The sequence below is a fragment of the Neomonachus schauinslandi genome, chromosome X (genome assembly GCF_002201575.2).
Source record: "Neomonachus schauinslandi chromosome X, ASM220157v2, whole genome shotgun sequence".
In the NCBI taxonomy this organism is placed as follows: Eukaryota; Metazoa; Chordata; class Mammalia; order Carnivora; family Phocidae; genus Neomonachus; species Neomonachus schauinslandi.
The window spans coordinates 114,947,958-115,020,046 of record NC_058419.1 but is presented as its reverse complement, the minus strand read 5'-3'; the positions used below and the strand labels follow the sequence as shown (position 1 = coordinate 115,020,046).

General features: G+C 44.8%; 1 protein-coding gene and 1 pseudogene across 2 annotated transcripts; both read right to left on the bottom strand.

The window, feature by feature from the left end:
- Positions 1-15,247: 15,247 nt before the first annotated feature.
- Positions 15,248-21,514, bottom strand: LOC110572641 (annotated as a pseudogene).
- Positions 21,515-43,568: 22,054 nt separating this feature from the next.
- On the bottom strand, positions 43,569-69,722 carry ASB9 (ankyrin repeat and SOCS box containing 9). 2 transcript variants are annotated; one of them, XM_021680719.1, is made up of 7 exons: positions 69,440-69,722; positions 61,387-61,466; positions 53,934-54,041; positions 51,443-51,593; positions 48,961-49,095; positions 47,518-47,709; positions 43,569-43,767 (listed from the first exon to the last, which is right to left on the bottom strand). In XM_021680719.1, the coding sequence occupies exons 1-7, from the start codon at positions 69,528-69,530 to the stop codon at positions 43,643-43,645; spliced, it is 882 nt and encodes a 293-aa protein (XP_021536394.1). In that variant the 5' UTR covers positions 69,531-69,722; the 3' UTR covers positions 43,569-43,642. The 2 variants fall into 2 exon arrangements, with proteins under 2 accessions (XP_021536394.1, XP_021536401.1); XM_021680726.1 differs by lacking the exon at positions 43,569-43,767 and having other exon boundaries at positions 47,486-47,709; positions 48,961-49,075; positions 51,435-51,593.
- Between the last annotated feature and the right edge of the window lie 2,367 nt (positions 69,723-72,089).

Below are 72,089 nucleotides of genomic sequence, written 5' to 3'. Positions count from 1 at the left end.
CTCGTACTCACTCACTCTCTCTCAAATAAATAAAATCTTTTTAAAAATGTAATATAAATTATAAGCAAGTTACATGATAAAAAAGATAATCTAAAATAAAAATATATGTATATTTCAATCTTCTCTGATGCATCGTGGTTTCTGTTCTTCCTGCTCTCTACATGTAACCTTCTTGCAGCATTCAACACACTGTATTTTAATTGTCCCTGTGGACCCCGAAATTGGGTAGTTTCATCAGGCAAGGAAACGGGCAGAAGGCCTCAGCAAAATCAGACATTATTAATATTTAACATGTATTAAACTTTATTGCTCTGAGTAGGCTGCTATAAATTGGCCTTGTAAGAGTTATACTTTCTGCCAGTGGACTACACTTAAATTATAACGTCAGAGCTAACATTTCAGAGAGGCTCCTTCACCCTTTGTGAATTGGAAAACCAAAAAGCTCTCCCCAGAGATGCCTGCTCTCCCCAACTTCACCCTCTCCCAACATACCGGCCCCTTTGATTCTCAGAAAAGGTGTGTGCATGCAGCCCAACAGCATGGAATCCACGCCTTCCCATGGTCTTTCTTCCTTCGTTTCTCAGGAGTGGAAACCGAGAAGAGCTGGAGCTGTTGGCAAGGCCTGTGCCTCCCAGCCCTCTTTCTCTGGTTCCCAGTTCCTTCCCGGCATGCTCAAACTTGCCCGCCATGTTTCCTCTTGCCCCTCTAACTGAGGCCCTGCCTCTCCTACTCCTCAGGGTCAATTTGGATCTTCATGGTCAATAGGAATGGCAAAAGCGTTCGTGAATGGTAGGTGTAATGACATTGGCCATGGTTTATCCGGACACATCTTACAATCATAAAATGTTAAATCAGTTGGATCAAGAAAAGAAAGATTTATTTGGGAGACACAATTGAGGCTCTTCAGATGTACTCAGTGCAGAAGGAAATAAATGGACAGAAACTCGGAATTCTAACTGCAAGTGTCTTGGATCTTCAGGGCAATTTAATAATATAAACCCAATGAGGCCTTGGGCTTTTTAAAAAGGAAAAATTATAGAGATTATAGAGGTATCCTATAATTATATGGAAATTGTTCACATCATAATTACTTTCTCAGTTAATTTTCAGGTTCATGGTGAAATCTGAAAGAACCTATTTTCATCCACTATCCATAATAAGTGATTATGGTTTCTTTTTTTTTTTTTAAGATTTATTTATTTATTTGACACAGAGAGAGATAGCGAGAGCAGGAACACAAGCAGGGGGAGTGGGAGAGAGAGAAGCAGGCTTCCCGCCGAGCAGGGAGCCCGATGCGGGGCTCGATCCCAGGACCCTGGGATCATGACCTGAGCTGAAGGCAGTCACTTAACGACTGAGCCACCCAGGTGCCCGATCATTCTCATTTTAATGTCCATTGTTTTGGTTTCTTTTTTTTTTTTTTTTTAAGATTTTATTCATTTATTTGACAGAGACACAGCGAGAGAGGGAAGACAAGCAGGGGGAGAGGGAGAGGGAGAAGCAGGCTCCCCGCGGAGCAGGGACCCTGACGTGGGGCTCGACCCCAGGACCCCGGGATCATGACCTGAGCCGAAGGCAGACGCTTAACGACTGAGCCACCCAGGCGCCCCATTGTTTTGGTTTTTGTGTTTGTATTTTTAGAAGAATTTAAGGCAAAAAGAGAAATAAAGTGTAAGAAAAAAATCTGTGAACAAAAGTTGGTGTTTTGTGTGCCATTTTTATTTTTGTGTTTTTACAGGTCTAATAAGTAGAACATAGCAGATGGAGTCGAAATCCCCTTTGTTCTCCTTTCTGGTCCCATCTCCCGTCCTCTCCAGAGTCAACTGCCAGCACAGAGAGGCATGCACCCTCCCAGTCCATGTTTCCATGTTTGACCACACAGACACCTGTGAACAACATATAATAGTGCTGTGTATGTTTAAAATGACACGGAGGCTATTGTACTATGTGCATCACACTGCAAATTGCTCTATTTACTCAGTGGTATGTTTTGGAGATCTATCTGTGTTGAAACATATTGTTCATGTATTCATTCTAGGCAACGTGTTCAATCTATGCACATAGCATACTATATTTATAAATTCCTCTATTGCCCAATAATTAGGGTGTTTCCCAGTTGTTTTGTAATTAAAAGGATGCCACAATGCACCTTATTCTAGAACTCTCCTGATGTTTCTGTGCCGGACTTTTCTCTGGGGTTGAGCCCTCAAAGTGGAACTGTGGAGTTCCAGGCCATGCACGTTTTTAATGATAATAAATGCTGTCAGATTGTTCTCCAAAATTCTTATGTCCATTTTCACTTCTGCCAGCAGTGATGAAACTTACTTTCACCCCACATCGTTGTCAACCCTTTGTATTTATGGGTTTGAAATAGCATCTCATCTTAAATTCTGAGTTTGAGGGTTTTTAAATTATATTTATTAGGCATTTAGGTTTCCTGTTTTGTAAATTGCCTGTTCCTATATGAATTCTTCTCAAAATGCTTCTGTATCAGATCACCACAAGGGTAGTGGCTTAAAACAGCACAAACGTATTATCTTCTAATTCTGGAGGCCAGAAGTCTAAAATGGGTGTCACTGGATTAAAATCAAGATGATGGCAGGGTTGCACTGCTTCTAGAAGCTTTGGAGAAGAATTGGTTTCCTTGCTGTCCTGTGTCTTGTAGAATGTTTAGCAGCACCCGTGACCTCTGTCTACTAGAGTCAGTAGATATTGTAAATGTCCCCTGGGGGACAAAATCACCCCTGGTTGAGAAGCACTCATCTAGAGTTCTATACTCTGAATCAATCTCCTTTTCCTCCTATGATACTAACTGAAGGTTCTGCCAAAGGGAGAGCCAGATACAAAGATGGGAAGGAAAGATCCCCTATTACCTGGCAGTTAGAGTCCCATGGATAAATTATTCAAGAATACATAAGACTTGGGCGCCTGGGTGGCTCAGTTGGTTAAGCGACTGCCTTCGGCTCAGGTCATGATCCTGGAGTCCCTGGATCGAGTCCCGCATCGGGCTCCCTGCTCGGCAGGGAGTCTGCTTCTCCCTCTGACCCTCCCCCCTCTCATGTGCTCTCTCTCATTCTCTCTCTCTCAAATAAATAAATAAAATCTTTAAAAAAAAAAAAAGAATACATAAGACTTTAAATCTTAGCAAAACGAGATAACCTGCCACAAGAAGGTGTAACAAAAATGAAAACAGATATGTTTATATTCTAGATCATTTAATATTTGGGAACATGTGTGGAGATATCTCTAGTTATAATATGCTTAGAAGACTTCTATGTTTACTAGGTTACTTATAGGTGAACGTTGTTTCAACATGCCATATATACAAATGAAGTGAAGACCTCTTTTTCATTTTAATCTACTTTCGTTTGATATTAAAAAGAAACCATAATTGGTTTAAATGGTTAAAGGAACCCATTAAGAGAAACCTTAGGGAAATTGACACCTGCCTTTAAATTTTTGAAAGATTTCCAAGTGGAAGAGGAATGAAAAAAATTAGTATTAGAGCCAAAGTGAGGAAGAGATACAGCGACGCAGTTCCCAGCTAAGAATACAGAACTTCTAAAATAGAGAGCTGTCAAAATATTAAAAAAAAAAAAGGGAATGGGTTGCCTCAGAGGAGTTCAAGCAGAAACTGGATGAATGGTTTCCAGCAACGCTTAAAAGGAAATGCTTATTTTGGAAGAGGCACTGAACTAGATGAAAGAAATAGAATCGTTCTCTGCCGATCACTCTTCCTAACACCGGTCTAATGGGGAAGCAAGAATCCACTCAAATGGTTCTGGAGGCCCCTCCAGCAAGGGGCACTGAAGTGACAGAGATTCCCTCTAGATGTCACAAACATCATGCCTGTGTGGATACGTCTCAAACGGAGAGTGGAAAAGATACACTGAAGATATTGGAGAAGGGTGTGCCCTCTGGTTTGGTCATCCAGACCTGTTCTTTTGGGGTCTCCAGAGGCTGAGGTCAGGTGTGTGATGAAGAATGTCACACCAGAAGACAGAGGAGCAGATGGGTATCGTCTTTCAGGGGACCACCGGTGCTTGGCAGGTACCTACATAAGCAAGGTGACAAGTGCCATGAATTGAGGTCAGGTGGCCAACTGGAAAACTGTGCGAAGGATCTGGCAAGTAAATGGTCTAGATGCAGTACTGTGAATCAGTATACTACTCAATATGAGATCTAGAACCGGGAAATGCAAGAGAGGAAAAAATCAAAGCAACCTGGATACCTGAGGCCGTCTGTTATAGCCGATGGAGGCTTGTGTGGGCAGAAGGGTATGCCACGCTAAGTCTCGTGGACCACAGAGAGCGGATCCAATCCCCCCGTTTCAGTCCTCCACCCTCTCTAGGAATAGCATACACAATTGCAAGGTGACCTCACTTGAAGCCTATTTTGTTCTTCCCACCCTTGTCCTCAGGTGTCATCATCTCATCATGCCCTCCCCGAGCTCTCCTTGCTCTGACTGACATTCACATAATCCTTTCTGAGGACTCACTGTACCAGAATCTGGGCTCCAGCGAGATCATGGTCATGTGCATGCACATGAAAGGGGGAGAGGCATTGCCCTAAGGATTTATAACTGTGGCCCAATCAGGACTACACTCGTGAATTAGCTTCACTGTACAGCAACCAACCAATAAGCAATTATTGTTTTGAACCCACACTTTTCCAGAGTTATCCTAAACTCTGTTTGTGCGCTTGAACAGGGTGGACCACAGCGGTAAAGGTAAACGATGTGGTGTTGCTGGACACTGGAGTAGAGAGAAAGCTCATGAACCATGGGGCCTGGTTTTAAGAAGAAACTACCCCCTCCTTTTTGCAAATGTCAAAGTGAAAGAAAGGGACAATGAGATCAGAGAACAGATGTGGGCAAGTGTGCTGAAGGGGCTACTTTTCTGAGCATGGCCTTTGTTGCCACAAAAATCTCTGGGATTACGGAAAGTGATGGGACGGTGAGTACTCCCACTTCTAATGTTGATGGTCTGCCACGCATCCAAGGAGACCGATTTGGCTGCTAAATTAAATCATAATTCCTGGGATTATTGCAGTTTTCCAGAGAGGACTTCCTTACTGTCCCACGAAGGTTTAACAGTGAGCCAAAAAAATATTATAGTATAGTGGATATTGTGGGGAATTCTCCAGAATCCATTCCCCTCTCCCCCCCCCCCCCCCGCCCCCTGCCAGCCCCAAGCCAACCATGGAAATTCCATCCCTCTTGCCAGTCATTAGTTCAGATCTGGGCATGCCTAAGCCAGTTTGGACCAAAGAGAGATGCTAGGAGAGACTTGCTGAGCACATCTGAGAAAGAAGCTTCCTCAGTTTTAGGAGAGACCGAGGAGGAGCCTCCCCTCACTTGACAGAAGCAAATGAGGGTGGATGGGATGCAGATTTGCCACCCATCAGCATCCAGCAACCACAGAAACAGGCCTTAGCATGAGGCCGACCCTACAGGCTCAAGAGGAAATTCTTTCTCTCTCTTTCTTGCAAATTGCAAAGCCTCAGAGGGGAGAAAGCAAAAGAACTCCAGTCCCTAATGGCACTATTGAATCCCTAAAGCTCACTCTACTTCTGGACATCCTGTTGCACATGCTATTACATTAATTCCCCAAGTTGATTTGATGTGAGCTTTATCTCTGCCTATAGCCAGAACCATCCTTACTGATACAAATCATTGGCGAGCATCCTCTCTTTATGGCAGGCACGACACAACGGTGTAATTAGCATGGATTTGCTACTCTTCATTTCTGAAGTGATGCTATTTAAAAGCACATGCTCTTATCCCAGGTGAAAGAATACAATTTTTACCGACTATAATGAGATCCAACAATTACAGCCAAGTAATTTTGAAAACAGATGTCATGATACTCCCATCTTGTGCAAAGCTTATTTTAGTATCTTTATTGGCAATTCTTCACAAGGTGCTGAGGGCTGCGGTGGCTGTAATTGATAAGACTGATTGCATCATGGAGGACATTAACATGTTAATTGCATCTCAACTTTCAGACCGTATTTATTGAGTAGATTCTGTGTGAAGGCTTCCATTGTTTTCCCTGGAGAAGTTCAAAACAGGACTCGGTTTTATATTGTATTATCTCTGCCTTTAACCATTTACAGTACCCCATGTCTTAACATGTCTGGAATTTGCGTCTCAAGGAAGAAAGTGATTTAGAGGTTTCTTGGCAAGCTGGTAACTGATCAGATTTGCTAGGGCAGGCAATGAAAATCTGGGGCCATTATTCCTTTAAAACAAAAAGCCAGTGAATCACGTTTTTGAAGTTAATATGTAAGCCACTGGTCAAGTATTAATGTTCCTGGGCGCCTGGGTGGCTCAGTTGGTTAAGCGACTGCCTTCGGCTCAGGTCATGATCCCAGGGTCCTGGGATCGAGTCCCACATCGGGCTCCCGGCTCAGCAGGGAGCCTGCTTCTCCCTCTGACCCTCTCCTCTCTCATGCTGTTTCTCTCTCGCTCGTTCTCTAATAAATAAATAAATAAATAATCTAAAAAAAAACAAAACAAAAAAACAAACAAGTATTAATGTTCCTAATTTTCCATATGTTACTTCTCTTCCCTTGCATGGCCATTCCTTGTTTTCTTTGCTAATTCAAATCTTAGCTAGCCCCTGGGTTTTTTTTGGTTTGTTTGTTTGTTTGTGTTTTTTTTTAATTTAAATTCAGGTTAGTTAACATCTAGTGTAGTATTGTTTTCAGGAGTAGAATTTAGTGACTCATCACTTACATATAACACCCAGTGCTCATTACATCAAGTGCTGTTCTTAATGCCCATCATCCATTTAGCCCGTCCCCCCACCTACCTCCCCTCCAGCAACCCTCGGTTTGTTCTCTATCATTAAGAGTTTCTTATGGTTGGTGCCTCAGTTGGTTAAGCATCTGCCTTCAGCTCAGGTCATGATTTCAGGGTTCTGGGATCGAGCCCCACATCAAGCTCCCTGCTCAGGGAGGAGTCTGCTTCTCCCTCTCCCTCTGCCCCTCCCCCTGCTCATTCTTTCTCTCTCAAATAAATAAAATCTTTTTTTTAAAGAGTCTCTTATGGTTTGCCTCTCTCTCTGTTTTTATCTTATTTTATTTTTCCTTCCTTTCCCCTATGTTCATCTGTTTTGTTTCTTAAATTCCACATACGAGTGAAATCATATATTTGTCTCTCTCTGACTACTGATTTCACTTAGTGTAACATCCCCTGGTTTTTAAGACTTAGTTCAAGTACAAATCCTTCTTTAAATCTTTGTAACTGACTCATGCCATAGACTGGAAGATAAGCTGATGCTATATTGACAAAGCTGAGTCCTTAAGTTTAGCAGATCATTTTAGCACTCAACATCTAAGAGCAATTGGACGATCAATATTGTGTAACCCTAATTCTAGTTCTAGACCTAGAACAAGGTCCACCCTGACTTCTGAGCCTTAGTATTCTCATCTGTAAAATGGGGAAACTGAAAGTACAGCCATAGCTCGTTTGATTGTGCTTCACTTTATAGTACTTTGCAGATACTGCATTTTTTTTTTTTTTTTTACAAATTGAAGGTTTCTGGCACCCCTGTGTCAAGCCTATCGGCACCATTTCTCCAACAGCATTTGCTCACTTCGTGTCTCTGTGTCATATTTTGGTAATTCTTGCAATATTTCAAACTTTTTCATTATTATTCTACTTGTCATGAGGATCTGTGATCAGTGATCTTTGATGTTACTACTGTAATTGTTCAAGGGCACCCCGAATTGCACCCATATAAGATGGCAAACTTTATCAGTACGTGCTGTGTGTGTTCTGACTGCAGATGGGGTGGAAACAGCAAGAGAACTAGAATCAGAAGTAGAGCCTGAAGATGGGACTAATCACTGCAATCTCATGACCAACTTTAATGAGTGAGGAGTTGCTTCTGATGAAGGAGCAAAGAAACCGGTTTCCTGAGATGAAATCTCTTCCCGGTGAAGATGTGGCAAAGGCCATTGAAATGACAACAGAGGATTTAGACTATGACATAAAGTTAGTTGATAAAGCAGCAGCAGGGTTTCAGAGGATTGACTCCAATCTTGAAAGAAGTTCTGTGGGTAAAATGCTATCAAACAGCGTCACATACTACAGAGAAATCTTTCATGAAAGAAACAGTCAATCAATGCAGCAGACTTCACTGTCATCTTATTTGAAGAAATTGCCACAGCCACCCCAACCTTCAGCAACTGCCACCCTGAACAGTCAGCAGCCCTTAACGTTGGGTAGAGGCAAGACCCTCTACGAGCAAAAAGATTATCACTGGCTGAAAGCTCAGATGATGGTCAGCGGTTTTTAGCAACAAAACAGTTTTTTAAAGATTTTATTTATTTATTTAAGAGAGAGAGAGCACAAGCGGGGGAGAGGGGCAGAGGGAGAGGGAGAAGCAGACTCTCCACTGAGCAGGGAGCCCAACGAGGGGCTTGATCCCCAGACAGTGAGATCATGACCTGAGCCAAAGGCAGACGGTTAACCGACTGAGCCACTCAGGTGCCCCACAACAAAGCATTTTTTTAATTAAGTATGTACCTTGGGAGTTTTTTTAGATATAATGCTATTTCACATTTAGTAGACTACACTATAGTGTAAACATAACTTTTCTATGCACTGAGAAACCAAAAAATTCACTTGACTCACTTTATCGCAATAATCACTTTATTGCAGTAGTCTAGAACCAAACCTGCAATATCTCCAAGGTGTGCCGGATGGACCACAGTTTATCTATTCTCTTACTGGAGGACATCTTGATTGCTTCCAAGTTTTGGCAATTACTAGGAAAGCTATTATAAACATCCATGTGCAAGGTTTTTGTGTAGATATAAGTTTTCAACTCTTTGGGTAAATACCAAGGAGTGCAATTACTGAATCATATGGTAAGAGTATGTTTAGTTTTGTAGAAAACCAAGAAATTGTCTTCCAAAGTGACTATACCATTTTGCATCCCACCCACAATGAATGGGAGCTCCTAATGCTCCCCATCCCCACCAGCAGTTGGTGCTGTCAGTGTTCCAGATTTTGGCCGTTCTAATAGGTGTGTAATGGTATCTCGTTGCTATCGTAATTTGCATTCTCCTTATGACATAGGATGTGGAGCAGGTTTTGGTTGAAATGAATTTCAGCATGGAGAGAGCTTAGGGGTAGTGGGGAGAGAGAGGTCTTAATAAAGGAGCATAGACCAGAACTGGCTTGCTCTGGAGGGGATGACAAGTCACTAAAGGGGCGAGGGCGGAGATGGGGATGGGAGTGACATGATCAGATTCGTTTCTTAGAATCATCATTATGGCATGGATTGACCAGGCAGAAGATAGAAATCCAGGTAACAGAGGATAGAAGACATGGAAGGGGGATTAGAATTGAATGAATGGATTCCAGAGCTCTTTGGGAGAGGAAAGAAAGGATTTAGATTGATGGCCTTTCTGCCAACAAGCCCTCCCTGGTGGCCCTTGCCTGCAGAACATCAGGCCTCCTTCTGCTATGCTTCCCAGAAGCTCATGTGTGTTTCTGCTGTCATTCCTTCTGCATCCAGCTTTAGCCACAGGTGGGGAGTCTGGGCCTCTTCCAGCTATAGGAGGATGACTCCATGTTAGCACCTTACAGAGTTATTGGCACCTGGGTGTTTCACTCTTTTTGAAAGAATGGATTGCTTGTATTCTCCGTTTTCACCTTTAGCTATTTTTGATAATTTGGTGACACGTACATTTATCTCATTAATTTCTCTGGGCTAATCTTCCCATCAGTATATTTCAGGGCTAGACAAACTCTCCAAAGACATGCTATGAGTCATACCTTCCCTATTTCAAATTACTTGATGCTTGGTGACTTCAGCTATTTCTCTAGGGAGCCCCGTTCTGCATTTCATATTCCAGTAATTCTTTAAATGAAAGTCATTTCTAAAACCATCTTCTCAATTTCCTTTATCACTTGTTTGTAGTCACCAGTTTTATTTGGCCCTTCCTACGTGTTCTTACACATGATCGCATGACCTCAGTCAGCAGCCCTTTATCCTGGTAATCCACAGCATTTCTCAATTCCTATTCTAATATCTAAAGGTAAATAGAAAAAGCAAACTTGACTTTAATGAATATTTCATTCAATGAATATTTTTTCATGCTCTGTCACATGCACAAGATACATGGAATCATGAGACCTTTGCAAACTCTTTAAAAAGCAGATCTTGAGGGTCTCTCACTCTCTCACACACACACTCACACACACACATTTTTAATATTCATTCTTCCTCATCAGAGGCCAGCGAAAAATTTTCCAAAATGCCAACAAGCCCCTCTGATACTTTACCCTGTGCTCACTCACAGCTTCAGCCATGATGGAAACCACAGGATAACATATCAAGAAGCCTTTTTTTCAAAAACAGATAGTATCTCACCCAGCAGTTTTCAACCTGGGGTGATTTGGCATCATTTGCAATGCCTGGAGACATTTTTATTTGTCACTCCTGGCGGGGGCCGGGGGGGGGGGGTTGCGGGCAGGCGGGTGGTGCTGCTGACGTCTAGTGGGTAGAGGCCAGAGATGGTGCTGAGCATCCAACGACGCACAGAACAAAGAATTATCTAGCCCAAAATGTCAACAGGGTTAAACTTGAGAAACTCTTAAAACCTCTGTCAACATTTAATACAATTTATGCTTGCACAATTCCACTTCCTAAAAATGAGCTCTCCTAACAATTACATAACATTTTAGCCTGCAGACAACTTTGGTGCCCCCAAAGTTCCCTTCATAAGTCATTCATTCTGGAAATAAAAACATGGATACATTAGGTTATAAAGATAAACCAGGCCCCAAAACTTAAGTAACCAGTAAAATCAGCAATCCACAAGCTCATTTTGGGAATGTTTCTAAAAACTTTTTGTTTTTAAAAGCAAATAAGCCAGGGCGCCTGGGTGGCTCAGTTGGTTAAGCGACTGCCTTCGGCTCAGGTCATGATCCTGGAGTCCCTGGATCGAGTCCCGCATCGGGCTCCCTGCTCGGCAGGGAGTCTGCTTCTCCCTCTGACCCTCCTCCCTCTCATGCTCTCTGTCTCACTCTCTCTCTCAAATAAATAAATGAAATCTTTAAAAAAAAAAAATTAAAAAAAAAAGCAAATAAGCCAGTTTTAAAAAGCAAGCCAAATTTCTTCTTGTCATTTTATTTCCTGTCCTCAGAATTTCAAGTTTCTGAGACTCCGTGTCATCTGATCTCACTTTTGTCTTAATTTTGTGCTCCTATGAAAGCCTTCTAAGCCCAGCCTAATGGCCCTCCTTTGCTTGGCCCAGTGCCACCAAGGACTGTTGGCTCACCCCAAAATCAATCCTCTTGGCTGGTCTCTAATTTTCATTTAGTAAATTTAGAATATTATGAAGAACCCTTCTAACCCCTCTCTGGGATAATGTCCAGAAGCCACTTTGCCTAAACAAAGTCATTGATTTTAATAGAACAAATGAGAGAGCCAATTTGTATTGCATGGCACCCTGACAGAGATGGGAAAAATGCTAGGACTCATTTGTCCCAAATTCTCTCTCTAATTATAATAACAACTCCGCAACCAAAGCAATCTTTCACGAAAGTAAATTAGATCGGGCCACTCCCAGGTTAAACCTTTTCCATAGCTTTCCGTGACTGTTAGGAGAAATCCCCAAATCTGTCATGCAGCTTGTAGAAGATGAGTATTTTCTAGGCCCTGCCCTTCCCGTCAGTCTCAATGCACTCCCTCTCCATCGAGTTCTGTGCTCCCTTTTTCTGGATCTCTTAAAGTACTCTTCCTTCTTCCTGGACAGCTCATGCTTCCCATGGCTGCACCCTTCCTTTGCCCAGCTGATCCCTTCCCATTGTTCAAACCATGGCTTTAATTCATTTCCTCAAAGAAGTCTTTTCTGCTTGAATTACGTCTGCTGAAAATTCCACTGGCCAAAGCAAATCGTGTGCCAAGTCCAAAGTCAAAAGGGGAGGATGTATAGTATGATAAGGCCAAGGCAAAGAGTAAGGATGTGGGGAAGAGGAAGGAACCGGGCCATTTCTGCAACCACCACTTTCCTCATCCACGTGCATACAGGTGATGATTAGGCGCCACCTAATGATGATTAGCATGTACCGACACTCATCTAGAAACAGTCTGTTCCTTTAAACAGCTGAATAGTTGTCTGTTTCAGATTCTTTGTCTATACTTGTCCTCTCCCGGAAGCCCTATTACACCCTATGATACCTTACTGAGATCTGGTAAATTTCCTCTTTTCTCCAAATACCTCAACAATGCATTCTTTCTTTGAAATTCCACTGAAGTTCAAATCTACTGAAGTAATTAAATACAGAAGAGGAGGGGCAGGTGCTAAACACGGAGGCCACCATGTGCCTGAGAAAAACAGCCCTATTGGAGCCAATCCTGATATTCTCAACTGACGATAAGCAAAGCTGACCAAAAAAAAAAAAAAAAAAAAAAAAAACGATGCTCAGACAAGGCCAACCCACAACCACAGAAATGATTAAACATTCCTCTCTTATGATCAACATGCTTCTTTACCAGTGACCACTCAAGCCTTGCTTTAATCCTCCTGCCTCCTAAATAAACATCATTTAAAAATACCCAGTCACCAAATTGTCTCCGCTTCCTGGTAACAGGCAAGCCAGAAGAGGCCCTGATTTCTTAAATCCTCCTTAGAGGATTTTGCACAAGCGTAAGCCCTCTAAGGAGGCCTTTCCAGATCCATCTTACTGAGATGTCCACGTTTCTTCCAAGGGATGGTATTTCTTGTGGCAACAAGCTCCACACATCTAACATTGTTTGAGTATAGCTGTTTGTTCCGTGGGCTTCAACACCTTCAGTTAACTCCTTCCCATTCAAAGGGAATGCTCTGACATAGGTCTGGTCTGAAACACGCTGCATTTCGAGCCCTGCTCAACAGCACAAAGGAGACTTAAATAATATCACCAGGTGAATGTAGGATTGACCCAGGCTGGGCAGTGTGCTGAGACAGACAGGTGCAGGAAGCAGTCGCCAATAAAGCACAACGTCCCTTTTCTAGACGTTCTATTCTATAGTCAGTAACATATTCTCCCATTAGTGCCTAGACTCCAACAAGACGAAGTAAGGTTCCATAGGTAAAATGGAGTTTTTTCCCCCACATTAGCTTCTTATAACACTCAAACCTGTGCATAGTAAGCAAAATCAGTTCTTACAGGGACCCAGAGACTCATTCTTTAGAGTTAGTGTAGCCCAAATTCCTGGCTCATTTACCTTCACATTTTTTCCAATAAGTATTTCATACTTCCTTATATGATATTGATTTCATTTGCAGTCACTGAAGAGTGGAAATGAGCAGTAAATTCTCACTTCTACCAATTTTCCAGATGCCATCAAAATCGTTCACTATCATATTACTAGAAGACACATGCACATTGTTGCAGAAATATCATTAATCATAGTATTATCAGTAATTGGTATATTTTCTTGAAATAAATTATTATTTGGGGAGAAAAACAGATGTGTATTCAGTATCAGCCTGAATGCTTTACCAGATAAGAACTGTTAAATCCTATTGAAATATTTCCCCAGGTAGTCAACCAAAATAGCTCGAGAAGCAACAACCTACATTTTCAGCATATGCTAAGTTCTCCAACTCTACAAATAAAGATGACTGTGGGGTTTTTGTTTGATTTTTTGTCTTTTTGGGGAGAGAGAGCGCAAGTGGGGAGGGGCAGAGGGAGAAGGAGAATCTTAAGCAGGCTCCAAGCTCAGGATGGAGCCCCACACAGGGCTTGATCTCACGATGCCGAGATCATGACCTGAGCTGAAATCAAGAGTCAGATGCTTAACCGACTGAGCCACCCAGGCGCCCTGAAGATGACTGTGTTTTATATAAATGAGGAGTTGGGTAGGTGAGGAACTTTCAAATACTGATTAAGCTTTTATGAATGTTAGCATAAGAGGTCTGAATTCCAGTTTTGTCACTTGGCTTTTCCTTCTTCCTTTCTTAATTAAAAAGGAAATGATGCAAATGTGGTAGACATTAGGGCTGTGTGCAAATTCACCTCTCTCTGGGCACAGGTTCTGTTTGTATTCCCCTACTCGCTTGGACTCAGGGTGGCCATGAGACTCTCTTTGACCAGTGAAATTCATAAAGGGATGTGTGTTAATTCCTTCTAGGAGAAAGGCTGTGAGACCCCGTATCATCTCCTTCCTCTTACCATGGTGACCAGTAAAGCTGCAGGTGTAGGCTTCGTCAGCCTGGGTCCTAGGATGACAAGGCATGGAGCAAAGCCCACCAGCCAGCTCATGAAGAACACATGCAATAAGAGAGACAAATAAGCATTTGTTAAGTCACAGATATTTTTTTAGGGCGGTCTGTCATCCCAGCATAACCTAAACCATAACAGAGGTAGACATTTTTATTGTTAAAAAAATTAGGTGTTTTTTCAAACAATATAAAGGTATATTGAGCTTCACTCTCCAACACATTAGCCACTAATCATACATGGCTATTTAAATTTTAAACATTAGTAAAAGGAAAGATTCATTCCCTCCACCACACTAGCCACATTTCAAGGGCTCCACAGTCACGTGTTACTAGGGGCTCCTGAGCAGGACAGCGCAGATACGGAACATTCTCCTCATACAGAAAGTTCTGCTGGACAGTGCGGAAGAGCTGAACAGCAAAGTACCCAAATCACTGCCCAAACCCCTTCACCAGCCCCTCCCTAAATGCTACCACTCCTTACAGATTATTAAATATCATTCTAATCCTTCTTCTACCTTATATTACTTCTCCTATGGTTTCACACTATAAATATAAATACATCCACATACATACATGTACATATTGCTTGGTGACCTGCCCTTTTAATTCAACTAATAGAATGTCCTGGAGATCATTTTTTTCCTCCTGAACACTTAGGTGGTTCCTAGAGGTAACCACTTCTTAGCGTATTGATAGGGATCCTTCTAGCTCTTTGTCCAGCTATTTTTGTTTACTTTGATATGATACATAATATGTATTATATTGTGATTTCTTTTACTATTTAAATAACAGTAAAGTTTGGAGTTTATTTTATTCATTTATATTCTCCTAAATCTTTTCTAATAATTTCATTATTTTGATTTTACATTTAGCTCTTGAATCCGACTGAAATTTAGTTGTTAGGAAATAAATAATTTAAATAAAGATATAAAAACACCACACCCTGAGTGGTGTGAATTTGGAATCTAAAATATTGGTTTTCCATATAGATAGCAAATTACATCAATTTCATTTTCTAACTACCCTCTAATACCTGCAATTAACAGAAATGGATTAATAGAACAGACAAGAGAATTCAGAAGTTGATACACATTTATTTGAAGTCCTGTGGCTTCATAGAGTACTTATATTTTGTTTCTGATATGGCCAGTTATCCTCAATATTCTTTTTAAAAACTCTCTTTGTTCCTTTCATTACATTTTCACTTTTATATGAATTTTAGGGTTGGATTGTCAACTCCTTTTATAATTTCTTGTTGGGATTTCAAGATGGAAAGCCCTGACCTTACACATGAATTTGACAAAAGCTTACATTTTTACAACATTGAGTTTTGTCACTCAGAAATATGACATAACTACATTTTTCAGTAAATAGTTCGTTTTTAATTTCTTCAACTAAATCTTACAAATTGTATTAGGTTAGTCCTGGTTTTATTTATTTTTTTAACGTACTTGCTATGGTTGTTGATACCGTGAATGTAATTTTTTTTAATTCCACTTTCAAATAGGTTATTGCTAGTATAAGAAGGTATTAATGTTTATATTTTTATTTTCTATTTCCCTAATTATATGAACATTATTCATAGTTTTAATCATTTTTCAGAGAAATCTTTTAGATTTTCAAAGCAGATAATCAGTATTATCTTCAAGCAAAGACACTTTTCTCTCTCTTCTTTCCAATATTTATGCCTCTTGTATCTTTTTCCTGTCTTCCTGCTTTGGAAGTACAGTGGTGAAAATGGACATTTTGTATTCTTCCTGGATCTAATAAAAAATGCATCTTACATTTCTCTATTAAGCAAAGGAGAAATCAGTCCTAAATTTAATTATCAAGTGTTTGGTTTTTTTAGCATGCATGAGATGATTACTGAGTTTGACTCCTTTAATCTGTTGCTGTCATAAATAACCTAAAAATGACCAAATTCTAAACCATCCTTGCATTCCTTGCAAGGATAAACCCTACTTAATCATCATCTAACACTGGCTTAATACACTGCCAGATGTAAAATGCTGAATTTACGTAGGATTTTGCATACAAGCTCGAAGGCAAGGTTGGCCAAATTCTGTGGGGGGGGGGGTAGTTTTCTGATTTTTCTGTCAGTGTGATAGTAGCATCAAAAAGTGAGCTTGGAATCCTTTCAGATTGTTAATGCTCTGCAATAGTTTACAAAGCATGAAAGCTATGTGAGCTTCTGTGAGGTTTTGGAGCAATTACTCAAAAAAATGGCACCTGAGTATAAAATTATCTATTTATGTCTTCTTTATTTTTCTCGACACCACACTTGTTAAAGGATAGACTATTTGGGAGATCCTTTAAAAGAATCAGGTTTGTGTTATATTGATTAACTATAATTGTTAGAAAAATACCATTAATATCTGCTTTGCCTTTATATTTATTTCTACTTTTTAAAAGGTTTTTCTGTTGTTCTTTTATTGGGTTTTAGATTTCACTGATAATTTCAATTTCTCTGCTTTTCTAGGAAATGTATTTATAACTGTCTATTTTTCTTCAAGCACTTTTTTTGACTGTACTCCCTGTGTTTTTTTTTTCAATCATTAAATAGATACATTTTATTCAAAAACAGAATACAAAATCTTAATTTCTATGATTTCAAAATCAAGTTGATTGTAGTACAGAGTGCTGTGGGCTTTGTCCGCTCCTATTTTCTTCTTTGGGCTCATTTTTATATTTTGTATTCATGGTTACAATATCCAGTAAAAAAAAAAAAAAAGGCTCTACATATCTTCCGCATCTGACCATCCTGCAGTGGTGAACTGTTAGTCTGGTCTAGGCATCCTCTCTATCTTCAATGTCCCCGTGACTCCAGAGTCTCTCACCAATGGCACTTGCCCAAGGCCATAATCTCAGAGTGAGGTAATTTGCATCCACAAATTCTCTCCATAGACAAGCTTCTCCATCAATGATGAGTTTTTTCTGTTCTTGAGAACCATCAAAATCAAGAGGGTCCACATTATAGGAATTTCTCCAGTCTTGTCCATAACTAATCAAATCTAAATACCAAGGAGCAGAAAGGACCACAGGGAAGCCAGCTGTTGTGATTTCGCCCTGTTCCTCACCATACATTTGATCTTTCCATACTTGAGCTGAAGTGCCTGGCCAAAGCTTCCCACGATCATCAAAAACCTCTTGCCGGATTATGGACCCCTGTTTATGGTTGAAACAAGACCCCAAAACTTTTGAATGTAGAAAGATTCTAGTCTTACAAAATCTTCACCAAAGCCTTTCTGCTTCATGAAATAATTGGATTTCTGGATCGAACTCCCCACATTTAAATATTGCTTCATCTCCTCCCAAGTGAATGAAGTGATTTAGAAACACTGTATTAATTTCTTTGAAGAATTTAGACAGGAAGCTGTAAGTTGAATTCAGAATAGGGTTTATGGCTCCAAAGGTCCTAGACTGCTTAGGTCCATTGTAACATGGAGTCACAAGGTCTTTCTGAACTTCTCCTCAAGACTGTGTATGTCCAGGGCTATCAAATTCTGGTATGACTCAAATCCCTTGTAGCAGGGTATATGAGATCACCATATGGACATCATTTGGGGTATAAACATGAGACAAAGAATAGCTTCCTTTGCCGCCTAACTGGGGAAAAGCAAAGCTCTGATAAGGGAAAGACTGGTCATCAACCATGTGCCAGTGCAAAACATCAAACTTATTAAAAGCCATGGTATTCTCATAATACTCCCCACACTCTGACGGCCTTGAGTAAAGCCACTGGTCCTTTCACAAGTATAAGATTCATCTGCAGAGATATTGGGGAAAACATCACACTCTGAGTCAAGGACACCTGAGACTAGAAGTTGCTGTAACTCAACTGCAGTGTTAAGTTTAGCAGGGCCACGGTGCCACTGGTAGAGACCAAAAAAATAGTCATGATACTGCCGAAACACTTCTTTTTAAGTTTTTAAGTCCAGTTAGTTAACATACAGTGCTGTATTAGTTTCAGGTGTACGTATAATATAGTGATTCAGCACTTCCATACATCACCCGGAGCTCATCACAACAAACGCATTCCTTAAATCCCTTCTTGCAGGAGGGAGCAGGCAGGGTGGTGGTGGGCGAGGGGCTGTGGCTGATGTGGAAGTTCTGGGGCGAGAGGTGCAGCAGGCTCAGAGACATCTGCCCTGGGAGTGGCATAGGCCACGGGGCCTGGCCCCGGGGCAGAGACAGGGGGTTGGGGGCAGAGACAGGGGTCAGAGCCAGAACCATGGGCAGCGCCAACAACCCGAGCAGCCCCAGCCCGCCATGTTTTGTTTTTTGTAGGACTGTCATTGACCTTGATTAACCTCATAATTTGCTTTCATGTCCTTTTCATTGCAGAAGTAATTTGGGGGTATTTTGGCTTTTATTTTGTCATTAATTTCTAATTTCATTGCACGGTGATCAGAAAACATGGCCTGTGATTTCTGCTCTGGAGAATTGGTTGTCATACATGTTTGGAAAGAATGATATCGTCAGTCTGTTGGTTATGAAAATATATCAAGCTAAACTTCATAAATGCACAATGAAAAGCTCTACATACCGATGCTTTTGAGTTGTAGATATTGGTTTCTGGGAAGTTGTGTTAAATTCTACCAATATGTTTGGCAAGTTTTCTATTCTTCTGTATTTCTATTTGTTTTTCCTTTACCTATTTCAAAATTCTGCTGTTCAGAGCCATTACATCATCTTCAAGACATGGATCTGTTGTCAGCATCATCTCTTTTTCTCTTACTACTTTTGACTTTCACTCTTAAGAGTATTAATATTTCTGCCCTTGTTTTTTTTCCCTTTAGCATTTGATGATATATCTTTTCTAACCTTTACTTTTTTGTTTTTCGATGTTATTTCACCTTAAAGCTATTTCTTGTAAAGAGCATATTGGTAGATTTTTTTAAATTGTTCAAACAATCGGTTTTTCTTTTCCCTTTTTTAAAAAAGGTCTATTTAACCTATCTACATTTAATGCAACTGTTAATATTCTTGGATTGATTCCTGCCATCTTACTTCATTTGTTCTCTTTACCATGACTTTGCCCTTATTTCTTCTTTTTACTTGCTTGCCTACCGTTGTGCTGATACACTGTTTTTTTTTTTTAAGATTTTATTTATTTATTTGAGAGAGAGAGAATGAGAGACAGAGAGCACGAGAGGGAAGGGGATCAGAGGGAGAAGCAGACCCCCCGCTGAGCGGGGAGCCCGATGTGGGACTCGATCCCGGGACTCCAGGATCATGACCTGAGCTGAAGGCAGTTGTTCAACCAACTGAGCCACCCAGGCGCCCTCATTTCCCTTCTGACAGCTAGGATTTCAGATCCTGGGTTGTATCATTAGTGTTATTATTATCATTTGACTTTTTCCTCCATAATCATGTACAATGATCAATAGCTTTTTCTGGTACTTTGCTGACCAATGCGATTCTGGTGCTACATCTCTCTCGTGGCTTCTGTTTTCATTCTGGTGGCACTGTAAGTAACAACTTTTTTTTAAGCTTTATTTATTTGAGAGAGAGGGAGGGAGAGAGAGAGAGCAGGAGGGGAGAGGGGCAAAGGGAGAGGGAGAATCTCAAGCAGACTCCCCACTGAGCGCGGAGCCCAACGCAGGGCTCGATGTCTCCACCCTGAGATCACAACCCTGAGATCACAGCCTGAGCCAAAACCAAGAGTCAGACCCTTAACCGAATGCACCACCCAGGCGCCCCATAAGTAACATCTTTAAGTAGCACTTTCAAAGTGTCTCCATGAGTCTCTGCATCTCTAAAAAGGCTTAATTTTTCTTGACACTTAAATAGTAGTTTGCCAGGTTATGGGATTCAAAATCCAAAATCATTTCCCTCCAGGTTTTCAAAATCTGTGGCAAGAGGGAAGGAAAGAAGAAAACTACTATTTATCTAGGGTGGGCCACTCTGCCCACACTTTCAATACACCCGGTACTTTGCCATCGTAATAACCCGAAAGCAGAGACAGTCTTTTGCCCAATGCACGTAAGTGGAAACTCAAGCTCAGAAGGGTGTTCTCCTGCCAGAGCTACACAGCAAGTGAGGGGCAGGGATAATTTCAGTCCAATGTTCTTGGACCTCACAGCCCTGCTCACAGTCTAGACCGCTGCCTTCCCACAGAAATACAATGCAAGCCACATGCCTAATTTCCCATTTCCATGTGGTCGCATTTTAAAAAGTAAACAGGTGGCATTCATCTTAACATTTTATTTAGTTCAGTTTAGCCAAAACACTGTCATTTTGGCATGTGATCAGTGTTGAAAAGTGATCGAGGAGATACTTGGCTTTCTTCCTACTAAGTCTTTGAAACCTGGTGCATCTTTAACCCTTACGGCACAGCTCTGTTTGAAACGACCACCTTTCATGTGCTCCATGACCACATGGGGCTAAGTAGCCACTGTACTGGGCAGCCCAGCTCTATGCCACGCTGCTTTTGAAAGCAAACCCTTTCCAACACTGATAGAAAGCATCCTAGGTGGGTGATTTTTTTTCTATCCCAGTTTGACATGAGGAAGTCTGGCTTGCCCTGGAAATAATTGTACGGCTCTTTTGTGCTGATTGCAGATATACAACTAAATCCTCCTCGGTGCTCATCTTCATTGTGTAGCATGGCCTCTCCTCCTGGTCTACACAGCCACAAGTCGGAGGCGCCTTCTTAAAGCCAACCGCTAATCCATTCAAAAGGCAGATTAAACACTTGCCGCCATTTGATGCCCGCTGCGTGTATATTTCTATACACGCCTGACTTCCTTTTTCAGACAAATACCCGGCCCCAGTTCAGACAGCCTTTTTATCACTCTTGGGACAGCACTGGGGCTCGAGCAAACATCCGATAGCTTTCCTTTAGTCAGCCCCCAAGAGTGTTAGAAGGAAATCAACATACACACACACACAGCAATTTCTTTTAAGTCTCTGAAGCATCCACCATTTCACATTCCTTCTGCCAGAATTTCCACCAAAATTAATCTCCCAGGCCCCTCACCTCCCCAGAGCCTCCTAACTCCAGCAGTATCAACAACTTAGAAACTGCAGTGTTAAATAATAAAGGATACCCTCCCTCAGGGGTGCCTAGAACTGGCAGACAGGCTGGGACATCAGCATTTGGGGTCCAAATGGCAGCTTGACTCACAGGACAGTCAGCAGAGAAGAGCTGTTGAAGGTCCAGCCGGAAACCCTTGGAATCAGCATAGCACAGCTCTGTCTTACTTAAGAGTTGTATGATCTTGGGCAAGTCACCTAATCTGTCTATCCCTTCTTTCTGACATCCCCATGTGACGACCATGATGCCTACTCCATGGGGCTGTTGGTAAAATTAATGGATATGATGTGTCTAAAGGTTCATTATATCTCCCCCAATAAAAGTTAGCCAAAAGAATTTTTTAAGAGTTTACATTTTATTTTTTCAGCTTTACTGAGGTATAACTAACAAGGGAAATCAGATATATTTAAAGGGTAAATGTGATGATTTGAAATACATATACTTTGTGAAATGATTACCACAATCAAGTTAGTTAATGCGTTCGTCACCTCACATAGTTACATGTGTGTGTGTGTGTGTGTGTGTGTGTGTGTGCTAAGAACACCTAAGGTCTACTCTCTTAACAAATTTCAAATACACAACATGGTATTACTAACTAGAGTCACCATGCTGTATATTAGATCTCCATACTCCCATCTTACAACTCTAGGCTTACAAGCTTCTGGCCAACATCTCCCCATGTCCCCCACCCCCAGGCCCTGGTAGCTACCATACTACTCTCTAGTCCTATGAGCTTGGCTTTTTTTTTTTTTTCTTGGTAGATTCCACATATAAGAGATTACACAGTATTTGTCTTTCTCTGTCTGGCTAATTTCGTTTAGCATAATATAATTTTTCTAATATGTTGATACTAAAACAATTACCTTTGTGCTTAGGTTCGAATACTGACTTGGCTGCTTTGAGACCTTGGACCTGTTTCTTACTTTCCTAAGACTCAGTTTCCTTAACTCTAACCTCATAGAGTCAAGGTCTCGGTCTCGTGAGGTCACTGTCGGAACCAGACAAAGCAACGTATGTCAAGTTCTCTGCACAACGGAGCCACACATTAAGTGCTTCATAAACGGGAGCTCTTTGTACAATGGACCGATGTGACATTAGAGTGACAATATTTCTATCCCGATGTTTTAAGAAGTGAAGATTAATTCTAAATGACATTCCTGGAGGAATGTTCATCTGGCGCACCAGCATACCTCGAACTCTTGACGATTCAATATGAAGGACCAACTGGTGACCTTTGGACATAAGGCATTTCAGGAGCTGATGAGGACACTGGCAGAGGACACAAGAAGGTTCAGACAGCCCGATCAGAAAGGCGTGTGTGGTACAACCGCGTCTGTGGTCAAGCAGCCTGCTGGAGTGGACGCTCCCCGTGGCACGCCCTGTCCGCTCTGCATCCCCGAGTTCTGTCGTTTGTCTCTGCCATTTCCGGTCTCGGAGGGGCATCTGCTCACCTCACTCAAGGTGCCTTTCACCCTGGCCCCTCTGCCCCCGTGCCAGCTCTTTGCCTGACCCTGCTTGGCCAGGAGCACCCTACGAGCCCTGGGTGGATTTACTTCCAGCCCCCTTAGGGACAGAAGGGTATTTATTTCAGCAAATCAAATTTATTACCTGGGCATTAGGAAAGCAAGAGGAGAAGGCTGCGGGACCAGAGAGATCTTATCTCTTCGGCTTAAATTAAATCTGTGCTGCAAATGAGCAAACGCTCGCATGTGGTAACTGATTTTGATCTATCCACACAGTGTCCCCTGTGTTCTGTTGCCCCCAGAATCTCCAAAAAAGTCAGTGCCATTAGCCATGAAAATGCATCTAGCAGAGGAGCAGCTTGTCAGAGGACAGCGACAGCAGGATGTACATAAAACGCCTGATAAAAAGCAGGCTCCTTGAAACAGAGGGCTTCCCCTGGGGAAACTAGGGCTGGCAAGCTCAGGAGCATACTCCATATGCCTTGTCGGCCATCATCAGCCACAGCCACCTGTGACAAAATGTCCCCACCTTCTCGTGTGCCTCAGGGCTAGGGTCTCCCCAGCTGTTTACTTCTTTTCTCGTGTCTCCCCACTTGTAATCTCATTTTTGCTCTCCCTTCTCCTGCTCCTTGTTCATTTAATTATTCATTTGACAAACATCCCCTTAGCACTGTGAGAGACCATGTTATCCCCATTTCTCAAAATGTCTTCCTGGTCTACCTGCATCCAAATCAGGTAGGCTACCAATTAAAATGCATACTCCTGGGCCTCTTCCCAGCTATGCAGAATGGAACCCTCTCGTGTGCAAAGCTCAGGGACTTGAATTTGTGACAAACCCTCCAGGTAGTACTGTGATACATGGGTGAGGGTGTAAACCATTCACATGGAATGCCCTTCTGTTTTACCTTTCTCCCATAGCAGAATCGCTCCAGCATCAATCAAGTCTGTGCCAGTTCCGCATACCATTGACTAGACGAGGGAACACTAGAGCTGCTTTAACAGATACATAACATTTCAATGCAGCGTAACCAGTCACGCAGTTTTTCTCAAAGTGGTGATTCAGGGCTCAGACTCCTTCCATCTTGTGGCTGCATTATCTTCAAGGTGTAGCTCCCAAAATGTCCTCCACAAGGTGCCCTCCACTCCAACCTACCAGAAAAGGAGTATGGAGGACTGCAATGGAGGTTTTCATGAGTTGGGGCTGGAGGTGGCCATTTTCTACTTCTGTCTACATTCTGCCAGTCACACTCGGTCAACTAACCTCAAGGAGTGTGGACAAGTGGTCTAACCATGTGCACAGAGAGCAGAAGATTTTGAAGAAAACTTAGTTAGTGTCTACTTCATGTAGCTCACTAAAAAATGTTTTTCAGGGGCGCCTGGGTGGCTCAGTCATTGGGTGTCTGCCTTCGGCTCAGGTCATGATCTCAGGGTCCTGGGATCGAGCCCCGCATCGGGCTCCCTGCTCCGTGGGGAGCCTGCTTCTCCCTCTCCCACTCCCCCTGCTTGTGTCCCTCTCTAGCTGTGTCTCTCTCTGTCAAATAAATAAATAAAATCTTAAAAAAAAATGTTTTTCAGTATGGAGGTTCCACAAACATTAAAAATAGAAATACCAAATGACCCAATAATTCCATTACTGGGTATCTACCCAGAGAAAACAAAAACACTAGTTTGAAAAGATGCATGCATCCCTATGTTTATTGCAGCATTATTTATGATAGCCAAGATATGGAAGCAACCTAGTGTCCATCGATAGACAAATGGGTAAGGAAGATATGGTATATATATTTTTATATATATGGTATATATATGGTATGGTGTATATATATATACATATATAAACATATAAATATATACAATGTAATATTATGTAGCTATAAAAAAGGATGGACCTTGCCATTTGCAATAACATGGATGGACCTAGAAGGTATTATGCTAAGTGAAGTAAGTCAGACTGAGAAAGACAAATACCACATAATTTCATTCATATATGGACTCAAAAAAAACAAATGAATAAACAAACCAAAAGCAGAATCAGACCTATAAATCCAGAGAATAAGCTGATGGTTGCCAGAGGGGAGGAGGGAGGATACTGAGCAAAATGAGTGAAGGGCAGTGGGAGGTACAGTTTCTAGTTACGGAATGAATAAGTCTTGGGGATGAAAGGTACAGTGTAGGGAAGGTAGTCGATGGTATTGTAATAGCGCCGCATGGTGACAGATGGGAGCTACACTTAGAGTGAACACAGCGTAAGGTATAGAGAAGTTGAATCACTACGTTGTACGCCTGAAACTAATGTAACATTGTGTGTCAGCTATACTCAAAGAGAAGAATTTGTTTAATGTTTTTTCAGCACCAGTTGAGAGTAACCTTGAACCTGCAAACCGGAAGGAGCTATCCAAAGACATGAGAACTTCATGAACATGGGCTGCCCCTGCCGATGCTGGCATGATCCTTGCCAGAGAACAGAAAATGAGTCAATCTAGTCCATCCATTCTCCATCCACTCCAGCCCTCTGTAGGCTTCTGGGAGCGTGTTGGGCCCTAAAGGTAAGCTGCAGCCTTATTGGGAAGCTCAGGACCAGAAATCTCAGGTGTCCTCCAGCTGGCTTGAAAATTTTACCAGCAGGAAATCTGACCATAGTTGATCCATATACTAAGAATATTCTTTAAAAAAAAAAAGCGTATTTTTGTCGGATAGGGGCATTCCAGGGAGGCCTGGTCACCAAAAGTATACAATCAAGAGTCTGTTACAGGGCGCCTGGGTGGCTCAGTCGTTAAGCGTCTGCCTTCGGCTCAGGTCATGGTCCTGGGGTCCCGGGATCGAGTCCCACATCGGGCTCCCTGCTCGGCGGGAGGCCTGCTTCTCCCTCTCCCACTCCCCCTGCTTGTGTTCCTGCTCTCGCTGTCTCTCTCTGTCAAATAAATAAAATCTTAAAAAAAAAAAAAAAAAGAGTCTGTTACAGTGATAGGGATCCTGAAGCAAATCCAAAGCCCAGACCGTAGAAAGCAAAGATAAAATGAGCAGACATAGTAACACAGAAAAGTCATAACTCATTATCTGAACCCCTTCACTTGAGGAACATCAGAGAAGTGAGATCTTGGGACTCAGTGATTTAAAACAAAAGAGAGAGACCTACCCCAGGTGACTCTTCATCGTGAGATGGACAGTTGGTAACAGTGAGAAAGGCAACGGGGTGCTGCTGCTTGATGACACTGCAAACTGGAGTGTTCTGGAAGGAATCTGTTGATATTGTCACTGGACTCAAAAAGATGCTACAGCTCCATTTTGGCAGGAAACTGGGGGAAATGGTCTTTATTTAAACCCTAGCAGAGCCAAGAGATAGCTCAGTGCTGGTGATGACAAGCTCTGAGCAAAAACATCAGGCAATAGTAATCGGGAACGAATAAGTGAAAAGAATGGGATGGGGAAGGAGGAAAAGCCAACATCAAGGTGCCCTATTGAAGTCTCCACTGTGGGAAAAGGGGGCTCCATTCTGCGAGAGAAGCTGAAAAAAAATGACCACCCTAAAGGTGGAACACTGGAGCATTTATACATTAGCTTCCTTCCCTCGTGGTGAGGGTACTTGCCTCCTTTCTGGGCTGGGCTTGTGCAAGGGCCTACTGAGCTTCCAAGGTGTCAGAAGAGACCCTGAAGCAGAATGCAGAAAGGTGTGTGCTTGAGGCGGGGCCTTGTAAGTGCAAGCCGAGTCTAGATTGGCAAGGAACTGTCCATCTCAGCTGCCTCTGAAATCAGAGGGCAGGCCCAGTGGATGTGACGCAGGTATCAGACGCATCTTCCTAAAGAGATCCGTCACGACCTTCCCTTCCCCTGAACTTCATCGCTGCTTTCTTCTTGAAAGAGTGGCCATCTCTATCTACTTCCTCGCCTACCATTTGCTTTCAGCCCACCACGATCAAATTTCTAACTCAAAGAAGCTGAGTTACTGCTTGATTACTGTATTGGTGATGGCCCAATCAGAGTCACTTCTTAGTACTCGTTTGGGGGTGTTGGTATAAAGGTGGCATTTACAGCTATGGGGCTGGACAAGGGTACCTGGGACTTCACACATCAAAGGGAGTGTGGGGCAAGAGTAAGCTGTGCTGCTTAAGAGAACAGAGACAGCGGACGCCCTATGTGGTGATTGAAGGGATTCTCTGAACGCCCCTCTGAGCTCCAGCATCTGTTCTTCCAACCTACAAAAGCATGACATTAGAAGCTATTTCTTAGTGCCTCAAGGACTTTTCTGTTTCCCAGAATCTCCAAATACATTGCTAGGAAACATCTTGGGCTTTCATCAGCAAACATCGGAGTGGGAACAGTGAGCAGGGAGCAGACCCCAAGATGGTTGAATACATGGGGCATGGCTTCTGTGGCGGGAAAGGGATCAGAGGAGGTGATGAAGGACAGCCAGTCATTGCCAGTTTGCCCTACTTCTCAGTCAGCCTGGCCTGAGTCCCCTCACCATGTCCCACAGCCAAGGGAAAACGTGCCTCCTTACTTCTCTCCCACCATTTCCAGTGTCCCACCATGGCCCTTCCTCTCTTTGGGGTTGGTCAGAGCACCTCTGACTCTGGCTTTGGGTCAGGGCTGGAATAGTGTTTGAAAACCCATTTGTCACCCAGCTGCTCCACCATATGAGTTATGACTGCAGTCAAGTTCTTTCTTTGGATAGGAGTTAAAAAATATATTCATTAAGAGCAGGATGACATGTATCAGTATGCACGATATATTATGATCGATATAGGATAGACCAATATTCCTTGATAACATACCGCTATTTCAGTATAAGAGTCACTGAACAAGGGAGACCCAAGTGTGGATGCTTTTCTGGGTGGTGCCGGAGCCTTGGCGGAGCCCTCCCTGGTCTTGGCTGCCCTGTTTTATCCACAGGAAACATGAAAGCAGGACAGAAATGAGTGATGTCTGTGCCACAATCTGAAGTCCAGAGCAGAGCTGTTTTTGGAAGATGTGTCAAGGCAGACTACACGGTACACCTTCTCTCGTCTTCTCTACCTGGCCACTCTGCTCCTGCTTCAAGCCCCTCCTCTCTGTCGCCCTGACACTACCATCCTCCACACCGGCATTTTACACCCTTGCTGCCACTCACATTCTGGACCAGGGTTCTTTGTTGGGGGGCGGGGGGCGCGGGGCGGGGAGGTCTGTCCTCAACATCGTAGGATGTTGAGCAGCACCCCTGGCCTCTACCCACTACATGCCAGTAGCGTCCAGTTCTGACCAAAAAGATCTCCACACATTGTCAAATGTCCCCCGGGAAGGGGCTAAATACCCCCTTGCTCAGGAGTCAATGAGGCCCCAGAGGACTCCAGAAGATTCCACTGCATGGTGCCGGGTGGAGAAAGGGCTGCTGGGGGAAATGGGGGATGTCAGGCGCGGTGAGAGCCCGGACCCATAACCGAAACAGAACCAAGGGGCGCATATTTCCCGGCAGACGGGGCCTGGTGGAGCAGACCTTTTTTTTCTTTATTTAAATAGAGCCCTCGGCCAAAAGCATTTCTGACTCGCCAAGCCCTATCAACAAATTTCTGGTTACCTGAGAGGGAAACATCAGCAGAGGTGTTGGCCCCCTGCTGTGTTCACACATCTCCTTAAGCTTTCATTTCGCCCTCAGCAATAACGAGCGGATGCCCGGCCATCCGTGACCTGCTAATGGGGTGCATTTTCATATTTATCTGCTTGCGCGTTGTCTGTGGCCTCTTTGGGAACGCGCCCTGATTGCTCTCCAATCATTTCCCACCCCTTTCGAGAACATTAGGTATTAATTCAAGCTTGTCAAATCTTATATGATATATTCCATTCAGGAGCTAACACCTCATCAACCTTACCTGGCACTGGAAAATTCAATTTCTCAAGATACCAGCTGTTATCCTGGAGACCTTGCATATCTATTTGGAACAGCTAATAGGAAATGTTCTTGCTGAGCACTTTCTTTTCTTTTCTTTTCTTTTTTGTGCAGCTGGTAAAGTTCTATGAATTGGATGTGAAGTATACCTCCACGAATCTAAAACAAATGAACAAAATGAATAAATGTATGGCCTAGTAACTTCAGTGCTTTTTTGTTATCCCCCTAAATTAACAACAAATAAAATAACAACACAATGCGTATATGCAAGTTATAGGATTCTTCAAAAGACATTTTTGTGCAAGGCTGTTGTTGTCACCTGGACTGTGGGGTGGTGTTTGGTAAGGGGGAGGGCACATCCTGTTCGATATCCAATCAATATCATTTTTTTTTTGTTTTAATGGCTACCAATGTTGAAAAGCCAATCCATAGAGATACATTCTTGCAAACAATATTAAACCTCCATAGCTCATTTTACAAGGGGAAGATAATCTTCTTTCAAAGACATCAGAACTCTCCAGAGCTTTTTTTTTATAGGAATGCTAAGCTGTCATTATTATTATTATTATTATTATTATTATTATTATTACTACTACTACTACTATTTATTTGCTTTTGTGGTGGTGCTGTTGGGCTTTTTTTTTAAATTGAGGTATAATTGCCATATAACGTTATATTAGTTTCAGGTGGACAGCATAATGATTTGATATTTGTATATATTGCAAAATAATCACCACAATAAGTCTAGCTACCATCCTCACCATACATAGCTTCAGTTTTTTTTCTTATGATGAGGACTTTTATGATTTACTCTCCTTTAAAGGGGAGGGGGGAAGGCGTCTGGGTGGCTCAGTCAGTTAGGCAACCGACTCTTGACTTCCACTCAGGTCATGATCTCAGGGTCATAGGACCAAACCCTGTGTCAGGCTCTGAGCTGAGCACAGAGTCTGCTTGTCTCTCTCTCCCTCCCCCTGCTTGCACTCTCTCTCTCTCTAAAAAAATAAGTATATATATAAAATCTTTAAAAACTAATAAGATTTACTCTCCTAGGAGGCGCCTGGGTGGCTCAATCAGTTAAGCCTCTGACTCTTGATTTTGGCTCAGGTCATGATCTCAGGGCCATGGGATTGAGCCCAGCATTGGGCTCCTCCTTTAGCGGGGAGTCTGCTTGAGATTCTCTCCCTCTCCCTCTACCCTTCCACCCCCCACCCCCCACTCTCTCTTTCTCAAATAAACAAATCTTAAAAAAAAAAAAAAAAAAGATTTACTCTCTTAGCAACTTGCAAATCTATTCTCTTAGAATGTTCTGAGTATAACTCCAGTTGTGAAAATATTCAACTTCATCATTTGATCTGGAGACAGGAATATCATGGTCATGTGTAATCTAGCAGCAGGTTAATAACTACAGCAATTTCAAAGATGTGACGAGCATAAAAGGTATTTCAGAATATTTGCTACAACTATAATGGGATATAAAAATATCGGTGAGATCTACGTAGAGCCGAGTTAACAGGTAACTCTGGTTGCCTGAATGCTTAATTGAAAGAAATGTTCCATTTCCATTACATGGTATAAAATACGGATTTAAAAAAAAATTAAATGTACGGGCCTCTTGAATACTATCCATTGACTCCCACATTAAGCATTCCTGTTCTAATGGACTGACGTAGTCCGTTGCAACAGGAAGGGGAAAGCAAGGCAGAGTCCAAAAACATTGCAAAGAGCATGTGATTCAGAGTTCCACTCAGCATCTGTACCTTACCTCTTTGAGATCATCTACTAAGTTTCCCCATCATTCATTCAGCCTTGACCTCTGAGACCCCCTTGCTTTTCCCTGAATACAATCCTGCCTCGGGGCCTCTGCATTTGCTGATCTCCCTGCCTAAGTAGGGAGAGGAGCTGCCTTTGGATTTGTACATAGCTAGTTCTGTCACTACCTTGAGATTTTGGCTTAAATGTCACCTTCTCAGGTAAACTCCCTGACTTCATATTTAGAATTGCAATCTGTGCTGGGAGAGTTCATTGTAGCACGCGTAGAATTGGCCTAAGCTATTCTGTTTAAGGGAGAAGCGCCTCTGTACAGCACTGACTCCTGGTCAAAGGCATGAAACCTGGGTTGGAGGAGTTTGGAGCAGTTCGTGTACCAGCTTGTCAGCATTATTTACTGATAACAGTGAGACTGACGATCTGCATCCGGTCAGAGTGAGAGACCCGCAGAGTTCTCTGCTGGCAAGTCTGGTTACATAGCAGAAATATGCATACCTAACCAGCAAAAGAGAAACACCTCCAAGCCAAGACTCCATTTGGAGGTTCCTGGTTTCCAGGGGCCCTGTGTACACATGTATGGCTCCTGATCAGAAAGCAAGAAGGTATTCCTGCCACAGCCCTTACGGGTGGAGGGCACTAGAGCCCCAGGCCTGACTTCTCCAGACCCCTTGCTACCAGACGGTCTTCGGCTGTGATGCATAGCCTCACTTCAATGTTCTTTCTCTATCGCACCCTCTTCCTGGAATAAACTCCAGATTTGTCAGCACTGTCATTTAAGGTCCTGGGAGCCTTCGTTAGCAACCAAACCCCATTAGTGCGCAATCCCAACCCAACTCTCCCCCTTCCTCCTTGCCATCTGATTGATATATTGTATATTTTACTTATTCATTTTGTTTATCGCATTACCATATTTATTTGTTATTACTTTGCTTATAATTTTTTAACTGTCCTCCCACTACAGGACTCCACGAGGGCAGGGTTTCTGGTCTAATTTTCTCTTTATTGCTGTATCTCTAGACCATAGCAGGCTTTCTGCATTTATTATTTGATGAATAAGTAAGTGCAGAAAGAGGCAGAAGAGAAATATCACTTAGAGTTCAAGACTGTTTTGGCCCAGCTCTGAGGCTGGAAATCAATACACAGAAGCTTAGAAAGATGGACAATGATAAAGAGTATGTTCGCCTGCTGATTATACTCAAGTCAGTTATCATGAGGCACAGAGATGCTGACAAGTCGGTTGCAATAGGAACTGACGCACCTAATCTACCTTGACTCAAAGAGCAAAACCTGATGTCCATGAAGGGCCACAAGTGGCTAAAACTTGTCTTTCTGACAACTCTTCCAGCCCCTGAAGGCAATCAGAGTCACCCAGATGGGGCATCGCTTTCAGTTTCCCTAGTACTTTCAGAAGCATCTGTCTTTCGGGGACTTTGCTCTAGGGGCAGGAAGATGAAATGGCCGGCAGCTGGCAAACACCACAGCAAGACCAGCTGCCAAGTTAGGGGAGCCAGAGGTTTGATGGGGAGCCGTTGAGGTGGGCCACTTATACGGAGGTTTGGCTTCTTATCACCAGCAACATTAATCTGTAAATCTCTCCGTCTTTCTGGGCTCCCATATGGACTGCTGATCTAGAAAACACAGCTTCACTTTGAGGGCTGCTTAGCTGAGTGCTAACCAAGTCCCTTCTTGCTCTAGAGCATCGGGAGAATTTCTTTTAAACACGGGGTCTGCCCTTCCTGTCCACTCCCTACCGCAATTGGGATTCTAAATCATCAGGTCTGAGGTGGGAAATCAGTATTTTTAGAACTTCTGTGTGTGATTTTGCAGTTGGGGAATATCTTCTCTAATTTGTATTATAAAGAATTAGTGAATTCAAAAGTGATTAGTGATTTTAATGAGCAAATTATATTCACTTCTTTTGAATTATAGGAGAAAACTCCTTTCTAATATTCATTTTTCTCTCAAGGATTCCGTTTTTAATTTTTAGTTTTTTCCCGGTTTTATGAAGATATAATTGACCTATAACACTGTATTGGTTTCAGGTGTACAACACAATGATTTGAGATGTGTGTATATTGCAAGATGTACACCACAAGTGTAGTTCACATGCATCATCTCACAGAGTTACATTTTCTTTCTTGGGATGAGGATTTTTACAATCTACCCTTAGCAACCTTCAACTACGCAGCACTGTATTACTAACTACAGTCACCATGCTGTACGTTACATTTTTAAGTGTCAAAGTGGTGACATCTTTTCAGAGAAGACTGTGCAGTTTGCTCTGGGCTCGGTGAGTTTGCTGACATCTTATTTCTGTCTTTCACTTATTATCTTATGGTTTGAATTTCCAGAGGGAGAGTAGAGAAGATGAATGTAAAGTGCACCGCCCCACAGACTTGCTTTCGAGTTGGTCTGGAAGAAGCTGGTGCCTGGTTGTTAATCCTAAGTTGTTGGGGAGGCAGGAAAGGGGGTAGGTGACGGATGATTTGTCCAGGAGTGAAATGGTCAATTATGGGAAAAGCTGGGGAGAAAAGAAAGATCTTTCCCCCAATGGGCCCCACGCATGCTCCAATACAAAGTTCTTTCCACAACTCTGCACTGTCACGATGAAAACATGTAGTTGGGGGCCACATACAATTTATCTGGAGTAGCCAAATGGATCTGCATCATTGGTCAGCTTCTCCTCAGTGTGTGTTTAAGCCATCAAGGTGAGGCATAGTTAAAAGGGACAATATCAAAACATATGCCCTTAACTCTCCTCTCCAGCAGATCTTCTGAAGAAGTCAGTCAACAGGGGCCAGCTTCACTGTGCATGGTCTAACCACTCCTACAAAGCCCTGGTGGCTGGAGCCAGGCAGTACCAGCTCCTAAGGCTGATTGGGCACATTTGTTCCCAACTCTGCATTCAATGGAACCAGGTGGGTGGCCTGAAATTGGCCACGGTGGGCATATTACTACCACAGAAATTGGTAGACACTACAAATCAGCTGTCCATATTTCTTTTTCTGAAGACCTGAATGTTGAAGATTTACCAGGGTACCACTACTCAAAGGCTATTGCCCCTGGCAAGGTAGACAGAACTCAAATGTCATTATGTTGCCTCCGCTAGGCAGGCAAGGTGTTTGCTACAGCGGGTCCTCTACACCGAGAGCAGCCAAATATCAAACCTTGTCCTGTTATTCCGCATGGAGGGAGGGAGGGAAACAAGCATCCTTCCTTATCTCTGAGTCACTCTTTACATGACTAACACTAATTCAGAGAAGCTCATTATTCCATGACTCTCCACTTAAAGAGGGACCTTTGTCCCCTATGACAAGCCCAAGAAGATGAAGGTGTCCAGAAAGAAGTCATTTGTTTTGAACACTTCTTCCAGCTGAGGACGGCTGGAAGTCTCACGTCAAACTCAAGTTTTTCTCCCTTCCAAAGTAGCGGGCCGTCTCTAGTCCTGACCTAGAGTGGAAATCACACGAGACACAAAAATTCACAGCCCAAGGAAAACTCTCTGCCAGCCTCATTTGACAACCAATTTGGCATTGCCACCACGGGTGGGGATCCATACAACAGCTGCCTTCAGTCCACAGTTTATTGAACTAAAGACAGAGAATGGCTTATTCAGTAATCAGAGCGGAAGGAGTCATCATTGATGAGACATGGCAAAGAGGGTACACTTGGAGCCTTGAAACCAAGACACCAGTACTCCCACTTGGTCAAGATCCTTCCAGATCTCTGCTACCGTGTTTTTTCTGTAGCCAAAACACCGAAAACACATATTTGTTTCTTCCTCTCTTCTACTGCTAAATTTCCAAAGAGCAGAGTGCATTTTCACTAAACCCAACGGACCTATGAAGTGATTGGATCAGAAAAACATTAATGAGCCAAAGGGCACAACAGGGCTAGTTTCCATCAGTCACCGTCAGGAGCTAGGGGCTATGCAGGAATTTTTGTTTAAGGTTTTTTTTTTTTCCCATCTCCTACAGTTTGACAGGTCCAGAGCATAACTGATACAACCACATTGGAAATACGTTTCTACGAACACCAGAGTTACTGTCAGTTCTGGAAAATGCAGGGAGGAAAACAGCCAAGGTGATGCTCTTGTTAATAAAAATCTTCCAAGGAAATCATTTGCACCTCCAACGCTCCACTCATAGCTGTGTCTGAGAGAATCCCTAGGCTGTCTCTAGGCAGCACATAACCCGAGCAGTGGCTCTTGTTACTTGAGTGTCGGTCCTTCCTCTTAAGACTAGAAAAGTACATCTGATACAGGAAGTGCCCCTGTTGACTCGGCTTCCGCTGGGTTCCTGCTCTAAGTGGTCTTCCCAAGAGTCAAGACTGATTTGCATTTGCGCTGCTCCCTCTGTATCCTTTCTCTTCATGACAAAGGACATAAAGCACTACTGGCCTGGGGAAAACAGCTTATCTGAAATCCTACAAGAGACAAGATGATGGACCCACTTAGGACCAAGAGCGTGGCACTTAGACTCTTTCAGTAACCACTTGGTCCTAAGGAATAGAAGCTACTCAAGCTAGTTTACATAAAAGAATAAAAATCTCATGAAAGAGGAAGTTGTATAGATTCCAGGCTCTGAAAAGAACAGAAATTTTTTAAAAAATAGTTTCAAGGGGCACCTGGGTGGCTCAGTCGTTTAAGTGTCTGCCTTCGGCTCAGGTCATGATCCTGGGGTCCTGGGATCAAGTCCCACATCGGGCTCCCTGCTCAGCAGGGAGCCTGCTTCTCCCTCTCCCTCTGCCCCTCCCCCCTGCTTGTGTTCTCTCCCGCTCACTCTCTCTCTCAAATAAATAAATAAATTTATTTATTTTTTATTTAAGCAGACTCCCCTGCCGAGCAGGGAGCCCGATGTAGGGCTAGATCCCAGGACCCTGGGACCATGACCTGAGCCAAAGGCAGACGCTTAATGACTGAACCACCCAGGCACCCCAATAAATAATATCTTAATAAAGAAAGAAAGGAAGAAAGAAAGAAAGAAAAAGTTTCACAAAGCTTAGCAATAGGCATACATGAATCCTTACTCTGCTGTCCCATCATCTGTTTGACTCACCTGACCATTCTGAGTCTTTCTATTGCCAGATTTGAATTTTCCAGAGAAGGAATGTGAGTGACTATAGGCAAGCCTCAGATGGGCGACTCTGGGAATGCTGTCCCTGCCGGTCTCTTTCTGCTGGGTAAAGCCATCTCAGACAGTTGCCCATTTTTAAGGCTAATAGCAAGGAACAAGTTATGCAGAACAGGACATTGGTTGGGGAAGCAGATCCACTAGCATCTTTACTTAGGACCCTAACAGACCAGCCAGGAGTGCCAGAGACCACGGTTCATTTTTGAATGAATGGCACTCTGGATTGGCATATGACGAAATTCACCTCTATAAATTTCAAACATTATAATTATGCACACTGGCTCCGGCTTACACGGAAAAATCTCTCTCTCTGCACAAAGCTAAAGCAGCCCACCGTTCTGTCATGTCAGCCATCCAATGGGTTGATTCACTGTGAAAAAAAAAATCAATTGGGTCAAAATGGTTGAGCTGGTGACCTCGAGCAGACTCAGACTGAAAGGAACAGAAAGATTTGACATTTGTGTGCCACGAGAAGTTATCGTGATATTAATGGTGCTTACTTCGCAATGTAAGGTTAACGTTCTTCATTGCTATTTCTAGTTCAGGAGTCAGCAAACGTTTTCTGTAAAGAACCAGACAGTAATAAATAAAATAGAAAGAAGAAAGAAAGAAAAGAAAGAAAGAAAGAAAGAAAGAAAGAAAGAAAGAAAGAAAGAAAGAAAGAAAGAAAGAAAGAAAAAGAAAGAAAGAAAAAGAAAGAAAGAAAAGGAAAAGAAGGAAGATAGATAAAAGGGCGCCGGGGTGGCTCAGTGGGTTAAGTGTCTGTCTTGGTTTCGGCTCAGGTCATGATCTCAGGGTCATGAAACTGAGCCCAGCGTTGGGCTCTGCACTCAGCGTAGAGTCTGCTGGAAGATTCCCTCCCTTTCCTTGTACCCCTCCCCTTGCTCGCACTCTCTCTCTGTCTAAAACAGATAAATAAAATATATATATTAAAAAAAAGAACCAGATGGTAAATAATTTAGGCTTTTTGCAGGCCTTGTGGTCTCTGGAACAACCATTCAACTCTGACTTCGTGCCAAAGCCAACATAGGTAATATGTAAATGAATGGGTGTAGCTATGTTTCAGTAAGATTTTACTTATTAAAACAGGAAGCAAGATGGATTGGGCCTGCTAATTGTTGTTTGCCAACCTCTGCTCTAGATCATTTCTCTTCCTCCTCCCTCAAACCTCTGTCTCCTTTTCAGCGTATGCCAGCAGAGGACATGAGCCACCAGCCCTCCTTGTTATGGTCATCAACAAATGTCTGCTCTCGAGACCTGGCTCTCTGTGCTCCTCATGCGCTTTTATGCTTGTCATTGTTCTTGGCAGTTTTCCACTCCTGGAGAAGATCATGCACTCTACAGCCTCATTCCTCTGTCCCTTGCAGCCCCCACTTCCAATGATCTTTCCCTTAATCCACCCACTTTCTCATCGCCAACAACCAAACGACATGCAAAATCTTGATTTCGAGCCTCTCACTAACAATCAACCCCTCTTGCTCTAACCCGCTGACTCTAGATACCGATAGTCCTCTGACTCACTGAGTCAGGCCCTACCATGTTTGCACGGTCCACCCTCAGCGTCCCCCTGTCCCTCCCTGCCCAGTGTAGGCAGCACTCATCCCCTTGTTTACTCCCCTTCAGTCCCTTGATTTTTCGTCCCTCTTTCCCACAATCGTGACCACAGATGTCGAGTGGGCACCCCACAGCCTAGCAATCCTACCACCCTTCCCTAGCACAGTCAACTTTTCCGCTATGGAAGACAACGGCTTTACATCTTGCCCATCTTCTCAGCAAAAGGTGCTCTTGTCCTTTCCCCACGCAACAGCTTTGAGAGAGAATTGCTACGGGTGCTCTCTAGGGACGCTGGGTCCCGGGCACTAGGTCACCCCAGCCTCAGCCTGAGCCTCAGCCTGAGACAGAGCCTCCTGTCTCCAAGGAACCACATGAGCGTGGACAACAGACATCATCAGGGCCCACCCAGACCTAAGACTGGGAGGCCCTCCTTGCATGTTCTGGGCAATGTAAGACCCTGGAGATCTCTGCTTAACTCTTCCGTGGGGTTCATCTTATGACTAAGGTTGAATTTCCAGCCAGGCTGATGGTGGTTTGGGACCAATTAAATCCACTTTAGAGAACTAAAATAAACGGGATGTTCCTTATATCATACATTGAGGAGTAAAGCACACACCTAGTACATTGGATTCTGTACACTGCAACTCACAGGAATACATTTCCACCGGTGGCTTTCTGCAGCACATTCTTATTTAAGTAAAATGCACAAAATGTGAATTGGATGAAAAGCAGGGTGATACCATCCCCAGTTTCCGTGGTCATAGCCCGACGTTTACAATATAAATACTTAGGCTTCCAACAGCGGTATCTTCTAAGCCTGTGAGGCTTAAATCACCAAAAACATCATATTAAAATTCCCACACGGGCCTGTGGAGCCACCTGACTTCACTGTACTCCAAAAAAAAAAAAAAGCCCAAGCTTTCAAAAGGGTATAGAAAGTTGAAAAATCTCATATCGCCCAAAGTGAGCAAAGAGGAGGCCTTGGGTGGGGAGGAAAGTGAGCGGAAATCAATTTTACTTGCTCCTGCCTCACAATGGATTTTGCAAAGTAAAGGGTAGAAAATCAATCTTGTCAAATCAGTGAGAATTTATACACTTGAAGGAGTCTAAAGGTCTTGGAGGGTGTATTAGGCAGAGGACATTCTCCATCACATGGTGAAGAATACAGCACGAAGGTGGGACCCTTTTCTGTACTGAAAGGACAGTGCCAGGGATTTTTGCCACGTCCCTCATCAAGGTGAGCCCACGGTGGAAGCCAAATGTGAACAGGACTCCCGTTAAGTCCTGGCCCAAACATTCTGAAGGGAGGGGACTGGAGTAAGACACAGGAAGTCCTAAGAGTGCCTATTCTTGACTCACCAGAAGAAGCTTCCAGATTACATTAACAGAAGGCCCCCCCCTTATCCTGCCTCTGATTTGAATGCCCCTAGCATTTTGGGGTCACTGAGCCATCTGATAAGGCATACGTCCTGTGGCTGCAGAGTAAGGCCACGCTTTAGTGAGTCGGGACTGGTCACTATCCGTGACATCACCAGGGAATCAGACAGGAAACCAGAGCATGGAAGGTGGGCCTTGGCCAGGTAGCAAACTTAGCCGCGTTTCATAAGCATGTTACTTGGTTTCCCTTTTGAGTTTTATAAACTTTAGGGAAGACTCCTGTAAAACGTCTGCCTGGTTGAAACTGTCCTTTCTCATCTTAAGTCCATTTGGGCTGCTGTAACAAAAATACTGTAGACTGGGGGGTTTACGCCACAGAAATTTATTTCTCACAGTTCTGGAAGCTGGGAAGTCTAAGATTAAGGTGCTGGTAGATTGGTGTCTGGTGGGGACCGGCTTCCTGGTTTGGAGATGGGCCATCTACTCCCCATATGTTCACATGGCAGAAGGGGCCAGAGAACTCCCTGGGGTCTCTTTTATAAGAGCACTTAACCCCATCATGAGGGTGCCACCCTCATGACCTAATCACTTCCTAAAGGCCCCACCTTCTAATACCATCACCTTGGGGGTTAGGATTTCAACATATGTTTGGAGGGACACAAACATTCAGTCCATAACATACCTGGACTTACAGAAGAGTCATGAAGACCAGTCACAAAGACCAGTGTAAGAGAGAACAGCATGCCCCCACCTCACCCCTCAGGCAGGTACACCGGTGACTTTGTACTTAGTAAGCAGGTTCCAAAGGGAATGGAGTTGAGGCTGAGAAATCCCACTTCTTGGTCCCATCTGGACCTTCATTTGTCATTGCCAAACTTGCTGATCTAGGCTTGATGTGATTAAAGGAATAGGTGGTCCCCGACAGAGCTGTGTGACCTTAGGGAAGTTACTTGACCTCTCTGTGGCCCTTTCCTTAGCTGTAAAATGGACATAACACACCTGTATCAAAGAATTACTGTAAGTATTACAGGAGTTGATGTTTGTGAAAATCTTAGAGCCATGCCTGACACACAGTAAGCACTATATACGTGTTTGGTTAACAAAAATAATCATGATCATGTTATTATATATTGGACTTCAGACAAATCAACACAAAATTGATGGCAATTAGCCATTAGCAGGCGTGGTAGGCAGAATTCTAAGATGTCTCCCAAGATTCTGGGTCCCCGGTATCCACACTCCTTCTGCCAGTTATTCAATTCGACACTAATCCAAGTGGTCGTTTGAAGGGATTTTGCAGATGTGACTAAGGTCCCAAATCAGGCGATGATCTGGGTAGTCCTAACTTAATCAGGCGAACCCTCTAGAAGCAGAGTTTCCTCCAGCTGGCCGCAGCAGAGGAGCTGGGGAGATGCAAGCCACTTGGCCTGGAAGAGCCGCATCCGCATCCGCATCCTTGCCGTGAAATTCCTAGGGAGGGGGCACCAGAGCAAGGAACTGTGGGAGGTCTCTAGATGCTGAGGGCAGTTCTAAGCTGAGCGCCAGCAGGAAAACAAGGGCCTGAGTCCTACAGCTGCAAGGAACCGAATTCCGTCAACAACCAGCGATCTGGGAGGAAGAACGCCCCAAGCCCCAGAGAAGCGTAGCCTGGGTCAGTACCTTGATGTCAGCCCTGTGAGACGGTGAGCAGAGAATCCGGTCACACTGTGCCTGGACTTCTGACCCTCAGAAACTATGAGATCATAAAGTTGCATGGCTTTAGGCCACTACATTTGTGAGAATTTTGCGGCAACAGAGCACTAATATAGTGAGAAAAGAAAAAAAGCCAAGTAGGTGCAGGTAACAAATGACCAGTTAGATGATTTTGTTCAAAGGCCAGGCAGCCTCCTCTCCACCCTGCCACATTACGGGCGAAGATTTTTGACACTGACCAAGTTATTACAAAGTACTCTCTGTTCAGAAAAAAGAAATGGCATTTGCCACTCAGGGCTTGGTCTCACGGGAAAATGTGTGCTGTACTCACCAGCATCCCCGCCGAGGCAAGGCTGAGCTGCCTGCCCCCAAAGCAGCAAGTCTGGGGCCTCCCAGGCTGGTTTCCTTTGGTTGGGGAGAGGGCTGGGTGACGTCCAACCTCCTACAGGTGTGTGCAGACCTTTGACCTACATATTTGGCTCCGCCTCCACTTCCAAGACCGGCCTGGAATTGGCAGGGGATTTCAGGACCCAGGGACCAGAGCCCTGGGATCTATGGAAAAGGACAGAAAGCAGAGAGCTTAAGGCTTAAGAGCTCTGGCCTCTTCCTTAAACTCTGGCATAGCCACCTACGGTGCGACTTTTTGTAAATTCCGTAAGCCCTCCGCACCCCCATCTGGAAAATGGGGATAACAGAGTTGTGAGCGTTTGAGGTAAGGCTTACAAATCACTGATGCATAGGACCTCGCCGTTAGCGAGCCCACTAAAATGGGAGCTGCTGTTTAATTGCTTTTGATGCTTCCTGGGTCTTCTACCCAAGCCCTAATACCAAGCGTTCATCGTATTATAAATACCCAACCCCGTTCTCCACAACAGACAGCTGAGCACATCTTGGTCCCTTGTTTCTGAGCCCCAAGCGTCTGCCTAATGACTAACTGCTCCAACCTGGTACACGGAGTACCGCACCACGTCAATCAACCCCAGTACAAACCCAGAGTCAATCAATTGACCTTCCTTGCCTTCCTCTTCTTGCTCTTTTTTTCATTAGAACAGGAATTGTGCTAGAGATGGGTACCAACCGGTCAGCATCTTCTACGGGAATGAAACCAAGGGAATGCAGGAGACTGGAATAGGAGACTGGGCTACAATAAGTAGGAGTTAAGTTAGCACTCTAAAAACAGACATAGTAATTACCATTTTTAAAAGATGGTTTTGTGAGGCTAAAAATCTACATCCCTCATGCATGGAGGGGGGGTGGGGGGTCTATGAAATGTCACCGAACCAGTTTGATGATAGAATTTATGAGGTTGTGCCAGATTGTGATAAAAGTGTTCAAAGGTATATGCCACTTATAAATATAACCACATCTAGACTCATAAAAATAGGCTCCCTATTTAAATCGAATCTTCTTTCTGAGCACTGCTAAATGAGGTAATTTGAAATTTTCCCAAACTGCAATGAGGGAGGTAGTGGTGGTATTTTTCCCATTTGTGGAGATGACCATCTATTATAGGGATTTGCAAATTGGTTAATTGTCTGGAAGATTTAAGAAGAAAAATGCTGTTCTAGTAATTCTGTACCATCCTGCACTCAGAGGATTTGGTTGAGGGAAGATTAACATAAGCAAGAGTCTGCCCGATACATTTTAAATGAGAAACCAGGCTATTTTTTGAACTAATGTTCTCAAAAAGAGAACTATAGCAAAATGCCTATCATTCCTTACTCCTTAGCAAATGATTCCCCCAACTACAGTGTTAAGATCCAGAAAGTCAACATAATATCTTTGCCTGTCTCCTTCATGGTGTCTAGAAGAGGGCCTAGCCCAGACACAGGCACGGATTATTTCCTGAATAAGTGAATTAGCGAAATTAAATGAATTAGCAAGTGGCAGGATGCTGATGTTCTTTTTGTCTAAATTCTGAGCAGTTATAAATGTCAACACGATCAGATGGAGAAGGAAAACAAAGGAGCAGGGAAGTGGGGTTCTGTAGAGTCATATTTGCATTTTGGGGTACACTGGACGGGAAGAAGGAAGCCCAGCGTCAATGGAATTTATCACTACAAAGTTTTTGTTCCTGAATGGAAATTTCCAGAGCCCATGTTGTAAACCATCTTACAATGGGTCATTTACAAGGAGCCTTTTTGCTTAAGTGACGATGTGGCAGCAGCGCCATCTGCTGGGTAACTAGTTGGGCATTTTAGAACCACATTCTAGAAGTCTTTTTTTTTTTTCCCCCAAAAAGCAAATTGAATTTAGAGTCACAGAAATTATCTCAGAAATATCTTTAGAGATAATCTAGGCCACGTGTCATCTTACAGGTAAGGACTGGCCCTAAGTCGGTACAACACTGTCTTTCTTTCTGTTGATACAATGGAGCCCCAAATTCATCTCTCCGAGAGAAGACGGACTACAGCCGTTATTACTAAACTATATTACAGGTCTCATGTAAATCAGAAACTGAAAGGCAGTTAAAATCCACTTGTTAAGCATCCGAAGAGTGCTGTCCAGTAGAAATGTCTGCAACGATGCAGCAATAGAACTTTCTGCAATGATCCGTATCTGTGCGTGCTGTCTAATACAGGAACCCCTAGCCGCGTGTGGTTATTAAACGTCTGAAATGTGGTCAGTGACACCGAAGAATTGGATTTTTAATTTTATCCAATTTTAATTACTTTACGTTTTTAAAAATAGCCAGCCACAGATGGCTAGTGTAAGTGGTTCTCAACCTGGGCACTATTTGCATTTTGGACTGCATCATTCTCTGCGGCGGGGGCTGGCCCGTGCACTGCAGGGTGCTTTAGCAACAGCCCTGGCCTCTCCCCACTAGATGCCGGGGGTACCCCCCGCCGACCCCCGCAAAGTTGTGATGACCAAAAAAGTCTCCAGACATTGCCCCAGAAATGCCCCCTAGGGCACAAAATCACCCCTGGTTGAGAACTACCGCGCTAGTCGCTACTGTAATGGATGGCACAGTTGTAGAACATGCCTAATGGTTTTCTCATAAGAACGGGGAAGCTTAAAAAAAAAAAAAAGTCAGATGTAGACAAAGAAATCTCTTTCTTCTTTATCCTCCTTCCCACGTAACAGATGGAGCCCCGAGAGTCATGTCTGAAAATTCGACCTCACGCCAGAGTCCCCAGGTTAGCCTCATAAAACCCATCCTGGAACCTGGCTTCCCTCAAGTCACTGTGAGGAACTGGAGGAACGGACCTCCCGGAGTCTCAGCGGCTCCCCTGGAGAAGGGGAGGGGGGGATGGTACCTACCTGGCAGGGCCGCTGGGAAGGCAGAATTCGTGCTTCCGAAGCGGTTCAAACAAGAGTTGGGATTTTCACCGCCCTCTTCTAGGGAATGGCGGAAAGGCCTCATGCCTCCCAACCAACAATACCGAAGTTCCCAGTGTGTTTCCAGCGAAAATAAAAATCTCAGTGACAAGACCAGCGAAGCTCTATGAACCTGACTTTATTTCAAAATGCCAGTGGCCTCAACTCGGGGTGGGTTGTTTGTGATGCCAATCCCTTGACACATTTACATGTGAAGGAGAAACCGTTTCAGCTCCTCGGGGAGGACAAGTCCATTGATCTTGTGATGCTGCTGGGTCCTGAAGCACTTCCGGATCCTAAGGCGGCAGAGCTGCAGCAAAGAAGGGGGCCCTGGAGAAAGATCGCAAGACAAGCCACACGTTGGTGTCATTGATCTAAGGCTACTTCTCCTTTCCTTCCTGAAAGCAGACAAGCTGCAACATTGTCATAGGGAAATAACATGGTTCTGCTTAAGACCATTTTCGGGCTTTTGTAGTAGGAGGCATTTTTAGGCCACGTTCTCTCTTTTTCTGGTAGCTAGCTGAAATGAGCTTATTCGGTTTTGATTTAGAACAGACTGGAAAAAAAAGTCAAAGCTTAGTCTCACTAATGGAGGCTTAAGGCAGCTAATTTTGGAATTAGGAAGCCACACAAAATTCCCAATAATGAAAACGAAATTCTCGTTTAACAGCTTTCTTGTGTTTTACCTTAAAAAATAAGGTATTTCCAAAAAAAAATAAGGCATTTCTAGATACAAACATTTTTATAATTTAGCAATTTTAAGATATTCGAATATACTGAGCTATCAGTGAAGCCTACGGGTATGTTATCTTCTCCAGGCCTTTGTTTTCTGTTCTGCATTCAGAGCTAACCCAATGCTTCAGCTCAGAGGTGAAAAGTAAACGAGCACAAACTTTGCATCGGGAACCAGCCAAGAGCTTACATTTTAGGACAGTGGTTCTCAACAGGGGGTTGGGTGGAAGGGAAAAGGAAGGGAGACTTGGCAAAGCCTGGAGACACTTTTGTTTGACACCACTTGGGGGAGAGGTGTTACTAGCATCTAGCGGGTCGAGGCCAGGGATGCTGCGAAACATCCTAGGGTGCACAGCAGTCCCCAAGTGGCCCAAAATGTCACCAATGCTAAGGCTGAGAAACCCCACTATGAAGTAAAAGGATAGGAAACGATTTCCCCCTACCCCCACCCCCTGCACCAAACTGTAATGGGAACTCTCTTTTTGTTATTAAACACACACACAAAAGCAAAGCTATATACCCTCTAGAATCCCATAGAGCAGGGGCCCTCAATCCAGGCTGCATTTCAGAAGCACCCATCAGGGGGAGCTTTAAACCACAGGACGTTGGGCCCCACCCCAGGGCCATTGCTTCTGCTCATGCTGGGAGGAACATGTGCATCCGGATTTTTTAAAGGCACGTGCCCCAGGTCATCTTATCGTGGAGCCAGGGTTGAGAACACGAGTGAAAGGATACAGCGGCTCGGCTTTGCGACAGCAGCCCTACAAGCCGAGGAGCTGGGCAACCTGTATCAGCACAACGGTAGGCAAGCAAGTAAAAAGAAGAAATAAGGGCAGAGAGACCCCTCCACAACCAAAGAAAGCAATGCAGTCCTGTCAATGCGGACGTCCGAGCACATTCACAAGGCCCCCATCGGGCCTTAGGGCACCTTCCGGACTCTGTTCAGGGGACTCAAGGCAGCTACTAATGAACTGCTTCCCGGTGGACTCAAGGCATATGTTAACAAACTGCAAAAAGTACTCGGTGGGGAAACTGAACTTACTTCCATCTCACTAAGGAAGGTCGAAGGACGTGGCTAATCATATGCGCTAGACACGTGGGCGCGGACAACTGTGGGACGTACGGATAAAGCAGTATCGGAAGATGCAGAAAAGCAGGACATCCGAGGAAGGTCAGCGCAACTACCGCTACTAATTGAATACCTGCTGCTTACCCTAAGTAGGGTGATGCACAACAAGTGTAGCCTTAAGTCCCAGAAATAGAGCTGAAAACCCACTATAGCTCCTGCCATGCTGGGCTGAGAGTCATTTTTAGTTTTCATTGTGTGCCGTGAGTAAACACTGCTTTAGATGCTTTTCGAGGCCAGTGGGGTGGTAATACTCCTGAACTCCTTCCCTGGGACATCCAGAGACCGAATTTGCTGTGTTGGATCTGCAGGTCTGGCTCTCTGCACTTGGCCTGGCCCCACGCCCTGTGGGCTTCCAGACTGCTGAGAGGTGACCTCACCAAAACCCCAAAAATGACTCATGGAGGCAAAAGCAGCAGTAATTTTCTCGAGGAAAAATTACATTTTATAAAGCAGTGCGATCATTGACCACACTGTCACCAAAATGGGAATTAAAGGAATGAAAGGCAATGCAGGTGGGACACCTGGGTGGCTCAGTCGTGAAGCGTCTGCCTTCGGCTCAGGTCATGATCCCAGGGTCCTGGGATCGAGCCCCGCGTCGGGCTCCCTGCTCCACGGGAAGCCTGCTTCTCCCTCTCCCACTCCCCCTGCTTGTGTTCCCTCTCTCGCTGTCTCTCTCTCTGTCAAAAAATAAATAAAATCTTTAAAAAAAAAAAAAGAAAAGAAAAGAAAGGCAATGCAGGTGCCTACGAATGGCCTGCGGAATCGAGTGGAAGGGAAGAGTCAGTGGGGGCAATTTGAAAATCCAATGGGATTTTTTGCTGAGGCAGGGGATGAGGAACTGTAGATATAGATACTGATATATAGATATGGATACACACACACATATATACACACATACGCACGCACCCGCATGCACGTGTGTGTGTGTGTGTGCACGACTTTGTAACTTTAGGGGGCCATGAGGCACTTTTGCTTTTGTGGATCTCTTTCCCGAGTTAAAAAAAAATGGTATTTTACCACTCTGTCGGTATAAAGACACACATAATCCAGGTTGAGTTTTATCCCTTTCTTCCTTCGGATTTTAAAGGAAATGAACACATTTCTATGGGCCCCTAAAAACATGGGCCCCAAGCATTGTGTCATCTGTACCTGCTGGAGAAATGGGCCCTATATATAGACAGATAGAATTTTAAAAAACAATCATCGAAATGCAGGGAGAGTGGCCTGGTGATGATTAGTCACACTGCTTAACGTAAAGGGGTTTCTACTGAGCTGTGCCTTATGCCTGACACTGCTCACGGAGGACAGGCCTCGTCTGGAGGCCCTAAGGCAGGGCTTTGGCTGCAAGTATGCTGGGCAGTCGGAGTAGGAGGAGGAAGATTCTGTGGCCGCTTTACAACTTTGCACGGAGCTAAGCCTAATCCTCAGCGTGCAGGCAGAATACAACCCAATAACCTGCCATCAGAACCCCTCAGGTAGGGAAGCCTGCTTCAAAGTCCCACAACCCCGAAAACGTAACAAAACCCACACTTGAGTAAAAAAGCAGATCCTGAGCTGGCTGCTCTCCGTTACAAGGGACAATTAGGAATGCCATCGGAGGGGTCTCTGCTCCCAGCCCACCCCCAACCTCACCACCCTACCCCCTCGCACGGCTCTCAATGACAGTGTTTAGTTGTTTGGGTTGCAAGCGTCGGTTCCTATTTGTGGGGGGAGTGTGGACTTAGGTGTTGATTGACTTGCAACAGTAAATGTCTTCAGATTGCTGTCGATCATTAAAGGAAGACCTTGTAGCACTTAACGAGTAGCCTTCTTGCCCCCAGAAAGCAAGTGCAGCAGTTTGGCCCATGTGTAGTGCATCCCGGGGGCATGGTACAACCCCGAAGAGGATTCTGTTGCATCATCCTAAAGCATGTTTTAGATATAATATCGAAAGTTTAGAATAATGTTAACTCTTTCAAAGCTGGCCTACCCCATACATGAACACGAGATCATCCAAAACAGCCTGTCTCAACATCCCAAGCGACAGATGGTTCTTTACCACGTAACCGGGACCATACGTTGTTGGACACTAGATTATCTCAGCTCCCCACATTCACTGGCGGCAGAGAACGGTCTTTCATACAGTATCAGAAGTCAGAACGAGGTAAGTACCTGCCTCCTGCGAGAGCCCACAGGAGTCGCTATGGGTTAGGGCTTAGGTTCGGGCAAAGGAGAAGCACCTTCTCTCTGCAAGAAGAGCTGCATCAGGGGGCTCTCTGGAGGCACCAACTCCGAGGGACGTTTGCCTTCGGCGTTCTTGGCCTGGGTGTCCGCTCCGAAGTCCATGAGCAGCAGTGCCAGGTCTTCACAGGACGCTCTGGCCACTGCATGAAGAGGGGAGTCCAGACCTCGGCCTTGGTTCACGCTGGCTCCTAAAGAGTCACAAGAATAACAGAGGCAGCCAGGGAGCAGAGTCCAAGCGTCCCCCTTCTCACAGCACTGTGCCCCAAAATCCCTTAACAAAAGTGCTTCGACAGTGGGCCTGACAATCCCGGGAAAATGGGAGATGACTTCATTCCATTGAATAAGACGGGGAAAGTGCCATCAGACGATGTGACTGAAGGTACAAGACGAGCTATATAGCATACGAGGTTTAAAACCTTGCCTCTGAGTGCTGACCACAGGCGTGCTACCTACAAGTAAAATCCTCTTCAGGAGTAAGGTGGATTTCTAGGACCACCCCAAGCCAATTCCATCCCTACGCTCTCTACAAATCCCCAGTCTGGCCAGCTGCAGGCTCCCACCAGGACATGTGGGGACATGTGGCTTTGCCTGAGCTGCTGTCCCCCTCGTAAAATGGAAACCGATGCCCACTGGACAAATAGTAACTGGATTGTTCCGGTACTGTTCTTGGTTTTGTGAGGATGAGAAACCCTACCCATCCCTGACGAAGACCTTAAAATCTACCTAGAGCATTGGGGGTGCGGGGAATGAGGGAGGGAGAAAAGGACAGTGGGAAGGAGGGAGGGAAGGAGAGAGAGAGAAGGAGAATGAATCTCCTAATTCATGGCAATGGCTGCCAAATGAGTAGAAGGCAACAAGAACCACAGGAATGTTCAGGGGAAGGGAAGGGTTACTGGAGTTTTAAAGAATAAGCAGGACTCAGATCATTACAAGGGTGATGAAGTGGAGTTCCAAGGCTGAAGAAGGGTCTGGACAACAGCAGGGAGATGAAAAAGAATGATGTGACACGGGGCTTTCCGAGGAACACAGAAGATCGACAATGAGCTAAAAATGGGGCAAGCTGAATCTCCAAACCAAGGCAAACTGCAGAAGAAGGCCCTGGGGGGAGGCCGAGCCCGGCTCCAGCAGCTGTACGAGTCCTGCGGGGCTAAGAATGACTGGCCGGAGGGAGGAGGTGAGACGGAAGGCGGGGAAGAACAGACAATCACCGAGGACCACCCTGGGAGGAGATACGCTCATCATCATCGTTCTCATTACAAGTGAGAGAGCCAAAGTGCGAACAGTGTAAAATCTATCCTCCCCGGGAACACAGCCACCCTGAACCCTGACCTCGTCTGACGCCGTGGCGCACACTCTTCCCCCTGCTACAATACAAACTGCTTTAAAAGATGTTCGGGTTACTTGTCATCTTTCCTTGTTCCGTGTGCTTTTTGCATTACCTGACTCAAGAAGCTTCTTGGCACAAGCCACCTGCTGGTTTTCACAAGCCAAATAGAGCGGCGTGCCCAGGTGGCCAATGTCATGGTCCACGTCGCCCCCGTGAGCCACAAGGGTCTCCACACATGCCACGTGGCCTGCAGCCCAGGGCAGAAGAAAGACATTCTCTTAGCCAGGGAAACACCACCTTCCCTCTCTCCTGCGTGCTTACACTTGCCACGGACCAAAAGCTATTTCCCAGTTACTGGGTTGCCTGGAGGAGGTTCTCTCTCTGCAGCTCCGGGCAGAACTCCACTGGGGTTTCCGAGCCACGGGAAGCAACCAGCAACCTATTCCAAGTGGCTGTGGCTTTTCAATCAGACTGAATACAGAAATGGAAGGGGGAGTGGGCAGAGGGCTGGAGGAACAGGGACTGCACGTAGGCCTGAAGAAGAAAGGGCATGGTATGGGCCATGGGCCCGGGGAGGCAGCCCAGAAGCTCACCCACGGCCGGCCCGGGGAGAAACAGGCCACCGTGGACACAGGCGAGGCTGAGAAGCAGCTGCCCAGTCCAACCCGAGTGGGGCCCAGCCTGGCAAACTAGGTTGGTGAAAGCCGAATCGCTCTTGCTTGGTCTAGAATGTCATGCTTTCAACAGTACTCCTTTGCGTTTCTCTCTCTCTTTTTTTTTTTAAGATTTTATTTATTTATTTATTTGAGAGAGAGAGACACAGCGAGAGAGGGAACACAAGCAGGGGGAGTGGGAGAGGGAGAAGCAGGCTCCCCGCTGAGCAGGGAGCCCAATGTGGGGCTCGATCTCAGGACCCTGAGATCATGACCTGAGCCGAAGGCAGGCGCTTAACCAAGCCACCCAGGCGATCTCTTAACGAAGAAAAGTCAATGCTTTGGGAGATAATTATCATAGGGATGGATTCAGTGAAATAGGGCTGCTGTAAAGGCTCATGGGGAGCCATTCTGTGACAGCCACTGAGGAAATAAACACTCTTCTGGCCACGTGTGGTCATGATGGTGACAATGGGGAGAAGCAGAACTTGCCATTGTTTTGTACCAGAGTTAAGAGTATCAGGAAAACTATGGTGTTATGAAAAGAATTACCCCAGCTGAAGAAGTTCTGGAGACCTAATATACAGCATGGTAACTGTATGCAACAATACCATAGTGTATGCTTGCAATTTGCCTAAGAGTAGATCTTAAGTCTTCTCCCCACACACAAAAAATGGTAACTCTATCAGGCGATGGATGTGTTCATTAATTTGATTGTGGTAACCGTTTCATAATGTAGGTGTCTATCAAGTCATCATGTTAGTACACCTTAAATATATACAAGTTCATTTGTCAATGATAACTCAGTAAAGGCCGGCATGGTGGAGAATTACCCTGAGCTATATATAGCATCTTATATTTCCAAAAATTGCAAGTTTGTTTCACTTAGAAAACCTAGGTGGGGGGGTGGTGCCTGGGTGGTTCAGTCAGTTAAGTGTCTGCCTTTGGGTCAGGTCATGACCTCAGGGTCGTGGGATGGAGCCCCATGTCGGGCTCCCTGCTCAGCAGGGAGTCTGCTTCTCCCTCTCCGTCTGCTCCTCCCCCTGCCTGTGCTCTCTCCCTCTCTGAAAAATAAATAAAAATTTTTAAAGTCTTGAAAAAAAAAGGAATATGATTTTAAGGGTAGTTGGCTCAGTCGGTGGAGCATGCAACTCTTGATCTGGGGGAAGGGGCTCCCTGCTCAGCGGGGAGTCTGCTTCTCCCTCTGCCCCTCCCCCTGCTTATGCTCTCTCTCAAATAAATAAATAAAATATTTTTTAAAAAAAGAAAACCTAGGTGGCCCTGAGACAATATTCTTTAGGGCCCTAAAAAAAAAAAAAAAGAATAGAATAGAATTTGTTTTATAAAATAATTTGAGAGGCATCTGGGTGGCTCAGTCCATTAAGCGTCTGCCTTCAGGTCAGATCATGATCCCAGGGTTCTGGGATGGAGCCCTGTGTCGGGCCTGCTTCTCCCTCTCCCTCTCCCCCTCCCCCTGCTTGTGTTCCCTCTCTCGCTGTCTCTGTCAAACAAATAAGTAAAATCTTTTTTAAAAATTATTTAAAAAAATTAATAATTTGATTTTTCTGGGGTCATGGGTTCAACAATGTATTCCACACATCTTGATGGATAGTCTACCATGTGCCAGACCCTGTTCCAGAACCACAGCCGTGAACAACATTCCAGATGCTCTGAAAAGGTCATTCCCAAACTTTTTGTGCATCAGAATCACCTGGATGCTTGCTAAACAAAACACAGATGGCTGGGCCCCACCCCAGAGTTGCTGAGTCAATGGGTTTGGCGTGGGGGCCAAGAATCTGCAATCGCCTGCCAGGCCAGGCTGATGTTTCTGGTCCCAGGGCCCCACACTGAGAAAAGATCCCCTAAAGACACCCTTCCTCTCACAACAGTAAGATGTCTGTTGAAGGAGGGGTGGAAAACGTAAATTCTCAACAGATTTACCTCTCTTAGCTGCTTCATGGATGGGGGACGCCAGATCACTCGCCGGGTGGGGGCTGGCCCCATGTTGCAGAAGCAAATTCACACAGTCCTGGCTGCCGCTGACACACGCATTGAACAACGGGGTGTGCCAGTCAGTGGTGACACCATTCACCTGGAAAGAAAAGCTCCAGGCTGAAAGCAGGCAGTGGGCTGTCCCGGGTTCAAATCCAGGCTCCACTACTTTAAGCTGCTATCTAACTTCTCTGAGCCTTCAGTTCCATAGCTATAAAATGAGGACCAAAATGCCAAATTCCACAAGGCTGTGAAAAACTCAATGAGGTAAAGCACTGAGAACATGTTACTGAATATTCTATCACTTCCCTGCCCCCAGGAACATGAACTTTGAAACTAGTCAGGATAATCCTAAATAGCTTACAAACTAGTATCCCTGCTTTAAACATTCCATTCTAGACCCATCCCACCCCAATCCAGTATCCTTTCCAGCAGTGAGAGTAACCTTTTAGAGATGTTACTGTATTATTTTTTAAAAATTTAAAACAGGACTTTCACAGAAATAGAGGGTAAATATGTGCCGAAGATTTTCTAGAACTAGTGAGATGGTACAGCTGGCTCAAGGGAGAATTTATATCTTCAGTCAATTAAATGCTGAAATAAATCTGCTAAAAGATACAAGACTGGTTAATGTCCTACAGGGCCATCAAACTAGAGTCTTTGGGGCCATCTTTTCTAATGTTGGAAATCCGACCAAAGCTTACAAGTTCACATCTGACTTCACAGTGTTTGGGCTATCATCAAATAGGGAAGAGCAAAGCCAAACGCAAATTTTCTACATTATTAAGTGAAGATATTATGAAGACGATGAAATCATTCTCACAAGCCATTTCCAAGGAAGGCGAGGACTAGTGAGGCACAAAAGATGTCCAGGGTGCCAAGTTTAAGGGGACACTCCCTCCCAGGAGCACGCAAGTGCTCAACAACCCTCAGAGGGAGAGGCTTCCTACAACTGGCACCTTAGGTGTCTCTCAGCCTCTCCACTGTCCTAGCCCTGTGTCCACGAGTGCAGTAAGTTTTCCTAACCCCAGTATAAACCCGATGATGCGCTCACCTACAGCTCTCTACTACTGCTCTCAGGACAAAGCCCATTTTCTTGGCAGGGACAACAAGGCTGTTTGTGTTCTGGCCCCTCTTACCCACTCTGCTCTGCGGCCATAAGGAGTGATTTGAAGTTAAAAAAAAAAAAATTGTTCACTTCCGCTTCCAAGTCTTTGCATTTGCTCTTCCCAGTGGGTGGGAAGCCCATAACTTGCCCCAACCCACGACTCAGCGGGCGGATTCCAACAGGTCCTTCGCGTTTTGGCTTAGACATCATTCCCCCAGGAGGCCTCTTCAGATTTCCTCTCTCGCCCCATCAGAAAAGGCCAGCAACACTTCTGTGTGCTCCTAGCAACCACCTTAGTATTCACGCTTGTCATTTGGTGGCAGTTTGCAAAAACGACCACAGATTCTCTGCAGAGTATGCATATCACTTTGTGACGCAGTATTGCAATTCCTGCCATCACAAGATGGATACTTCTTTTCCAATCCTTGAATCTGGGCTCACCCACGGGACTTGCTTTGCCCAATGTGACAAGAGCAAATGGGAGGCAAGCCGAGAGCTTGCCTTCTTTTGATGCTCTTGGCATCCCTGCTACCAGGGGAAGCAGGCCAGGCCACCAGGGAAAGGATGAGAGAGAGACCACACAGAGGTTTCCTGTCTCCCCAGCCACCCCAGCAGGGTCATCACGAAGCAGTCTGCCCCAGCCAACCTGTCAGCTAACCTGGAATGCCTAAGTTAGCCTAGCTGAGGTGAGCCAATCCAGGCCAGACCTGAAGAACTATCTGGCCAGCACAAGGAACTGTGAGATAAATAAATGGCTCTTGTCTTAGGTCATTAAGTTGCGGTGGCTTGTTACATGGCCAAATATAACGGGTAGACACAGTGTTTGGTAATCGCCCACTGGGGCGGAGATGCTGTACATGCCACAAAGCTCTTTCCTCTCTCCGGGGCACACAGCTTCATTGTTATTTTCCCCCTCTTCTCAGCTATGGACTCTAAAAGCTCAGAACCTAAATAACTTATCCAAGTTTCCAATATTAGCAAATGGTAGACACGGTTTGGGACCATTATTCAGGTCTTATGGGGCCAAACGTTCTATATTTTCTATAATATTTCATTACCTTCCAGCCATGGGAACAAAGGCAGAAATCCAACAGCTATTTATTAGTAGTGACTGTTAAAGAAAATGATGCAGACTCAAACCATTACTCCCTAGCTAAAAATTCAGTACTTCATCTATCGCTAAGGCAAAGCAGCTTGATAGATGTAATACTTTTGAAAAACACCCCTCTTCGACCTTCAAATCAGGCTGGTCAAAAATGTCAGAAATTATTCAAAAGGGATGGAAATGGGCATTTGTCGTGGTTTCTAAGACATTATTTGAGTCACACCTACCTGAGCTCCATGCTTTAATAAAATGTTTGCACAAGAGGGATGACCTCCGAGACAGGCCTCATGGAGTGGGGACACACGATCTGCGGTGATGAGGTTCACAGGCCACCCCTGCAGGAGACGAAGTGGGCAGAGTAAGGGGTGCAAAGCCACAGCTCCACAGGGTGGCGTTCCAGCCACACATCCAGCCCTATGACAATGCTCCCAGTCTGACAGTACGCTAAGGTGTTGCTAATGATGTCAAACAAACAAAAAAGGAACTTTCGTGCAGCTGGTGAAAGGGTAATATGCCACAGCCACTCAGGAAAACAGTTGGACAGCCTCTTACTAGAGTTGACGAGATGCATCCCTGTGACCCAGCAATCTGACTCTTGGGGATACACATTCTAGACTGACTTTTATCTTGTTCTCCCTCTCTGTTGTCCTCTCACTTGCTGGCTTTTTGTCTCGATGAGGTCCACGACAAGGATCGGAGAGCAGTCTCCAGCCAACAGCCACCCAGGACCTGAGGCCCTCAGTCCAACAACCCGGGAGGAACCAAACCTTGCCAATGGCCACGTAAGTGAGTTAGCACTCAGGTCCACCTCTAGTCGAGCCTTCAGATGTCTCCGTCTCTGACCCTCACCTTGACTGCAGACTCATACGAGTCCCTGACCCAGGTAAATTGTGTCTAGATTCCTGACCCACAGACACTGGGAGCTAAAACAGGTCTATTACATGAAGCTGCTGAGTTTGGGGGTAATTTGTTACACAGCACGAGATGACTAACGCAGGGCCAAAGCATGAGGTGAACCTCCACAGACAGAGGCAGAAAGTCCTAAGGCTGAGGGGCGATTACGTTCTCACTCTAGGTACTCGAGGTCCGAAGAGCCAAGAGAGTTGTCAGAAGGCCCTGGGGTTCATCAACCTCTGGGAAAATATGCTCTCCAGGAGATGGATTATGAGCCCAAACCAAGCAAAATATCAAAAGAACTCCAGGAGAGGCTCCACAGATGTCCTGATCATGGAATACATTATCCTTAACAGGAGGAAACTGGGTACAATAAAAGTTGTTTTTCTTGGGACACATTAGTTAAGAACATGGTTAGTTTAACTAATGACTTGGTAATACATTGTACCTTTTCTTCCCCTAATAGTTAAAATTTGCCTAAAATCATTCCACTGAATTGCCTCCCACATCATCATTCCTAACAAACATTCTTCCACTTGTGTGACATTTATGAGTCAGTCAGCCTCCTGATCATCCTGTCCTGTCGGCTTTTATTCTCTGATGGGTGACCTCATAGACATACGCCTGAGTCAACAGGATCCTGAATCCAGAGCCTTTCTTTGGGTGGACCTGGGGAGGGGTTCTGGGAGACTCGAAATAACCCGTAAATTATTCTCGTAAATGAGAAATTCCAACATCCCTTACAGTAGTTTGCCCCCCCGGCCCTGCTGTTCACAGGGAGGGAAGGGACGACATCTTCCCCTCCTTTGTAACCTTGCATCCCCTCTGTACCCAGTGAGCACTGAATAAATGCTTACTGACCACCGACTCAAAATTGCATTGATCCCTTCACAAGTGCTGCGCGTGGACTTGAGCGTGGCATCTATTTTATTTTATTATTTAATTGGAGACATCCCCTCAAAGATTTGTTCTCAGATCCTTCTTTGCCCCCCCTCAATGCTCTATATTTGTCCAATCTCTTCCACTTACACTGCTAGAAAACACAAGAAATTCGTAACTCCCCGGGGCAACAGATCATGAGATGAAAGAAGACTTGCCCTTTAAAGGAATTACGTATTAGGTGTTCTGTTATTACCAATGTACTCCTCCGGTTACCAATGCCATTTCTTTTCTTTCTTTCTTTCTTTTTTTTAGACCATTGCCATTTCTAAGCAATCATTTGGGTACTTCTACATAAACCCAGGTAAATGAAAATGCAAAAAAGAAATGAGTTACAATACAAAAAGTTTTCACCACACATTACGTAAGCACATGACAAAGAGGGTCCTTTACCTTCAGGTTCACTTTGCAAATGTAGGACTGCCCATATAGTCCCTCACTGAGCTACGGCGCTACTCTAAATGAATGGTGGCAACTGGTCAGAACTATCAACAAATCTGAATCCTAGAATATCATCAGGTGATTTTTAACCCATTACTTCACACAGAGTCTGATCCCCAGTGGGTTCTCAGGTTTTTAAAACATGGATTAAATGGCTTATCTTTAACCCTTTCTGTAATCAATTGTCCCTCATCTCAGCCTATCATCAGATGCTCTTTTTGACGGGGCCTGGGGGTTGGGCACCCACAGTGACACAGCGCTCGGTACCTGGCAGCTTTCTGTTCCAGCCTCAAACCACATGTCCCCCGCCCACCCCCCCGCCTGAACCAACCTGAAGACTACAGGAAGGTTCGGCTTTTTCCTTTGTCCTGTACACACCTGACACATCATTCTCTACACGCAGGGCAGAAGGTCACGAGCAGCTGTCTCCCTCACGTTCATCAAACCCATCATTCCCTCCTGCTGTAGCAAGGAGATCAAAGACACCTGATGTGAGGACTTCTTACATTCCCCTCTCCCCACCTCTAAAATCTCTCTGCATGTCTCCAGTCTTCTGTTCTTCCATTGCTCCTTTCTTTGAGAAAGAAACATCTGAGCTCACCCCAACAGCCCGCGACCTCACCCGGTCCCTCTGCCACCTCATGATTTGCCTTCAGCCACCTTCTCACATGCATTCCCCAGCTCTCTCCTCCTCAGGCACACTTTCCTTTTGCCTTTTGAAGTCTTCCCATCTTCATTCCTGACCCTCTACCAAACTTCCATCGAAGGCTCTTCTCCCCTTTGCTTCCCTCCCCTTTATTCAAAAATAGTCTGTCCCCATTGTCTCTACTTCTAGCCCTTCTCTCATCTACCAGCACAATCCTGCTGAAACTGCTTTTAAAGATCACCAGAGACTTCCTACTTATTGAATCCAATATATATTGCCCTGTCCTCTGCCTCCTTCCACCTCTGGATTTGCTATGTATTCATCCCAACCTCGTGAACCGTCTCCTCTGGCTTCGAAAACCAAGTTCTCCCTGAAAAAAGCTCGATCTCTGACTTCCTACTGTCCTTTTCTGTCTCTCTCACTAACTGTGTCCTTTTCCTCCTCACATCTCCTAAATGCAGGCATTTCAAGGATTTGCCCTCAGATCCTTTCTTTTTTCTCTCAATACTCTCTACATATTGTATAGGGCTTTCAAAACTAAATCTCTGCCCCTGGTACATGTTTCTAATTTCCTGCTAAGACATAACCACCTAGAGACCCAACTAACAACATAAACTGAGCCTCTGCCAACAACCAAACTCTCCCTGAAAAGGGTTCCTTGTCTCGCCAGCCCGAATTCTCTGAATGGCCCCACTATCTTGTCTCATACCTAGGATGGAGACCTCAGAGCGGGGGTAAGCAGCGTGATTCCCAAGTTCAAATGCTGGCACCATCACCCAACAAGCAGTGTGACCTTGAGCCAGTTACTTATCTCCCTAAGCCTCAGTTTCCTCTTTTGTAAAATGGGGACAATTGTACCTACCCTATAAGGTTGTTACGAGGACTAAGAAATGATGTATGCTTAGCACGCTGTAACTTGCAGGCAGTCATGATCTGAGATTTCTTCTTATTCTTTACCACTTAGCCTTCCATTAGCTGCCACATCTGAAAGATCTGGTGTTTCAGAACACCAGGATCATTCCTCGTTTCCACTTGGTAGTGACTTAGCCCTTTGAGGATTGCAGGGGGCAGCATAAGGAGTTTTATTCAAGGAACTGAACAGCCAGTCTCCACCACTTGCTTGCAGCCAGACCTTATTGCTAAGGTTCTCGGTCTCGGCTGTGCCTTGGAATCACCTGGGGAGCTTTCAAACTCCTGATACCCAGGCTGCATCTCAGAGCATTTGCCATATAATCAAAGGAGGCTAAAGTCAGGTATCAGGATTTCTAAGAGCCCCACCTTATCCCAGACATCTCAAGGCGATTCTAATGTGCAGTCCAGATGGAGAACCACCAAATTAAGGTCCCATGGTACCATGATTGCTTTCTGCTGACCTAACAAACCGCTACTGTTTTTTAAAATAAATTTTTATTGAAGTGCAATAAAGTCCATACAGCCTAAGTGTCAATCTCAGTGAATTATCATAAAGAAAATATACATGTTATCACTACACAGGTAAAAAGCTTGGTATCATCGGTCTTTTCACATTTACCCCTTCCGCTGGGAAGAGCCGGTAGTACCATCTCCTACGTGAAATCTGAATTACCCCAATTACTAATCAGCATAGTGGGATACATTTACTGAATATTTACGAAGTGCCAGTCCAAGTCTCTCGCTCATTTTTCTGTCGGGTTGCCTATCTTTTTTTGTATTAATTTTAGACAAGGAATACAGGCCCTTCATTGGACGGATGGATGGATGTACATATATACATAGCAAATATTTTCTCATCTGTGGCTTGCCTCCTTGCTTTTTAAATATTGCCTTTTGATGAAGAAGTTCTTAATTTTAATGAAATCCAACTTATTGGTCTTTTTGTTTCTTTCCTCCTACTATTTCTTTCACGTCCAATTGCCTTTCTCTCTCTCCTACACTATCATAATGGTCTCTTTTATTAAAAAAAAAATCCTTGAACAACGAAACCGGAAGGGGAGACAAACCATAAGAGACTCTTAATCTCAGGAAACAAACTGAGGTTTGCTGGAGTGGAGGGGGGTGGGAGGGATGGGGTCACTGGGTGATGGACACTGGGGAGGGTATGTGCTATGGTGAGCACTGTGAATTGTGTAAGACTGATGAATCACAGACCTGTACCCCTGAAACAAATAATACATTATGCTAATTAAAAAAAAGAAAGAAAAAAAAATCCTTGAACATAGTGGTTCTACAGGAGCTTTTAAAAAACTACCAAAGCAGGGGGGGGCACCTGGGTGGCTCAGTCGGTTAAGCATCTGGCTCTTGATTTTGGCTCAGGTCATGGTCTCAGGGTCACAGAATCAAGCCCCAAGTCGGACTCAGCAGGGAATCTGCTTGAGATTCTCTCTTCCTTTCCCTTTCCCTCTGCCCCTGCCCCCTCTCTCTCTCCTCTCTCTCCCTCTCTCTCTCTCAAATAAATAAATAAAATCTGAAAAAAAAAACTACTAATGCATGAAGACTGCCCTAGTTTAAATCAGAATATATGGAGTGAGGCCCAGGCATTGTTGTTTTTTTTAAAACATCCCAGATATTTTAATGTGAAGCCATGGTGAAGAACAGTTATGGATTCAGTTTCTCCCTTCTTGGGCCAAACGAGAATTTCTTTCCTCTTTCTTTTCTCTTTTCTCTTTGTTTTATAGACATTTGAATGTTGGTCTTATTTCCCTTCCTAAAATATGTTTGGTTTAGCAACTGTGTTTGTCATTATTCTTTGATTAGCCGAAGTCTTACTAGATCGTAATCAGAAAATAAATACCATGTGTGATGACGGTAACGGGAATAGGTAATTTACATGACGCCACCTCAGTTAATCCTCGCAGACCCACATAAGGTAACCTAATAGACTGAATTTTTGGTCTTAATTCTTTACTCTCCCATAGCAGTGTAATACATTCACACCCTTGCCATCACCTCACAGTTAATAAAATGTACTTCCTTCATCCTTGACTTCAGACTTGGTCCTCCGACTTGCTTTGGCCAACGGGATGTTGGTAGATGTGACATGAACAGACCGGAAGTACCCTGCCCGGCTGGGCTTGCCCTGCTGTGCTCCAGCCTTTTGCCCTGAGGACGAAATTCCTCAGGTAGGCGGCTCAAAGAGGGATGGGAGGCATGCAGGAGAGCCGCCCCCAACCCACAGCTTGCAGCCAAGCCCAGCCTAGGCTGGCTGACCCAAGGACTCGCTGGCCAGAAATAAGTGTTTATTGTATTATGCCCCTCCGTTCGGGGTGGTTTGTTGCCCAGCAAGATCTGACTGATACAGGTCGTTATTGGAATGCTCATTTTATGAAGGCAGAAACTGAGGTTCCAAGAAGATAAGTTGCTCAAAAAATGTGATAGAGCTTAGATAAAGATATGGTTCCATCTGATGTGCAGTAAACATATAAATACTGATTATAAATGAGTATTGGTCCAATTTAATAAGTGATATATAAAAGCTACAGTGATCATTTTTCATCCTACCAAAATAAGGTAAATGTTTCATTTTATCTGAGAAGCAGCTTAACTGCTTTTAGCTAGAGTTATGTGTTACTATCTAGATTTCTGTTTATAATAGGCTGCTGCTAGCATAAGCAGCTTAAGATAGTGGCTTAGGGTAGTCTGAAGTTCTTCTTTAGAAATTGTTATCTTACAGGAGGATTTCTTAGTCTAGATAGATCCATGAAATTGGATTTTTTTTTTTAATTTAAAACATTTATTTTCACTGGCAACTACCTAAAATGTCTGATGTCCTTCCATTAGGAATCCAGACAACAAACCACAGTGGTAATAGCAGTACATACGACTGTCACTGAGAGCAATCACAGACACTTTTATTGCATTACGATTGTTGTAGACATCTAAAATATCTCAAAATACCCACTCAACCTACTTAGAAAATATGGTAGTTACTGGAATCGCCACTAAATCTCATTTAATGCAGTTCATTTGTTCTTTCGCTAATTTGATAGGTCTTCTCAGTATTGGGTTTCATGCATTTAAAACATTAGGCCAAGAAGGGGTCCACGGACTTTGCCAGACTGCCAAAGGGTCCAGGGTACAGAAAGGGCCAAGAGCTCCCACCTGAAAAGATCTATAGTCTTTTCAGAAAACAGAACATTCTGAACAAAAACTTTTGTTAGAATTTTGAATGATGATTTCAACTGTTTTTACAAGTATCTTTGCCTAAGTTCCCAACAATTTCAAACCAGCAAAACTCAAATTAACGTGTACTTGAAATTACACCTGTGGAGCGGAGAAACTGGTATCAAACTGGGCAGAGCCACTATCAGCTAGAGGTTCCGTAAGACTGAAAAGGTCTTTGAAATGGTAAGATTACATATTTAAAAAGACATTTTCAAGCATTTCTTTTATACCAGGGGTTTTCAACCTCCGAGCTACTGGCATTTGGGGCTGGATAGTTTCCTGAGGTAGAGGGCTGTCCTGCCCCAGTTGAGAAAAACTGTTTCGCATGATAATTTTCAAGAACACAGTCTATGGAGTGAAGTGAAAGCAACTTGAATGCACTAATCTGCCTGTTATTCACCCGATAGGTATAATAGTACCTATTATGTGCATAGAATTATACTAAATTCTAGTATTTATGCCAGCCTCCAGATAAAGAAATGATTAAAGGGGTCGGGATTCGCCTCATTTTGCCAAAGAGGAAATTTCTATCTTAATAAATCAGACTGATTTTTTTCTCAGCGTGGTGAGCGATAGGATATTCTTAATGTCTTTTTTTTTTTTTTTCAAAAGCCACATACCTGGCTGATGAGGTTCCTCAGAGAGAGCAGACGTCCATGGATGGCAGCTTCATGCATAGGAGACCAATCAGACACAACATCTGCATGGAAAGAGAGGAACAGGTTACATCCTGCTAACGCGCTATAGACCCAAGGCGCATCCTCGCCCATCAGTAAGAGCCCAAGGGGTCTTCCTGGATGCAGACATTGGAGTCAATCAGCCAAGACTCCCATGAGCCCTTCAGCATTTCCCCCTTCTACTGATGCTCCCAGTACACATTTTATGTGAAATGTCGAGATAGCTAAAGAACGAACTCCAGCCAGTCTTCAAACTGAGGACAAAAGAGGTAGACTGGGATGACTGACCACTGGACTTCCATTTACATACTGGTTTCAAAGGCAAAGGGTCCATTTCGTTAAGTGAGAGCTTCACTAATTACCAGCATTAGCGTGTTAAGCTGTGGTGGCCAGTCGAGCTTCCTGCATGAAATCCGAACTTGGTATCTCAGCAAACAGCACCATATACTAATAGTAGTAATCACATCATTACATACACCATTAGGTTTGAAATCAGATCTAAACAGAACCATATCTATTTATGGACTATCTTCTGTCCCAATATCAAGCACAAAGTAGAGTTCAGTCTAACCTTGTAACGGGGACATTATCTACCCCAAAAGGAAGCACGCCAGTGTGGTTGAGAGAGCTCTGAATTCAGACCCGCATGGCTGCTTCTGAGCTGTGGGTCCCCGGACAGGCTCTGAGCCTCAGTTTCCTTCCCTGTCATGTGAGGACAGCAATAAACTTACCCACAGCTCAATACCTATTAGCTACTATCATTACCCTGCCCTACCATTAAGCAGAGTCTTGATTATACCCCACCATCACTGCTATTTCAAACAGCAAATGTATTCTATGACCATATAGGAAGAATACACATTCTTCGGAAGGAAGCCTGTAAACCCTATCCCAACATATTAAATGGTTTCCTCTCTCTAATTGAACGTGGAGGTAACCCGAATGAGGCAGAGACCTGATTTTCCTCATCTCAAGCTGTGTCTGATTTCCAGAACAAACCCAGGAAGTCATAATGTGACAAGGCAGAATGGTCTGATAGCAGTCACGCCTCCTAAAGGAACTGGTGTGTCTCCTAAAACCTACGGAGACCTGGGCAACCAGGGCAGTTACTACCAACCGAAAAAGCCAGAAAGGAGGAGGCTAGGACATTTTGTACTTACCACGCGTTGGCTGAGGTCTGCCTTGCTATCTGGAGCTATCAAGGCCCTGGAAAATCTGTCCCAGGGAGCAAATTACTATCCTTCCAGATGGATTCATGAAGCCTTTATAGGTAAGAGGAAGCTGAACAAGCCTACCGACATGCAGTCCATCCAATGCTTTCCTTCTGGGGTCACTACGAGTACCTTACGTGAAATGGCTTGTCCTACCTCCAAAACCTTGTGCTCAATAGAAACTTGATGGCCTCGCAGCATTCTCTGAGGTTCCTGATTCTCTCAGGAAAAAAATATTGCTGTTTCTAGGGCTTGGAGCCTACCCTCCAGACTACAGATACGGAAAGATCTGTCTCCAAGTTAGAATTAAAAGGACAACTAATTCTGCACTCTCAGAGCTAATGCAAAATACAATCCGCACAAAATCTTGAGTGAGAAGGAAGAGCCAAAAATTAAGGTTTTGAAAATCCGTTTTAAAAGAAATTTGCAAATGGTACCTGAATGGATCACCATGTGCATGATGATTAATCCATTTCTCCTTCCAAGTGTTCAGCTGGTAAGAAACATACCTGGCACATTCCCCTTTCTTAAAGGGAGCTCAGATAATTAGAGTTGACAGCCTAAACAGTCCGGGCAGGTAATTTGGTTCCTAAATTGTAACTCTGTTCAGATTTCATAAAAATGATGCAATTATATTATCAACTAGAGACAAAAATGGGCTTTACTTTCTATTCCTTCGTCTTGAAACCATTACTCCTTCCATTTACAGTAAATAAAGAATTGCGTACTCCTTTAAGAGGAATAAAAAAGGGGGCGCCTGGGTGGCTCAGTCGTTAAGCGTCTGCCTTCGGCTCAGGTCATGATCCCAGGGTCCTGGGATCGAGTCCCACATCGGGCTCCCTGCTCGGCGGGGAGCCTGCTTCTCCCTCTCCCACTCCCCCTGCTTGTGTTCCCTCTCTCGCTGTGACTCTCTCTGTCAAATAAATAAATAAAATCTAAAAAAAAAAAAAAAGAGGAATAAAAAAGGCAACCTGCAACAGTTTGGTGCCCCGACTTTAGAATGTGGTATTTACAAAGCAGACACAGTCTGTGTCATCGAGAAGCACAGGGTGTTGCCCTGGTGCACGTGGTGGGAGGCTGACCATCTACATCTGTCTGTCTAACAACTTGATTGACTTATAACCTACATCCCTTCACCCACCTCAAGTGTACAACTCACTGGTTCTCACAGAGTTGTGCAACCGTTACGACTACGGTGTCAATTTTCGGACACTTCCATCATCCCCAAAAGAAACGCCTTGTCCATTAGCAGTCACTCCCCAGTTTCACTGTCCCCGACACCTGGCGGCCACTGATCTACTGTCTGTCTTTATAGATCTGCCAAAGTGAACATTTCATGTAAGTGGAATCACACGGTACGCGGTCCTTTGTGACTGGCTTCTTCCACCTAGCGTCAGGTCTCAAGGTCCATCCACGTTATAGTACGTATCAGTACTTCATCCCTTTCCATGGCCAAGTAACACCCACTGTATAGATAGACCGCATTTTATTTATTCGCTCATAGTTGATGGACACCTGGGTTGTTGTTACTTCTTGGCTGTTATTAATGCCGCTGCTATGAACACTCATGCGCAAATCTGTGCATGGCCGTTTTCAGTTCTCTTGGCTTCATACCTAGGTGTGGAAGCACTGTACGACACGGGCACCCAGTGTTTAGCCTTTTGTGGATCTTCCAAACTCTTTTCCAAAAGGGTCGTACCACTTCATCTTCCCGTCAGCAGTGTAGGAGGCTTCCCTTTCTAATTTAAAGTCATTTCAGACTAGCGTTCGGTAAGCCTATCATAACGCGTCTATCGCTCCTGCCCGGGAGAAAAACTTGGGTCCTGGCAAAGCCAAACTTCATCTCACATTTATACGAGGACGTCAGCCTCAGCAGGCCTCTGAACAACTGAGTGATTATGTAAAGACTTAAAATCGTGACAGTGGGTAGGGGGACATTTTTCTAGCATCGAGAGCATGGAGATATGTATCTATACGCCTACCTGCACACACACGGTTTAGTAAACACCGTAATTTGCAACAGGGACTGGTCCCCACACACTCTCTTTCGCTCTGGAACACACTGAAGAGATGGCGGAGATGGACGTCTTGTGTGGGTCCTGCCTGGGAAGATCAGGGAGAGGTTTCTCCAGGGTTTTCCGGAACCCACACCCAGGCAGGCACTGAGCTATGGATGGCAGCTTTGCCTGCCTTCCTGCTAACGCCAGAGAGAGCACGCAGGCCAGGAAAGGGGACCTATTCCCGCCAGAAGGCGCAAATGCTCCCAGGAGGAGACTAGATGAAGAGGGGACTCAAGGTCACCATCCCTTCTTCCACTGACCCCACCACCATCTTTGAAACTCAAGGGCCATTATCTGTACACGACACAGCCCGGAGCGTATGTTAAGGATTCTTCCCGAACCCTCCCTCAGCCAGGGTCTACTGGTTTTACTGCCAGAAAATCGACGCCCAAGTGGGGTCGCTGGCAATGCCACAGACACAGCAGCGGGGTTCGAGGTGAAAATGGGGCACGCCACGCTCCTAACCTACTTTTCACTCTCTTTTTTTTTTTTTAAAGATTTTATTTATTTGACAGAGAGAGAGACAGTGAGAGCAGGATCACAAGCAGGGGGAGTGGGAGAGGGAGAAGCAGGCTCCTGGCTGAGCAGGGAGCCTGATGAGGGGCTCGATCCCAGGACCCTGGGACCATGACCTGAGCCGAAGGCAGACGCCCAACGACTGAGCCACCCAGGCGCCCCAAAACCTACCTTTCTCTTAAATCGAGTCTCTGTCAAACCCTGCAGCGCATTAGGAAGGCTGTCATTTCATTTTTATTGCAATTCTGGAATGATTTTTTTTTTAATTTTCCATTATTTCAGAAGGGATTTTAAAGGCGTTAATTGGTACATTCTGGGGAGAGCTACTAACGAAGCTCTGAGCTCTGAGGCAGTGGCATAAATCTGTCTCCCTCCTAGGAAACGTTCTGCAAGGTCAAGGGGCAGAAAGGAGGTTGGGTGGCCGCAAGAGGGCGGGAGCGTCTGCCTTCGGCCTACGGGACGCAGTAAGGGGAGGCTCAGGGGTGTGCACCAACACAGCAGAGGAGCTGGGGGCTGGGTCACAATTATGATGGACCCTGGCTGGATTTCAGGACAAACGAAAAGAGGAGGAAGAGAAACAGAAACAGGAAACAGAAAGGCCCACTGAGGCAGCTCTTGGGCTAGTCAGACCTGTCCACTGTCATTCTTTCTCCAGCCCCATCGCCCAGCCTCTTCTTTCTTGGTCTCTGTCTGTCTGTCTCTCTCTCAGGCTGCCTTCTCCACAGGGACCGCACGGCAGCACCCATTCTGCCTGGTCAGGCAGGTTTCCCCAGAAAAGCCGAGGCACCCCGATATCTCAAAAGCCACCATGAGCGCATGGGCTTGCTTCCTTTCCGTGCCTGTCGGTGCCTGTCTGCTCCTTAAATGTGAGCCCACTCCCTACAGGGTGGGCTCGACTTTGTGAGGAAAGAAATTTCTCTACAAAAACCTGCAGGAGTGATGACCTACTCAGTGGGTTATGGGTGGTGTTTCGTTTCTCCTTCAGCGTATTCTCCTAAGTTGCTACGAGTAGGTATGCATTGGTTTCCTCGAGCCGCCGTAACAAAGTTGGCTTGAAACGACAGAAATTCATTGTCACCTAGTTCTGAAGGCTAGAAGTCAGATAGGAAGGTGTTGTCAGGGCCATGCTCTCTCCAGAGGCTCTAAGGAAGAATCCTTCCTTCTTTGCCTCCTCTAGCTTCAGGTGGTGACCATCCATCTTCTCTGGGTTTTTTGGCTTGTTAGACGTGTCACCCCAATCTTGGCTTCTGCTGTCACAGGCCTTCTCCCTGTCTTTCTCCCCTCTTCTTCTTATGAGGATGCCAGTCATTGAATTAGGGCCCACCCTACTCCAGAATGACCTCATCTTAACTAATTACATCTGCAACGACCCCATTTCCAAATAAGGTCACGTTCTGAGGGTTGGGGCTCCAACCTATCTTGTGGGGAGACAGAATTCAACTCATAACAAGGTATTTTCAGGGCAAAAAAAAAAAAAAAAAGACATTCCTTTGTCCGTTTGTTTGGTTTTTGCTCCCGGCAGAGGACCGAAGCATTAAACCAGTCTCTACGAAGAGCTGGGCTCTTCTGCATATCCTTTCCTCCCTGGCTTCAGAGAAGGAGGCCGAGAAAGACCTGCAAGCCAGAAAGGCGGCAGCCAAGTTCCCCCAGACGAACAGCACCTAGGCCCTAGTTAACCCCTGACCCGGTCCTGTCCTGGGGGACACGCTTCACCTGAGCTGAGTCTCTCGGCTGGGTCATTGGGAAACAGCGTTCTGGGTACTTGACGTTCCACACCTCACCAAGGCCAGGACTGCAGAAGCATAACCAAGAGCAATTCAGCTAGAACTGAGGTTGTGCCCAAGGGGCAGGGCTGGTGCCAAGCAGGGGGAGCCGGGCTCCACTCAGGAACGGAGCAGCAGAGAAGCCCAGGAGGGCTTCGTGGTGGCAGTGGCCGGGCTGGGGGGCGGAAGGTGAGGGGGACCTGGCCAGTCAGAGGCAGGGGACGAGGAAGGAGAGCAGAGGTGTCCTGCCATCTGCCCTTGTGACTTCTGCTTCTTTGGAAACTTTTCTTCCTTTAGTTCCTGGGGAATGACGACATCCGAATCTCTTCCTGCTTCTGTAACTCACTGGTCCTGCGCGCTCACCTGCAGGCCTAGCCCCGGGGCTCCATCCCTGGCTCTCAGCTCTGGGCCATGGGACCAGCTCTCCTTTCCCAGAATTTCAGCACAGCCCCTGCACACCACTCTGAGGTCTCGGCATCCTGACCTATCGCTTTCCCAGCGTCCGGGCCACATGGTCACGCTGTGTGCTTGATGTTCAAAGCAGAAGCCCTGTCCTCCCTTCCTCACTTTGCTCCCATGCCAGCTCCCGTCCCCAGCTTCTCTCTTACCTCGTCCCCTTGGCTGACATTAATTTAGCCTTCAAAACTTTACAGTTTCGGCTGCCTCCCCTCCTTTAGTCCCAATATTTAATCAAGCAACGTACCCTGAACACTCTCTCCTTTGAAATTGTCACCCGTTTCCCCTTTCTCTGTCATTTCCCAAATTCGAGCCAAATGTAAGCTCCATGCTTAGATAGTGAGTGCATGGTTCTCCAAGCCTGGTCCCCAAACAGCACCATCAGCATCACCTGGGAGCTTATTAGGAATGCAGACTCCCAGGCTTCACCCAGGCCTACTAGGGCATCAGGAGCCCTGGGGGTGGGGCCCAGCCATCTGCATGCGAGCAAACCGTCCGGGTGATGCCCGTGCATGAGACACCTGGAGAACCAGCGGATAAGTGCAGGAATTTCCCCTGATCCCACCATCCATCCTGACTGTAACCACCAAATTCATTTTCTTAACAGTCTTCCTTACTGCCAGAGCTCCACTCCAGAACCATCGATGGCTCTCAATTCCCTGCCTCATGAAGGCTTAACTCCACCGAGCCTTTTGCAGCTCCATGATTGAGTTCCATCTCTCCAAACTGGTCCTCAGCAGACTCCCTAAGACTATCTGCATCGTACTTGAGACAGTGTGTCCGCTTTCTAAGCACCAGACCTTTGAGTATATGGGCCCCTGCTCCCCTCCACCCACCAATCCTGCCCCAAATGGAGTTGGATTAGGACCTTTAGAAACCCTAATCAGTGAAAAGTGGCTGCCACCCCTCTCTGGAGTGGAAATAAAAATAAACATCATACTTAGGTATAAAATAATCATGTGGAAGTCATCCAGATTACTGATTCTTTCCCAAATGAACTTGGAAATATAATTTGCTGCTTTAAAAATATATTTATCAAATTCATTTTTTAAAAGCAATTTTTGGTGCCACTCTGCTTTCTACTGCTCCAAGTTTGTGCTCAAAAAACCTGATTAGTCCAGTTCTGCCTTTGCGGATCCAAATCCTACTTACCGTGGAGTGCTCTGTGCCTTTTACAAGTAAAATTGGATACACGGCAGTCTTATCCGCTCAGTCAGTGGGAGGGAAGGCATTTTGTTATTTTATTTCCTCTGGGTTTTTTCCCCCTTTCAGCAGCTGTATGATTGAGTAATAAATCCTACCCGACTGCTCAGTCCCTGCATATTGCCCCTCTGATAGACAAGTGTTATGGGCAGCCTTGCTAATAACATGAATCTGAAAGTCATCATTACTCCTCTAATGCTTAGACCCATTTTTCAGAATCCTTTCAGTCACCAGGCACCTGCTGAATGCTCACAAAAAATGACAGTTGCCCAGAGGCACGAGACTCTACAGTTAGCAAAGCCACCACCTGACAGGTAAGATTCATCCCCATAAGATGCTTCTCCAAAGTTTAAAAAAAAAAAAGTCTCCTTTTAAAGTGAATCAATCAGGACTCAATGTTTGGACATCATTTATGAACCCAGCCCCACCTACATGCCAAATACCTAAGACCTTTTCATAAATCTCTTGGCAGTAAAAATATCCTATTTATAAGTTTTATACCTCCGATGTAATATACATGATACATCTGGCCCACAAAGGATAATTCTTTGGAGTTGACGTTTCTACTGGTGAATAAACTGTGACAACTGACTTTGTACAGTCTCTGGGACTCTGCAGATAGAGGTGTACACCTTTCTGAACAACCGTGTAAAGGATAGATACCTTCCAGAGCTGCGGACACACCCCAGATAGAGCCCCTGCAATCACCCCGCCCTCTCCTCCCCTAAGCACGTTAGACAGCCTCCCCAGCACCCCAGCACTCGGGTTCCACAGCCCATCGACTCACCCCCCATCCATGGGTTTGAAAGGAGCCTGGTGTCAGGAGGGTCCCCTGGCCTCAGGAACTTGCTGTTCCTGCCCCGTGGTTCACCGTCCATGGTGCCCTCCTGGGCCGGGCAAGCTCCGTGCTCCACTTCAGTTGCTCAGGAGAGTCCAAATTCCATGCTCCCCCTGCTCCTGGGAATTCCAGTGCTGGGGCTGGCTGAGCCTCACCGTCCTGGTCAGACGGTAGAGAACAGCAGAGAACAGAACAGGCGGGGTAATCTGAGCACTACCTGTGGTCAGACAGACGCACGCGCCCAGACACACACACACACACACACTCATGCACACACATGCTCCACCTAGCTGCCTGGAGGTTGGCCAAAGCTCACAACGGCCCCCCAGCCCCAAGTCTGCAAAGTTGCTGATGTCACGTCCTTTCCCAAACTGAGACCAATCAGTGAGGAAGCCTTGGTTTATCAGGAAGGAAAGCCAGTTTGTAACTTTTTGGAGAGCAAAGGGAACAAACAGGGTGGGGGTAAGGAAACCACTCCCTGCTGCAACGTTGTTTGCTCTGCTGGGATCTGCTTGTTCTTTGGGGGCTTCTCGTGGTTGAGAAAGCCCCAGAACCCAAGAGCTGAGAGAGCTGGTTTTGCTGCAGCCCTGCTGATTTGCTTGCACAGCAACATGCACAGCACGCCCAGGCCATCTGCACATGTGGTTTCAATTTTTCTGGGAGTTTCTTATGGGAAAATGTGTCTATATGTTACAAAAATGCCCCTTTGGACAGAACTTCTATTTTCTTCCCTCTGACCACAAGGATTTCCCTAAATCCTAGTGTCCTGCTTCGTCCTTCCTCCCCACGCTGTGTTTTAACTTCTAAATAAATAATTAATGGTTGCTATTGGAAAATGGGTTGCTGCAGGGCCGTGGGGTGTGGGAGAAACTTGCTACTTTGTTAATTATAAAAAGTTTTACTCTGGAGAGGTTTCACAGGCTTGCCTTTCTGAAAACAGCGGGTCCTTGTTCAGGTGGACCCAGTTTCCCTGCATCCCTGGGTGCTGCTTCAGGCTGATGGCCGTCCCAAGGGCATCTTTCTTCCCAGGGAGGGAAGGCTCTGAGTTAGTCTCAGGCATAGTCTGTCTGTGAAATGAATGTGGAGGTTTTTTTGTTTTTTTAATTTTTTTTTAATGCCAAAGAGGGATCCCCGACTGAAACACGTGGCAGCCACATGAGGAGTGTCCTTCACATTTTAAAATGCATTTCTGTGCAGACATATGGACACACACTTATCCCTTTACATTTTTCCCATAAATGTAATTATATTACCATCTTGTCCCATGCCTCTCACACTTGTTTCATCTTGGAGATCTCTCCCTGTGCATATATAGCTGGCCCTTTCTTTCTTCACTACTGTGTAGCTTTCCATATTGGGCCCCAACTAGCTCACCATCCCCCTATGATGGAGGCAGACTGTGACCATTTCTTTCACTATCACAAAAATGCCGCAGTCCATATTTTTGTCTCAGTGGCTGTGTGTACAACTGCAAATATTTCTGGAGGAGACATTCCTAAGAGGGGGAAGGCCGGGTCAGAGGTTTGCTCCTACACATGCGATGATCTGTCCAGAACTAAAGACACACACAGAAGTGACTACAAGCCAAACTGGAGAACTCTGAACGAGGTCGGTGGCCGAGGTCCACTGTACTAGAGGTTTGCAGAAAGCTGTCACTGGGGGAATGTGGGCAAAGACACAGGAGCCCTCTCTGTATTACCACTTACAACTGCATGCAAATGCACGATTATCTCAATATAAATTTCATTTTGGAATTGTTCTTTTAAGATTGAGAGAAACTCTGCCAAACTGCCCTCCGGTTCTTTGCAGAATTAACTGAACGGGCCATGGGCATAATAGGCATTGCTCACTACAACACCAGGAAAGAGTCGAAGAACTATAAAACCTGCATTTGGCAGAGACTGAGAAATGTAGTCCCAACGTAGACTGGATGACGAGGAGTTAAACAGAGAGGCACCATGGGGATCCTGAATATTAACCCCGTTCTTTGAGTAAAATCTTCCTGGTACAGCTTCTTTATTTACCTTTAATGAAACTCCAAGAAGATAACACTTTTCCATAACCAAATTTAAGTTTATTGTCCAAAATGACAATAAAGGGGATTTCTAGGTTGTTGCCTTAGTACCTGGGAGGGAATTACTCAGCTTTTAACCTTCTCCCTACATTTATAATGTTGGTCACCTCTCGTGAATAGTGGAGGATGGGGACTGATTTTTTTTTTTTTTTTTAACTGTTTAACCACACTTCTGGTCAGGAATTCAAAAACCATTACAAGAGAAGGTCATGCAGGGGTGCCTGGGTGGCTCAGTTGGTTAAGTGGCTGCCTTCGGCTCAGGTCATGATCCCAGGGTCCTGGGATGGAGCCCCGCATCGGGCTCCTTGCTCGGCAGGAAGCCTGCTTCTCCCTCTCCCTCTGCCTGCCTCTCTGCCTACTTGTGTTCTCTATCTCTCTGTCAAATAAATAAAATCTTAGAAAAAAAAAAAAGAGAAAGTCATGCATTTTTAAGGGTCTATATGAGGACAGAGTTGATTTACATGTGTATGAGCTACAGTCATTCTTTATCAAGTGCAGTCTTACCAGCCAGTGCCTCTGCGCCCC

Coding starts and splice junctions, on each gene's coding strand:
- ASB9 (XM_021680719.1), bottom strand. CDS start 69,530: ATGGACGGTGAACCACGGGGCAGGAACAGCAAGTTCCTGAGGCCAGGG. Junction 49,096..51,442: donor CCATGAAGCAGCTAAGAGAG/GTAAATCTGTTG, acceptor CCTGGGCTGCAG/GCCACGTGGCATGTGTGGAG. Junction 43,768..47,517: donor GCTCTTCTTGCAGAGAGAAG/GTGCTTCTCCTT, acceptor ATCTTTCTCCAG/GGCCCCCTTCTTTGCTGCAG.